This window comes from Plecotus auritus, assembly GCF_963455305.1.
Source record: "Plecotus auritus genome assembly, chromosome: 9".
NCBI classification, from domain to species: domain Eukaryota; kingdom Metazoa; phylum Chordata; class Mammalia; order Chiroptera; family Vespertilionidae; genus Plecotus; species Plecotus auritus.
This window is the reverse complement of record NC_137783.1, coordinates 4,941,388-5,012,429: the sequence shown is the minus strand read 5'-3', so window position 1 is coordinate 5,012,429 and position 71,042 is coordinate 4,941,388. Positions and strand designations below refer to the sequence as shown.

Below are 71,042 nucleotides of genomic sequence, written 5' to 3'. Positions count from 1 at the left end.
AGCTCAGGGGGCTGCTCCCCGCCCCTCCTCCCAGACACCAGGCCGCGCTCAGTCGGGACTTCAGGTAGGAAATCTCACTCCAGCCCAGCAGCTTGGCCGAGGCTGTGCCCATGTCCCCGGGCCCCAGCCTCCTGAGTCCTGTGGTGAGGACAGCGAGCGTCTCTCCTGGCCCCCAACTCCGCGCTGGGTCCTCACGTCCTCTTATGACACCTCCCTAGCGCCTCACTGCCGTGCACGCCCCCCGCCCCCCAGCCGCTAACTGTGATTACTGTGCCGTACCTGTGATGCCCCCTTATTGGAAAGTTCCAGCAAGTGACCTCAGGTCAGGCCAGGCTCCCTCCTACCACCCGTGGTGGGTCCTCGGCCACCTGGGGATAAGCAGATGGAGACCAGTGTCCAGGGGGTTTCTTAGGGGCGCTCTGAGGGGAGAGCCCCTGGGGCACAGCTGGGCTGCCACGGTCTCCGTGGGTCCCAGCCACCCACAGCAGCAGGGATGCTGGGAGCCCTTCAGAGGGTGGGTGGGGCTGACACTCCCAAAGGCACATGACCTCGGGTCGTGAGGACAACTGGCCGAGAGAGCCGCCTGGAGGGAGCCTGCAGCATCTGGGGACATAAACCTCCACCCGTGCAGAGCTGGGCACACGAGCCCCTTCCACGGAGGACAGTCTCCCACACAGGACACGCTTCGGGGGACGGCGGGGGTCCCGTGGATAACCGGGCAGGCGGGGACTGGGATGAGCCAGACCAGCTGGGACACACAGTCACCCTGGTTACGGTGACTTCGTCGCGGTCCTGGGGGCTTAGACTAGCAGCACCGTGGGGTGCCCTCCCTGCTCAGAGCCGTTCCCGTGACTGAGTCCACCCTCCAGCCTCTGAATCGGCAGGAGCTGACGGAGCCATCCTGTCCACAGGAGGAAAAGGGGCAAGGGCACGCCCAAGTCCACGTCCCCGCACGCACCGCGGCTTGACCCTAACATCCAATACCGAGCCAGCATCTTCCCTGGGGAGCACCCAAGTCGACCGGGGTCAAAGGTCAATGCCAACGTGAAGCAGACTAAGGCAGAGACATTTTAAAGGTATTATTTTTTTTTGCAATGGTGGTACAATACACAGAATATGCAGTAATGGACCGTTTTCTGTTTGGTTGGTTGGTTGTTTTTTTTATTGATTTCAGAGAGGAAGAGAGAGGGAGGTAGGGAGAGAGAGATAGAAACATCAGTGATGAGAGAGAATCATTGATTGGCTGACGCCTGCACGCCCCACATGGGGGATCCAGCCCATAACCCGGGCATGTGCCCTGACTAGAATCGAATCTTGAGCTCTTGGTTCATAGCTCAACGCTCAACAGAGCCACACTGAGCCACACCGGCCACACCGGCCACACTAAAATGTACCATTTTTAAGGACACCGTTTGGCATTCAGTGCCCTCCCTATGCATGGCGCCATCACTGTACACCTCCAAGCTTTTCATCTCGCAAACCTGAAACTCTGCTCCCACTACACTGACTCCCCACCCCCTCCCCAGTCCCTGGCGCCCACCTGCCCACCTGCTTTCTGTCTTGATGAACTTGATACTTTACATTCTTCCTATAAGTGGACTCGCATGAGTCTGGCTTATTTCACTCAGCATGTCCTCAAGGTTCGCCCACGTTGTAGCAGGTGTCAGAACATGAAGTAACATGAATCACATTCCATTGCACGTAGGCATATGGAGTTTCGGTAAAACAGAAAGCGGCCTCCAAGGTCGCCTCAAGGCCAGCAGCGTCCGATGGGGGAGGCTGGTCTGCGGGCCAGGACCAAGGTCGTGGTGGCTGTGACCCTGGGGGTGGGTTCTCTTCCTCCTGTCTGGCGAGCCCCCCTGTCCGCCAGCCCACTCTGCAGACGGCCCAGGAAGCAGCTTTTAAACTAATAGAAGTAAATGGAGTTTTGGATGGCTCCTAATGGAATTACGGGCGAATGATGTTCACCGGGAGAGGTTAATGCTGAAGGATGGTGCTGATCTCCAGTTATCATTTCAAGGGGAACGGTGTGGCTCTGGGGACCCCGGCTGGTGCTGCCCATGCGCCATGCTGACGGGTGGGGGCAAGGGACTGGCACTGGGCTCTCACCGGCTGGCGGGGCCTCCTGCCCATTGCCAGGGCCCAGGACCACCTGTGGGGATGAGCTGCCAGCTACAGAAGGCTACAGACACCGCTCGGGGATTCGCACCTGAGCCCCCACAGCAGACACGGAGGGCGATGAAGGGAGAGCCAGGAGGCAGCTTGGCGGGGGGGGGGGGGGGGATTCCTGGAGCTCCTCATGCTGAAAAGGCCCCTAAACCGTAACCCATGACCCCTCGCAGAACTGCGACTGTGAACCTGTCCATCCAAACCGATGTGCACCCTCCTTCCTGTGCGGAGCCGGCTCCAGGAGGACCGCAGGCTCCCAGACAGCGACACGCTGACGGCTCTCAGCACGGGCGGCCAGGGACGCAGTGTGCCCCTCTGAGGTGGGAGAGGGTCCCCCACCCTCCAGGCTGTAGGAGTCTTCGACGCCGGGGACACTCTGCTCTCTGCGGCCAAGCTTCCGACCTGTATGACACGTGTGCAGCCATCATACACGTTCTGCTTGTCCCCCTACCGCAGCCCCCCACCCCCGCCGCCCCGGCCTGGCTGCCAGGGCTGCACTGCAGAGACGCTGGGAGCCCGGCAGCCCCCGGGCCACCAGGGAGTATGGGGGCTCTGTCCTTGCCACACCCGCCCACACCTACTCCGCAGCCCGGGCTCCTGGCTCCCTGCACCACCCGGCCCACAGCTGTCTCCCTGGGACCCACCTTCCCAGCACCAGCCCGCTCCTCCCTCCTCACATCACCTGCACGCTGGCACCTGCTGGCCAATCCCTCCCCAGGCGGGGACCCTTCCAGGCTGCTCTCTCTCGGTGAATGGCAGCCCTTACCCCCCAACAAGACCCCTTGGCAGCTGCTCTCAGGGACCCAGGGTCTGCACCCCCACACCCTCAACCCCTCAGGGCACCTCTGCGGCCCGACTTACAGACAGGGCCTCCCTCTGCCCCTGAGGCCGGGTGCTCTGCGGCCAGAGGAAAGGACAGGGCACCAAGGCCACCCTGGGCTGCCCACCTCTGCTTGCTGCCTCCAACCCTGTGACCACAGGAAGGACAAGCCCCGGCTGGTGGGGGTCGGGGGTGAAGAGCCCCAGGGACGTGCCAGCCCAGCAGCCCCCGCCAGCCCACAGACTTCACACCTGCGAGGGCCCCACCCCCGCTGGCCGCAGATGCCAGGACCCAGGTAAAACTCGGGATCTGAGCAGGTGTCGGGGGCAGGGGCGGACTGGTGCTACTGTGACAACAGAGAGGTGGTACAGGGTGACCAAGGCACCTGTCTTGTTGGCATGAAAGCATAATTGGTCCCAAGCTTATCCAGAAAGAAGCCCGTCGTGAAATCACCAAGCTGCACGGGTGGCGCTGGCCCCGCCTCCCCGCTCTGGAAACCAGAATCCCGCTGTGGTGGGCGGGGCAGGGCCACCTGTCCAGGGGCAGCTATGAAACGCCAGGGCCAAGGAAGACGCCAGCGTGGCTGTGAGAAGGCCTGGCCCACACCAGGTGCTAGGGACCCTGCTCACGTCCTCTTCAAACAGCAGGGAGATGCTGAGGGGCCCTTGTCCTCTTCAAACAGCACGGAGATGCTGAGGGGCCCTCGGCCGGGGGCTCCCAGAGTGGCTGCCAACACTGGCCCCTGGGGTCCAACCTGTGACCTGGCTCCTACCTGAACATGGCCTTGGGCTCTTCCGTTGCCCCTGCTCATGCCCACATCCGAGGGGGGCGTGTACCAGGGCTGCAGCCCTCGGACCCTCCCTCCCCAGGCCAGAGGGCACACCTGTGCAGCTGCCTGCAGCTGGATTCCCGCCGCAGCCCCCCACACAGCTCTTCCAGCCTCTTCAGAGCAATCCTCTGTTACAACTGCACGTGAACCTACCATTAACTCAAGAAGTTCTGTCACCGGCGCCCTGGCCAGCGTGGAGAACAGACCCCACCAGGCAGAGCCATTCAAAGGGGGTCAGCGAGCACATCTGGACCTGCTGAAGGTGCTGGGGGTGACAGGAGGGGCGGCTGCAGAAGCAAGGACCCAAAGGCAGCTGGGCTTTCACGGGTGGGAGCAGAGCGGGATGGCCTCCCCACCTCCCCACCTCCCCGGGGTGACCAGCCTCGCCCCGGCTCCAGGCCGAAGCCCCAGATAGCAGAGGCTCACATGGAAATGAGCCAAACTGAGAACTTTTGACAGGCCATTTGAGTTTGGGAACAAGGCTCGTTTGCCAAAATGATTTTTCCCTCTTTAATTAAAATCCTTTATTAACTGCCAAGCTAATACCTTTCCCCAGATAATGAGCCCACATCTGCCAGCCCAGGTGGGTGGCCGTCCAAGCGGCGGGTGGACTCCGGAGAGGGACTCCCACAGACACCCCTTGCTCCAAACCCAGGACAGGAGTTCCATTGGGGCACAAATCCTGGATCCCTCTGAAGATCCCCATGGGAAACAGGGGTGGCCCTGCAGGTGCCCCCAGCTCAGTGCTTTGCAAAGCTGCGTTTCCTCCACAGCATTCTCACTGCAGCCACAGCGAGGTGGTGGGCATATGCCACGGGTCCAGCGGGTCCCAGTCACGCTCTCAGTCTGTCCCGGCTGGGCAAGGACACTGAATACAGGTTTCAGATGCCGGCAGGAGCCCTGGGCCACAGCCATTAGTACGGGCAGGGAGCTGGGGCCAGGAAAAGGGCAGACAGCCAGCACAGCAGCCCGTCCAGGCCCAGCCCACCCAGGTGGGGTCGGAAGGGGGGTACCATGGGGACAGTGACTGTCCCCAGCCCGGTCTAGGCCCTCGATGATGGCCATGACCACATTCTATTTTCCACTGAACCTGAAACATCCCAATCACAGACAAGAACAGGGACCCATATAACCAAGCCTGTATACAACACCAGCCTTCCCCAATCTTAAAGCCATACTCTCCCCTAACCTTTAAGGGTAACATACATGCCCCGGAGTCCACATTGAGGTAAATAAGTGATTGCACAAATAAGCAAGTGGAGAGAAGACACCAACCTCTCAAAACCTCCGCGTAGAAAAATTCCGAGTAGTTGATGAGATCCTCCCCTGAAAACGCCGGCCCCTGAGGTGTGGGCTGGGCAGCGACTTCCTCCCAGAGAGGACAGGGTGGACGGGGGGGGGAGCAGCAGCCCCTGCAGGGTGGAGACAACAGCCTCCGCCAGGTGGTCCCGGTCAGCCACGGCGTGATGTCATGTGCGCGGGATGGACCCTGGATATGACGCGATGAGCAGGTCACGCGACTCTGTGGCCTTCTTCCCAAAAATCCATTGTCCTGGTCTAATCATGTCAAAAAAAAAAACTAGGCAAATCCCAGCACAGAGACTTATAAAAAACACCTGAGCACAATCTCCAGACTGCCAAAGTTCATCAACAGCAGGGAACGTCCGAGAAACCCGGAGCAAGAGGCGCCTAAGGACACGTGACCGCTACATGTTATGTGGGGTCCTGGGACAGGTGAAGGAGATCACGTAAGAACGAAGATAGTCTGAAAAACTGAGGGCTTCCGCTAATAATAGCGTATCAGCACTGGTTCGGTAATTATACTAAATGAACCACACATGTGCCCATGGCAGAGCACACTGGGTATAGGAGGGATATGGAACCCGGCCCATTTTTCTGTAAATCTAAAACTAGTTTAAAGAATAAATATTGCCCTAACTGGTTTGGCTCAGTGGATAGAGCATCGGCCTGTGGACTGAAGAGTCCCAGGTTCGATTCCGGTCAAGGGCATGTACCTGGGTTGCGGGCACATCCCCAGTGGGGGGCGTGCAGGAGGCAGCTGATCGATGTCTCTCTCTCATCGATGTTTCTAACTTTCTATCCCTCTCTCTTCCTCTCTGTAAAAATCAATAAAATATATTTTAAAAAAAAAAAAAAAAAAAAAGAAGAAATATTAATTTTAAAAAACTAAACACCAATTGTCCCCACTGTCCCCCACAGTCCCTGGGCTCCCCTCGTTGAGGGGACACTGAAGGTTTACTGAGGCTAAATAACACAAATCTCACGGGGGGGGCAGATAACCCCAAAGAGGCCAGAGGCCCGTGTCTGCTGAGGCGCCCGGGGGCAGCCGTGACCTGCGTCCCGAGGGACCAGGCACTGTCCCCTCCGAGCACACCGCCTAAGCGCTAGAGATGCTGAGTGAGGGGTCAAGGCAAGAGGGAGGCAGGGGCTGTAACAGGCCGCTCAGAGGCCTGATGAGGGACCTGCCTGGTGCTGGCAGCGGACCGGGAAGGCTGGCAGGTGTCTCACCTGCAGAACCACAAACCCCAGGCAGACAGGACCCCTCAGAGGGCTGGTTCAGCACCACCACCTGGGCGGCTCCCAAGGATTAGGCAGGGCGGAGGGGTTGGGGCGCCCACCTTTGCGGGGTCTTTTGTCCCTCCGACACTGCTGCCTGGACCACAGTGGCCCCCAAGGGCCCAGGCATGAGGCCAGGATCCTGGGGACCCATTCTTCCCATAGGCGCAGCGCAGGTGGCAGCCCCTGACCAGAGCCCTGGGTCCTGGGCTGGGAAGTGAGGCCAGTGGGCCGGCGGAGGACAGAACCTTAATAGAAGTAACATGGCCGATAACATCAGCACTGGCCCCTGACCACGTCTCCCCAGCACACGCACAACGCACGCAGGCGCTCACTCGACTCAGCGCTCCAACCCAGGCCCCAGTTCTCCATCCCGGGGCCCGGACCGCCATCCCGTGATCAGACCTCAATTCAGGGACCAGACCTTCATGGCAGGACCCATATTTCTATGGCGGGACTCTAAACTCTATCCGGGGCCTTGACCTCCATCCAAGGCCCTGACCTCAATCAATCCTGGGGCCCAGTCCTCTATCCCGGGGCCCAGACTTCCATCCTGGAATCCAGACCCCCATCCCGGGGCCCAGACCTCCATCCCAGGATCAAACCTTAATTCGGGGCCAACACCTTAAAGGCAGGACCCCTATTCCTATGGCGGTACCAGGACCTCCATCTGGGGCCTTCACCTACATCCGGGCACCTGACGTCACTCTTGGTGCAGGGACCACTACCACTGGGCCCAGACCTCAATCCTGGGAACAAGAACCCCATCCTGAGGCTCATACCCCCATCCTAAGGCCCAGACCTTCATCCCAGGATCAGACCTCGATCCGGGGCCCAGACCTCCATGGTGATTTCCAGACTCCCATCCGGTTCCCAGACCCCCATCCTAGGACCCAGATCAGCATCCCAGGATTAGACATTAAATTGAGGCCCAGACCCTCATGGCAGGCCCCCTATTTCCATGGGGGGAATGGGAACTCCCTCCTTGGCCCTGACCTGCCTTTTTGGGCGCTGACTTCAATCCTGGGGTCAGGAACTCTATCCGTGGCCAAGACCTCCATGCCGATTCCCAGCCCCACATTCCGGTTCCCAGACCCCCATCCTGGGACACAGACTGGCATCCCAGGTTTAGACCTTAATTTGGGGCCCAGACCCTCATGGCAGGACCCCTATTCCTATGGCGGTACCAGGACCTTCATCTGGGGCCTTCACCTACATCCGGGTGCCTGACGTCACTCCTGGGGTCGGACCACTACCACGGGGCCCAGACCTCGATCCTGGGAACCAGAACCCCATCCTGAGGCTCAGACCCCCATCCCGGGGCCCAGACCTTCATCCCAGGATCAGACTTTAATTCGGGGCCCAGAGCCTCATGGCAGGACCCCTATTTCCATGGAAGGACTGGGACCTCCCTCCTGGGCCCTGACCTCCCTCAGGGGCACTGACTTCAATCCCGGGGCCAGGATATCTATCCAGGGCCCAGACCTCCATGCGGATTCCCAGACCCCAATTCCAGTTCCCAGACATCCATCCTAAGACCCAGACCGGCATCCCAGGATTAGACGTTAATTTGGGGCCCAGACCCTCATGGCAGGACCCCTATTCCTAACGGGGTAACAGGACTTCCTTCTTGGGCCTTCCCTACATCCGGGTGCAGAAGTCATTCATGGCCTGGTACCACTACCACCAGGCCCAGACCTTCACCTCAGGATCAGGCCTTAATTCGGGGCCCAGACCTCATGGCAGGACCCCTATGTCCATGGTGGGACTGGGACCTCCCTCCTGGGCCCTGAACTCCCTCAGGGGCACTGACTTCAATCCCCGGGCCAGTACCTCTACCTGGGGCCCAGACCTCCATGCCGATTTCCAGACCCCCATCCCGGTTCCCAGACCCCCATCCTGGGACCCAGACCGGCATCCCAGGATTAGACCTTAATTTGGGGCTCAGACCCTCATGGCAGGACCCCTATTCCTATGGCAGTACCAGGACCTCCATCTTGGGCCTTCACCTACATCCGGGTACCTGACGTCATTCCTGGGGCTGGGACCACTACCACGGGGCCCAGACCTCCATCCTGACACAGATCCCCATCGTGAGGCTCAGACTCCCATCCTGGGGCCCAGACCTCCATCCCAGGATGAGACCTTAATTCAGGGCCAACACCTTAAAGGCAGAACCCCTATTTCCATGACGGCAGGGACCTCCCTCCTAGGTCCTAACCTCCCTCAGGGGCGCTGACTTAAATCCTGGGGCTAAGACCTCTACCTGGGGCCCAGACCACCATGCCGATTTCCAGACCCCCATCCCGGTTCCAAGACCCCCATCCTGGGACCCAGACCGGCATCCCAGGATTAGACCTTAATTTGGGGCCCAGACCCTCATGGCAGGACCCCTACTCCTATGGCAGTACCAGGACCTCCATCTGGGGGCTTCACCTACATCCAGGTACCTGACGTCATTTCTGGGGCCTGAACCACTACCACGGGACCCAGATCTCGATCCTGGGACCCAGAACCCCATCCTGAGGCTCAGACCACCATTCTGGGGCCCAGACCTTCATTTCAGAGTCAGACCTAATTAATTCGGGGCCCAGACCCTCATGGCAGGACCCTATTTCCATTAAAGGACTGTGACCTCCCTCCTTGGCCCTGACCTGTCTTTTTGGGCACTGACTTCAATCCTGGAGCTAGGACCTCTGTCCGGGGCCCAGACCACCATGCCGATTCCCAGCCCCCGTCCCGGTTCCAAGAACCCCATCCTGGGACCCAGTCCGGCATCCCAGGATTTACCTTAATATGGCGACCAGACCCTCATGGCAGGACCCCTATTTCTATCGCAGCACTCGGACCTCCATCTTGGGCCTTCCCCTACATCTGGGTACCTGACATCAATCCTGGGGCCTGGACCTCTATCACAGGGCCCAGACCCCCATCCTGGGGCCCAGACCTTCATCCCAGGATCAGACCTTAATTTGAGGCCCAAACCTTCATGGCAGGACCCCTATTCCTATTGGGGCATTCAGACCTCCGTCTGGGGCCTTGACCTCCATCTGGGGCCTTGACACATCCTGGGCCCTGAACTCAATCCTGGGTCCCCGACCTCTATCCCAACACCCAGACCTCTTACTGGGGACCAGAATCCAATGCAGGGCCCCAGACCCCCACCACAGTCCCAGACCTCCATCCCAGGATCAGACCTTAATTGGGGGCACAGACCTTTATGGAAGAACCCCCACTTCCATGGCGGGACTCGGACCTCCCTCTGGGGTGCTGATTTCAATCCTGGGACCGGGACCTCTATTCTGGGATCCAGACCTCCATGCTGGGGCCCAGACCCCCATCCCAGAACCCAGACCTCCATCCCAGGATCAGATCTTAATTCAGGGCCCAGACCTTCATGGCAGCACCCCTATTTCCAATGCGGGACTAGGACCTTCCTCCGGGGCCTGACCTCTGTGGCAGGACCCAAAAAGCCATGGCAGGATCCACACCTACATCCGGGGTGCAGACACCATTCTGAACCCAGACCTACATCTGGGACCCAGACACCCATCCGGGGCCCTGATGTCAGTCCTGGGGCAAGCGGCTGGCTCCTGGGTGGTCCCTGGTCTTCGCTCGCCCCCTGGTGTCTGGAGCCCGCCACTACAGGCGGCGCGGGCTGGGCCTGAGTGCTGTGTGCAGAGCTCTCAGGTGGACACGCGCTCCTGGCACTCACCTGCGCGGACCTCGAGGTCCATCGGTGGCCTGACAGCCAGATCCAGGGCCTGGGCCTTTGGCACTCGAGGCCGCGAGGCTTGAGGGACTCTGGGTGGCTTTTTCCGTACATGCCAGGCCGTTCGCACCCCGCCCATCCTGGCAGGTGAGGAGCCCACAGGCCCAGGGCAGAAGCGCCCCAGCCAACCCCTCCAGAAGTGGGGGCGCCCAGGCAGACCCCTCTGGCAGGGGGGTGCTCTAGGACTTACCTCTCCAGAAGAGGCATACCCCGAGGCGGACCCCTCCAAAAGGTGGGCGCGCTGGTACCGACCTCCCCAGAGAGGCGACCCTGCAGAAAGAGGGCGCAGCGGGCCCCAGAGCGCCAGGGGGGCGCCCGGAGCCTGAGCAGATCCCCTCCGCGCTCTCACCCCAGTGCGCATGCCCGGCTGGGCCGCGTGCACGGGGCGCTCTGCCAAGGTGGCCAGCACAGCACCCGGTGGACCGATCGCTCTACATTCAGATGCGGTCTGCAGTCATCAGCAGGTGTATTTGTCAAGTATTTGTCAAGTAAGGGGACAGCGCACGTGCTAACGTTTGCTCTCGTGATTTAGAGCTTCAGTGTTTGCACTCAGCACAAGAGGCTCGCTCCCCGCCACCCGCTGCCCAGGAGGGGCAGGGATCCAGCCTCACCCACTCAGGCGAGGGACTCGGGAACATTTCTGAACCCCTTTCCCGGAGGACAAAAATAGCACCCATGGCACCCACTGTTGGTCCTTCGTGTTTCTAAGGGACATGCGCGTGCTTGCAGCAGCACCTGGCTTCACCAGGGGCCTCTCCTGTGCCCGCCTGCGCAGCCCTGCCCCAGCGGGACCAGCTGGGCCCGTCTCTGCGCCCCGTGCCCTCTGGCTTCCCTCCCCACGCCAAGCAGAAAGAGCAGAGTCTGACTCCACATCCAGGGCCAGGCGACCTGACCCAGGACCGGATCCCTGCTCCACCTGGAACTCCGACCTGGAGCCGTCTGCTACCCTATTCCCCCATCTGGACAAGGGGGCTGACGCAGCCTCACGGGGGTGCAGTGAGAATTAAGTGACTCACTGTGTCACATACTATACTCAGGGCAGCTCCTGACGGTAATAAGCACCAGTGTTGGCTGTTGCTACTCTGCATCGACACAGGAAGGCAGCGCGCAGACCCGGGACGTGCTGTTCCTCGTGAGCAGTTTGCTGGGGGTGGGAGAGGATTCGTTAGCAGGCCCACGGCTCCCTGAGTGCTTCTTCCACAGAATCTCCAGGAAAGAACACATGTCCCCGCTTGACATCCCAGCCCCATCCCTCCTCAGTCCGCACCCTCCGAAGCCACGGTTCCTGGGTGTGTGGCCCCCGGGCCCTGCCCGTCGTGTGAGCTGTTCTTCAGCTGAGTTTCGTAGCCATGTTGTCTCTGGACCTGTGTTTGTGAGTGAAATCTGACAACAGAGGGTGTGTGTGAACAGAGACACATGCATTCCGCCTGTCCACCTGGGCTCCAGGCCCCCCTCCCTTCTCAGTGCTGGGGCTGCCCCGGGAGCACAGGGGCCCAGGGCCTCATGTGGGGGAGCTCAGTGAGACTCAAAGCAAGTGCAGGCTTTCTTGACCTGGGAACCCCGGTGCTGGACTCAAGGGCCACCTCCCCAAACACGGCTCTCCTGCTCAGCCGTCCCCTCTGCGAAGCCCCCCAGCCAGGAGGGGCGGTGCACAGTGGCTGGTAATTCTGGGGTGGGACCCTCAGGACTCAGGAAGGACGAGGGCCCTGCATTGCTCCAGCCCCGTGAGGTGAGTCTCCACTGCTGGCCCAGAAACAGCTTGGGCGCCCTCCCGGCCTGCACTCACCACAGCCAAGGCGCTGCCCTCCCATGGACCAGAAGAGGAAGTGCGGGGGGGGGGAGGAAGGGGGAAGGGGCTCTCTGAGGACACCCACCTCCTCCTAACTTTTCATTATAGCATGCATGGTCCTTTATTAAAACACAGGGCGAGAGCATAATACACTATTTTAACTCCTATAATGTGGGGAAGCACGGGACTAGGTTGGAAGGTCTGTTAAGAAGGAATCTCTGAAAGGTTGGGGGCCTCCAGGGGGACCTTGCCGAAGGCGGCAGCCCCTGCCTTGACTTGTCCAAACAAGTCTGAGCCCCCGGGTGTTTTACTGGAATCTCTACGTTTAAACTTCAAACATAAAGAGTGCGATTCTTCAGGAGCAAACAGCCCTGTTCACCTGCCTCCTTAGGCTTTTACTGAACAACAACTTGAACTCAGATTCACTTTCAGGTCTGCCGGTCAGCCCCGCACTATGGAATACCAAGTTCCCTCTTCCTGGTTAGACGTCCAAGTCCAGATCCCAGGCCTGAGTTCCGAGGCTGTACCTGAGCAGACAGAAGCCTTTACCCCACCCCATGGCAGGCACCCCCAGGCCACCCGAGAAGGCAACGCGCTCTCCCTCCCCGGGTCCCGATGGGAAACGTGTCGCTCCCTCCAATAAAACTTTGTTTTAAGCAAAGGTTAAATGAACTACCTACAAACGATAACCATTTAGGTGAAGGGGGCACGGCAGAGGCCTCTTGCGGGCACACCTTGCTGAGTCTGGGCGCTTCATTTTGAATTCGGTGTAAAACGGCTGTTATTTCAGAAGTGAGGGGCCTGCAAGGGGATGGCTGGCCCCGTGTGGGGAGGCTCAGAGCACTGAACCCGCTGGGGCTCCCAGCCAGGCACCTGGAGGGTGACTTCAGTGCCGAGTCCTGCCGCTGAGGACGCGACCCAAGGAGAGCGGGATGGCGCCAGGGCGCACAGCAGCACACACAGGCGACCCCCCCACACACGCACCCTCTTCACTGGGTCCAGACTCCCCGAATCTGAACGTCCGCAGATATCAGACGCAGCTGGACGAAAAAGCCCCCGACTGTGACCCAGAGTGCGACACTAACCTCACAGACTTCTCTTTGAAGCTCCCCATTCCAGGGTCATGGGGTGCTAGACTTTTCGGGGTGATCACTTCCTAAACTATATAAATGTCCAATCACTATGCTGAACACTTGAAATGAATATAATACTGTATGTCAACTGTAATTGAAAAAAATTAAAAGTTTTTTAAAGATAAAAAAAGAAATTCACCATTTCGGTGAATGAGGCATCAGCAAGTTAAGGTATATCCATCCCTAGAACTCAACATCTGGAATATGTATAAATGAGTGAATTTATGTGCAAAGTACCCAATTCCTTTTATCTAGGAAACAAGTTTTCAATTTTAATAACAATTATCAAGTTTAAGGAAACTGGTTTTAGTTAAAGATTAAGTCAGAAACTGAAACTGGCCACTCAGTGGGCCCAGGCTGCCTGTCCCTGCTTGAGCCAGTTCAGCAGAGACAGGGCTGAATCATATGTGAGTGTTTATTCCAATCCTGCCAGCAGCGTGGGAGAGCAGGTCATGCACAAAATCAGCTCTGCCCTCCACCATAGCCCTTCAGCTGCTTATATTGGGTAGAAGGACAAAGACAACGGGATAAGAATGGGTATGCAAAATGGGCAGTTTACAGGCAAGGCTGGCTGAGGGTCTGCAACAGGGCCCTCTTGTGGGCATTCTGAGAAGAGCACCCTAGCAATGAATTCTGCCCCTCTGAATGGAAAACTGATAGACCTAGAGCAGTGGTCGGCAAACTGCGGCTCTTTAGCCCCTTGAGTGTGGCTCTTCCACAAAATACCACGTGTGGGAACGCACGTACAGTGCGACTGAAACTTTGTGGCCCATGCGCAGGTCAGTTTTTGGTTTTTGTTTTTTTGTTTTATTTTTAATATATTTTATTGATTTTTTAACAGAGAGGAAGGGAAAGGGATAGAGAGTTAGAAACATCGATGATAGAGAAACATCGATCAGCTGCCTCCTGCTCAACCCCACTGGGGTTGTGCCTGCAACCGAGGTACATGCTCTTGACCAGAATCGAACCTGGGACCCTTCAGTCCGCAGGCTGATTCTATCCACTGAGCCAAACTGGTTAGGCCAGAAGTCAGTTTTTGGCTCTCAAAAGAAATTTCAATCGTACTGTTGATATTTGGCTCTGTTGACTAATGAGTTTGCAGACCACTGACCTAGAGGGCTCTGGCCCGGCGGGGAGGTGTGGCAATTGTGCCCTCTTGTGGACATTCTGAGAAGAGCACCCTACTAATGAAATCTAGGAGTCTGAAAAGGAAGTCCCACTGACAGTCCTAGAGTGCTCTCGCCTTTGCAGGGAGTCGTGCAGTATTTCCCTCTTGCGGGTATTCTGAGACCGGAACTGTAGTCATGAATTTCGAAAGTCTGAAAAAAAAACCCTATTGAGACCTAGAGGGCTCTCATCCTGCAAGTGTTGCAATAGGGCCCTCTTGTGGACATTCTGAGAACAGCACCGTAGTAAGGAAGGTGTTGCAATACTGCCCTCTTGTGGAGAAGGGGCGAGCCTGGGTTTTGGGGACAGAAATCCCCACTCCAATGCCCTTGAATGAATTCTTATGTCCCCAAGTTCTTCACCTGCACAATTCCTAACTCCTTTCATTGTATTTTTCTTTCCATTTTGGTTACCAAGCAGAGTTTAAAAGGAAAAGGCCATCTCTGCAGGCTATTTCCCGAGTGAACACCAATCCCCTAAGAACCCTCCCCTGGCAAGGTCACCTTTAGGCTCCACATGAGAAGGCACCCCCCTCGCTGAGGTGTTTCCACTGAAAAGTCACGTGCTGGGAGAGCGATCCACAGCCGTCAGCCATGAGCTCCATCACGAGGACACACAAGCACAGGGAGGCTGCGAGGCGAGTGGCTAGGCGTGCGAGGCCCTACCCCCCAAGAGCATGCCGGTGCTTCTCAAACCCGCAGTGCAGATCGGCCTTTCCACACGGGAACCCCCACCCCCACAACACCCACACTCACTAGGGCCCTCCCGACAGAGCTCAGACCTGGGGTGACAGTCAAATGATGTCACCTCTCCTTGCTCACCGCCTTTCAAGTGCTGGTAACAACTCTCTAGGATTCGTACATCGGAGAGGAGGTCGGTTCTGACCAAACGTTACCGCCAGGGTGAGCTCGATGCTGTTAGAAAACCTACTGGGGACGGCCAGTGGAACGTGGGGTTCAGTTGGGCCGAAGAATCGCCTCGATCCTAAAATATTGGGTTAGGAATGGCCTTCCGTCAGTGCGTGAGGGTCCCCTGACCTTCCTGGTCCAGCTGCAGACACCTCACTGCAGTGCACCTGAGTCCAGCAGCCCCAACAGAATGGAGAGAAAAGCGGACGAACATGTGCTGGACAGGGATGACGCCCTGAACACTCTATCCACTCTCACCCCTACTCAAACCTGGGTGCTCAGCCAAGGGTGACGTCGCTGAGGGTGCTCATCATGCAAGTCGCCCTAAGGAAGGGAAGCCTGTTCTAAAGTCCACGGTGCAGCGGACATCAGAGCAACCGCCCTTGGCGGAACAGCGGTTCCTAAGCTACAGGCGGGTGATTGTGTGAAGTCAGGCATTTTCTTTGAGATGCAATAGGGAGAAAACAGCTTATCAACCTGTGACAGCAAAGACATGCTGGTCTGGCTCAGTGGATAGAGATTTGTCCTGGGGACTGAGCAGGGCTGGGTTTGATTCTGCTCAAGGGCATATGCCTGGGTTGTGGGCCCAATCCCCAGCTGAGGCAGCCAATCAATGATCCTCATCACTGATGTTTCTCTCTCTCTCCCCCTCCCTCTCCCTTCCTCTCTGAAATCAATTTAAAAAATGTATTTTAAAGAAGATATTCTTGCTTAGGATAAGGCCGTGGTCGGCAAACTGCAGCTCGCGAGCCACATGCGGCTCTTGGGCCCCTTGAGTGTGGCTCTTCCACAAAATACCACGGCCTGGGCGAGTCTATTTTGAAGAAGTGGCGTTAGAAATTTCAATCGTTGTACCGTTGCTATTTGGCTCTGTTGACTAATGAGTTTGCCGACCACTGGGATAAGGTGAAGTTAAAAGGTAATTTAGCAGAAAGTATCATAGGACAAGGCGGACAGGGCAGAATTCATGAAAGCAAACGATTTAAGTTTAAATGTATGGACTCCTCCCCCGTGAGTCACTCAATGACTTAATGAACTGCATTCCCACCTGCATTTAAAGGTTCTGCTTCATGGACAATGCAGGAGCCCCATCTGGTTACACACAGGGGCAAGAAAACCCACGAGATGGTGTCCGTCTCTGAGCAGGAGGCAAGGCCATGTACCCCGCTGCGACCTGTGCAAACGCCCTTGGTCACGCGCGCCCGTGTGGCCGCTGCCTTGTTGACAGGCCAACAGCAGGGAGGCAGCCCCTCGCGCAGGGCGAGCCCCCCCCCGAGCCGAGGGTTTCCCGTCTCTTAGCTGAATGGCGGACTGTACCCTTTCCTTACTACCACCAGGCACTGTGTGGGCCCTAACCACCAGGCCAGTAGGCTGGGGAAAGTCAGTGACCATAACAGGGCCATAGGGACCCCCAAAACCTAAGCAGCATGGAGGGGAACTCGGCCATCCTGTGAAGGGCATGCGTGACACAGGCCTTATTTCTTAAGTAACGTAGACTCAGGATCAGAAATGCTGCCAACGTGTTCATGGGCCTCGGGATGTTGTCAACCTGTTTAAGGCTACATCAGCGCTGTCCACAGAGGGCTTACAACACACTGTGATAGATAACGAAGCCACCGACACCCTCGGCCGTGCCCCGCCGTGTCCCGGCCGCCCACTGCCCAGTGCCGCGGAGAGTGCCCGCTGTGCCAACTCCTTCAGGCCGCTGCCTCTGCAGTGCTTCTTCCTGGGAGCACGCGCCGCGCTCACTGGATCCGAGCGCCCTGTCACCTCCGCGACCCACCACTAGGTGCGTTCCCGCGCTGCAGGGGCCTCTGGCCAGGGAGGGGAGCCACTGGCCTGGTCTGAGCTGCTGTGATGGCGCTGTGGATTCGCTCCACCACAGGTCTCCCTTTCCTGACGCCTGCCGATCCTGACCAGCTACAGGAGCCCACATTATGAAAGAGACGGAGTGAGTTAATTGCGGTCACTAGGTTTACCTTCCCTGTAAAGACACACCCTTTTTCGCAGCGCCGTTAACTGCATTGGTTTATTGCGTTCTATTTTTTGGGGGAAATGGTAACACGTCTTTAGCACAGCTTTGTGGGACACGGCGACAGGAGGGGGCCTTTCCCCCCGCGTCCGCGGGGAGGCCGGGCCGCGAGCCGCTCGGCTGTAACGAAGTATTTCCTGCACTAGTTGGGCACCACGCTGAGCTGTTACTAATTTCCTCCTTTCAGTGTAGGCAGCAATTCACCATTTTCTTTCAGTTCCTAGAAATAAAAAAGAAAACAGTCACATGTACGGGTACCTGTGAAAAACCATGAGGTGAGAGACGCATCTGTATCAGAGAACCACACGGAACGCCAGCCTGCCAACCTCCAGCTAAGCATGGAGCCACACAGCGTTCAGAGGACACTGTCAGGTTGCGAAATTCAGGTGAGAAAGGCTTCCGCAGCCGGCAGAGGGTTCAGCCTTAGCGAATCCAGCGACTGGAGCAAACAGCGAGGCCTCCTGCTTAAACAACACAACAGAGGGAGGCGGGCACCGTGAGGGACCGAAGGAAAAGCTCTGCGACGTGAGCGTCCGCTCAAACCTGCACACGGCACCTGCCGCCCCGCCACGCTCCCCACCGGCAGAGCCACAGCACTGCTGCGTGAATGCAGCGAGGCCAGAGACAGCACGTGCTGCAGAACCTCCCAGAAAAGCTGGAACACTGCCATCAGGTTTAGAGGGTGACCAAGGGACCAAGTTTTCTAGTTTAAATGAACATTTAATTTGATGTAACGTGTCAGGTTCTTATGAAGCAGCCTGACCACCCATCAATAAGCCGTGGGAGCGCCACTCTGGGTTAGACCTGGGAGGGGAGATCCTGTCACACGCTCTCGGCCAGCCCACAGGGATGTCTTGGGATCCACCACCCACAAAACAGCAGCCGTCCGCTGCACCAAGGACCCGCAGGGCTGTCCGAGCACACGCCCAGGAGGCCGGCGGCCCTCGGGTAGATCCGGATGGAGGACGTCCTGGCTGGGACATGGCAGACAGCTCGCCTACTTCTCCATGGCTGTGAGCCCTCCTCTGACGGGGACGAGGCCTCTCTCAGGCTGCGCCAATGGAGCAGTGCGCTGGCCCAGCGGGCAGTTTAAAGGGCAACCAGGTCTAACTGCTCGGACTCCAAACTCTCTCCAGAGTGGGCTCTTCAGAGCTGAGACTCACTCATGCGTCCACACTGCTCAGCAGCTAAGATTCTCGGGACGTGAGACTGACGGGGTCACTGACTCACTGGTTCATCAGGTCCATCACCCATTCACCAGAGAAGCGCTCTGCTCCTAAAGAGGCCAGAAGAGAACCCCGGAACGTAACCCCGGTTTTAACTGAACTACAGATGAAGAACCCCGCTCTGCAAGAAACACACCAAAATGCCCACCCAGGAGCTGCTCCCAGTAACCTTCCCAAAGAACCAACCTCCACACTCCTGCTCCCAGCAGGGGAGCATCAGGTCGCATGGCAAACACCCTGTTCTACACCTAGAAGCAGCTGCGTGCCGCTCAGCTGCAGAATTCAATGAGATTTATTGATTGCATCTTCCCAAGAGTTACCAATGGCTAAGGTACCGGCTATAAAACATTCAGACAAGAACAGGCTCTGGAGAATCTGGGGTCTGAAGACTCTCTGTGTTTTACAAAAATAAAATAGCTGTATAAAATAACAGATGCAGATCTATTTCTGTTGCTTCAGGGCTATTCAAAAGCCTCTAAGTGAGAACTTCCTTTCCACCAGGAGTAGACGGTTTACCGGAACAATGCCTCCCTGGCTGGCTTGAAGTGTGACGTCAAATCTGGAAGCCTGCGCAGAGCACAGCCTCTGCACTCCAAGGCCATGCTTATAGACCTCCGGCCACAGCGCCGACGTCACGCAGGTCCTGCTCGGGTTCCTTCACGTTACCAAGGGCGACTTTCCAGCTTTCATCCTCCCACGTGACCAGAACCACTTACTACCTGCCGTCCACTTCGGCCAGAGATGTGACCTCGGAGGAGTCCAGGCAGAGGACGAAGGCCTGGGTGGAGGAGCAGCTCGCTGCCTGGCCACGCCCTGCCCAGGCCCTGCCGTACCCACCACGGCCCCCACTACAGCACCTCCACCCCAGGGGCCAGGGTCCCTCAGCAGTGTCTGCAGCACACAGGTGCCATAGCACCTCTAGACTTTAAATTCTAGAAGAAAAGTCATGGCCAATGAAAATTCAACCGGGGTTTAAGGCCAACAAAGAAGGAAACGAATCCCTGAAGACGTGTGAGAAGTGGTGTCCCCTTGACATGCGCTCACAGTCTGAGAAGGAATCGACTTTGTAGCATCTGAGACCCAGGGGGTCTGGAATGGCCTAACGCAATCCTGCATTTCCCTTCAGGAACTAGGCAGTGACCACAGGCGGGCTGGCACTGCGACTCAGGCTCCCGCCCACGACCTGGTGTCACCCAAGAGCATGTGAGTGAGGCAGAACAGAGGAACACGAGAAAATCTACCTATAATAATAAAGGCGTAATATGCTAATTAGACTGGACATCCTTCCAGATGTCCTTCCAGGACGAGGCCGGGGCTGCAGCCGCGGGACCGAGGCAGCCGCTGCAGCTGCGAGGGAGGGATCTGGAGTCCGAGCGCCTACTCTTCCACAAACTTCGTGCATCGGGCCTCTAGTAGTAGAATAATTACAACAACGTGAGTCTAAGGCACAGGAGGACTTCAGGAGCAGAAGCAAACATTTCTGGCTGCAACACTCTAGGTCAGTGGTCGGCAAACTGCGGCTCGCGAGCCACATGCAGCTCGCGAGCTGCGGTTTGCCGCTCTGTTGACTAATAAGTTTGCCGACCACTGACCTAGACTCTCGATTCCAATAATTACAGGCTGTTGTTGTTCCCGGTGATTAAGCCCCTATCCCAGTGGTCGGCAAACTCATTAGTCAACAGAGCCGCAGTTTGCCGACCACTGCTCTAGGTGATGCCCAGACAAGTGCGACCCTGATGGACACAAAGAACAGACTGAACTATAGAACGAACGTGCAGGCCACCCAAAGCAGAGGCGGCGGCGAAGACGAGCTGAAAACATGCAGAAGTTCCACCGGACTGAGCGCCGTGGGAGAAAACTGAATCGGGAGCATGGCGGCAGGGTAAGCTCCTCTGAGCACCACGTTCCGGAGACTGGGCTTGGGCGGCATCGCTCAGGGGCTGGAGGGGCTCCCGGAGCAGCAGCCAGTGTCGGGTCAGGCCCCACCGTGAGGCAGAGCCGGGGGCTCAGGTGAGCGGTGGGGACGGTCTGACATGGCAGTGACGGGGAGATGACAAGCTATGACCGCCCAGACAGGGTAACATGGTGTAGAAGTGCCTGGACGTGAGGCCAGAAGAGAAAGGCGGCCAGGACAGCCCGAGTTCCTGTTCGAAACGGGACTCTCGTTTCCCAGCTCTTCGGGGCGCCCGGGGGCACGGAACTCACCTTAACGATGTCCAGCCCTCCGACGAGCTCCCCCTTCACATACAGCTGCGGGTACGTGGGCCAGTTGGAGAAGCTTTTCAATCCCTGCCGCACCTGCGGAAACCACAGGAACCCTGACAGCTGCCCCTCAGGCGCAAGGGCCGGAGAGACCAAGGACATGAAAGACAGAACTTACTTCCTCATCCTCCAGTATGTCAAATGTCTCATACTCCACACTGCAAAAGGAGAGAACATTTTAACAGACAAGTCAGTTCTAAACAGAAACTGTAAACCTACTTCGGGCTTTTAAAACAGTCAAGAACATAAACCATTTTGGTGCCAACGAAATTTACTGTAGAAAAACGGAAATGATTTTACTTCTTAATCCGTCTGGTACTATTCAGAATACGTCATGCCAAGACACAAATGTGTCTGAATTTTTCTCTAGGCAATATTAGGTTGCACAGGGGCCAGCAGACTTTTTCTTAAAGGGCAAGAGAAACATTTAGATGCCGCAGGCCATGGCCGGAGGCTGCTGGACTCACCGGCCAGGACACCCTCACTGCCAGAGACGCCTTGTGACCTGGGGATGGACTTACGCCAGGACGGGGCTGTGCTTTAACTGCGTGATGGTCAGGGAATCAGTCGGCGTGGGACCAGGCGTGAGGATCTTATGTGCAGGTCCAAAAATTGGCCAAGAAAACGCCACATACAAAACCTGAGGCCACCCTCAAGGGAAACTTTGGTTACTTCGTAAACAAGTTCCCAAGAAATCTATCCATGGCGCAGAAATACTCAAAAAAAGACGACAGGATTAGCCAGCAGCAAGTACCAGCAAAGAAATGTTTGAAAGAGCACAAGGAAATTAAAAAGGAATTAAAAAGGACCTTCAGGGTGAACTAAGGGAGGCAGATCTTCAGCTAAACAGTCTGATAAAAAGGGCAAATGACAGGCCACCTGCCAGTGACCTAGCGAGTCCGGGGCCCAGGGCATGGGTCAGAGTCCCAGCAGTTCTTTGTAAGGGACCATTCACACCTCAACACGCACCTGGGACTCCGCCCTTGTGGCGAGTTAATCTGGACTAGCAATATCCAGGAGAAAGGACAAGGAGCCGGGCCTTCTTTCTCCACACCACGACCCCCCAAGTTCACGGTGTTCCCGCTACAGAGCCGCAGAGGCTCCACGGGCACCCACCACAGCACCATCCTGTTTACCAGGTTCGGGCCGTGGGACACTGTCTCCCACGGAAGCCCAGCCCCCCAGGAACTGCCCTCCCATCCCATCTGGACTGACAGATACAGGACAGAAAGCAGACAGGGAGACCTTCCCAAATCTGCAAGCTGTCACGTCCTGGCTCATGAACCAGCAGAGGGTGCCCCAGGGACAGGCTGGGGCCAGGAAGGAATGGACTGAGTGTGCGTCTCCGTGGAGCTGTGGCCGAGGGAAGACAGAGGAAGGGCCGTAAAAATAAGGACCAAAACCAAGCCAGCTGTCCTCCATCCTCAGGCAGAGTGAACCAGAGGGCTCAACACACAGGACATAGGCTGACCAGACTCTGCACTGTGAAATGCCACCATCATTTTTTAAAATCTATCATTTTTCTCTTTATGTCCCTAAAATTGTATGTAAACCTGTACTATTCGACTATTTCAGCTCTCCCCAAGAATTTCTAAATATTTCGAAGATTACTTTCCCTATAATTTCATAGGGCTGCCTAATTAACTTAAAGCTATGATTAGAAAACTTATATTAAAAAGCAATTGTGAAATAAAATAAGCAAAAACACATGACAAACTCTACAAAACATGAGTAAATATCCCCGAGTGGTTTTGTTCTAATTTTTTAAATTGAGGTGTAATTGACATATAAAAGTGGTTGTTTTTAACCATAAAAATCAATCACAATTTTCTCACCTGACAGCTTATCACTGAGCAGATCAAAAGCAAGGACCTTGCATGTAATTTACCCTCCTCCTCAGATCCATATAATCGACCTTAATACTTACCCCATCTGCTTTATGGACTATTTAGACACTACAATGTTTTTAAAGAAAATTAAAACACCTATAATTCACTTTCTCCAAAATATCTTTACACCTGGTAAGAACTCAGTTATTAACTTTCCTCTGGGAGAGTAGACCAATAGTTATTTCATTGTTGCCTGAGAAACTCCTTAATGTTACCAGGAGTTTGGCCAGAACATTCTATTGTAATCTAACTTAAAGCATTTACAAAACAGTATAACAAAAATACATAGATAAAAATGCATGGATTTAGACAGAACTGAGAAGTTAGAACTTCTTAAATAGACCATTTAAAAATAAGACTGACTTACCCAGTACTATTTAGTATTTCCAGAATCTGTTTGCTGAATCCACACTTAGCTTCCTAAATGCAAAGAGAAAGAGTGAAGATGCACGGCATTTCCCCACGGCCCACGGCATGGCCCACGGCATGGCTGTCCCTCGCTCTGTCCTGGGACAGCTGGTGGGCGAGTATGAGCCTCAGGGCCCTTCACATCACAGGGCAGTCAGGGGTGAGGGCTCAGGGGGCACCTCCAGTACTGACCCTGAGACATCGGCTCAGACGCACCCCCCTTTCCCCCCCAGATTCACTTCGGTCTGTAACCACGGGGAGGGCGTGTGTCTAGTAGCTTCTAATCTTTGTGGTCAGAAGTCCCTCGAGTAAACCCCCATGCTCTCCGGAGATGTCACTCATGCAGACCATCTCGATAACTCGACCTTTCACCATCATCATCCCTTTCCTGTTCCATCATTTTCCTGTCCCAAACTTCTTCAAGGTTATGGAAATGTTACACTTTTTTCATGCACAGAATCTCAAATCCCCTCAATCCTGAGGGAAGACTTAGGGCCACACAAACACCTTAATGGTGCTAATAATTATGTTCCCAAATGCACGAATACTGTCTGGGCTTCCAGAAAGAAAAAAAAAAAGTGTTTGAGAATAAAAATAATCACCAAAAAGAAAAGATGGCTTTCCCGCTACTGGGAATGACTAGCTTGCTCTGTTTGTTTTAGTAAGTACAGTGGAGCAGTCAAAGAATCTAGGTCCTCATCCAGGGATCACATGTTGAAATGTATCTGACCATTTCCTAGTTGTCCTGCTTTCATTATAAGAGTTATGTTAACTGATTCCTATGTAAACTAACTGGTGTCACTGTGTTAGTTCTATTAACTCCCACAGTGATGGCGACCTCGGTCTCGCAGCCGCTGTGCGGGCGGCACCAGGCTCTCCGTGCACCAAGGGAAAGCGAGGATCTGTGAAGTGACGGCAAAGCAGCCCCAAGAAGCATCCGCCACAAGTGACAATCGCGCTGACACCAGAGCGCAATGGAATTTGGAGGGAAGTCGGGAAGTCGGATGTGTCAGCGGCTCTTAGCCAGTGAGGGGCAGACCCTTTGAGGATTGATGAACACTTAAGAACTCTCTTTTTAGAAAAACAGGAATATGCAGTTACAGAAAAGGAAAAAAATTGCCGAAACGATTTCATTCATCACACAAGCACGGGGCACACAGGCGGCAGCAGGGGTCACACTTCAAGGACGATCTAAAGCCGCAAGCCCGAGACCCACGAGGTTCCCGGACCCAGGAAGCAGGAACCAGACTGCACTCTGTGGGCTCAGTCATGGTCCCGACAGCAACTCACAGACCAGGAAGTGAGAACAGCGCTGACCAGGGAGCCGACAGCCTGGCAGCAGAAAGAAACGCACCCACTGCGTGCGATGCTAGGACAGAATCAGAAAACGCAGATGGCTTGGTCTGATGTCCGTAAGCACCAATGAAGGCCCAGAGAACTTCCTGGCGCCTCCGCGGCTCCATTAGCTAAAGCGGGAAAAGATGGAAAATGTCCCCCTGCTGCACGTTAGCACCGAAAGAAATTACAAGTAAAACCATTCGGAGTTCTTTACCTGTTTGTTTCCCTTCATAAAGAGCATCACGGAAGCTTTATTTGTCAGTACTTTGAGCCTAAGGAGAGAAAATTGATATGAAACGGCTCAGCTCAATTATTAAGCCCCACTTTCGCTGCGCTTCAGGAGCAGCGTGCAAGCCGAGGGATAGCGGGAGGATGGTTCACAGCTCTGAATGGCATTAAACAAGCAAATGCATTGACATTTCCTTTATTTCCCTCTCTCCCTAAGCCACTGTAAAACACAATGTGGCTTTTTAAGGCAAAGAATGTTCCTTCAAGTTGCAATTTAAGCCCATCAACTCACAGTTCTAAAAAAACAGTAATACCCAATTCAATAAGGAATTGTTTGATGAGGGGCCCATCCGGAACCTCCAGCACTCCATCCTGCATGCTTCTCTCATCCTGACGCTGCGCATGGCTCCACAGGCTCAGTGCCCACAAGGACACCACTAACACCAGCTGCTACTTCACTTCAGGCTGAATATGTCGCACAATCTTTCAACATCAGGAGCGAACTTGCTGTCAGAATGTGCACCATCTGCATATTAGCCTAGAGCAGGCGCCCTCAAACTACGGCCCGCGGGCCACAGGCGGCCCGCCGAGGACATTTATCCGGCCCGCCGGGTGCCGCTGCCTGTCCTGCTTAGCAGCCGACTCGTCCCGGGCCCGCAGTGCGCATAGGAATTTGTTCATAGTTTTTTTTTTTAAACTATAGTCCGGCCCTCCAACGGTCTGAGGGACAGTGAACTGGCCCCCTGTTTAAAAAGTTTGAGGACCCCTGGCCTAGAGCCTAGAAACAGGCCTCAGGAACAGTCAGTGTGGGGACAGCGGCTGCTGAAGACCCTCTTAGCCCTGTGGTGGCCCCTCACCATTTTCTCCTCCTGCCCCTGGTTCTCTGGATCCTTCGTGGTGGCTCCAAATCTCCGCACAGTATAAAGTTGTCACAAATGGAACCACAAATCACGCACAAAGCTGTCATGTACACTTTCAGCAGAGTGCGATTAGCTAATTCTCAAAGCAAACAAAACACAGTGAGAAACCACATGACGCTGATCCCAATCTCTCGCCTAGTAACCGTCACCTGCATCCAGGGAAGCAAAGCAGGTGCCTCCGTCCCACCCACAGATGTCACCAAGCCCAGGAACTCTGGCTCCTGCACTTTTCCTCCCAGGAGCCCTTTAAATTGTTACTCAAAATACACTGAACTTACTTCCTACATAATTCCAGCCAGCCATCCTTGGTGTCCGACCACAGAGATTCGGGTGCATTCAGCAGAGAGCAAGTGAAGAGCAAACCCAAGCAGAGAGGTGCACAGCAGTCTCCTGAGGCCACACAGCCTCCGGGGCTGCCCGGGCTCTCAGTAGAGGACCCCAGAGTAACAAAGGCACGAGGAGCACCACTTTCTTACCAAAAAGGCAAGAAAGGCTGTTTGAGAAAATGAGCCACCTGAAGGCCGGCTTGACACAGATGGAATACTGTTTATAAGGATTACTTCATTATTCAAGGGTAGGTAAATCAGGTGTTTATTTTTAAGCACTTAAAATTCCTCGCCTTAGCCAGTGTGGCTCAGTGGACAGAGCATCAGCCTGCGGACTGAAGGGTCCCCGGTACAATTCTGGTCAAGGGCACAGGCCCAGGTTTCAGGCTCGACCCCCAGTAAGGGGCGTGCAGGAGGCAGCCAATCAATGGTTCTCTCTCGTCACTGATGTTTCTCTCTCTCTCTCCATCTGCCTTCCTCTCTGAAATCAATAAAATATATTTCTTAAATTTCTCAAAATGTGAAATGGCAACACAATGACACGGAGAAGTTGCACCGTCCAAACTGAAGCCCAGCCATTCCCCAACCACGAATGGCTGATAGGCCGCTACACTTCAAACGAAACTCCTTTTTAAACCTCTACGTTAACTCATATTTATTACAATAAAAATTCCTGTAAGTCTCCCTACAGGCCAAAGTCCAAAATTTCTGTAAGATAAAATGTCTAACAGCTGACTGAGAGGCTTCATGAAAGGAGTCGGACAGGTTTCACAGCTCCGGAAGCTCCCGGATGCTGAGTCCTCAGGGTTTGGAGGCAGGGGAATCCGCGTGGCCCGCGCGCTGCAAGCGCAGCACTGGCTCCGACTCCCACGCCGGTGCTCCGATGGGACAGTGACAGCAGCAGCACCAGGGGACCGTGTAGGAAAACACAAGGACCAGCTTAGCGATGAGCAGGACCGTGACTAAAACCTGCGCATCAGGACAGCTGGATCCTGGCTCAGAAATGCAGAGACAATTAAATGGGGTCGCCCCATTGTAGCAGTAACATTTCTATACAACAAAGAATACCCTCCACTTAGACGTCAAACTGACACCCAGCACTCCCCAGTCCAAATCACACCTTCCTGCGTGAGGATGACCTGTCTGACTGCAAACAGCAAAATGATGAACTTGGCACTTGAGACCAATCTCTGATTTCTGTACAGAAAGGCAATGCAAGGCTGAGAATTTTAAAAATATTTTTTAAAATAACGACAGACTATTTGAAACTCTTAAAACACTTACCTTTCCTCTAATTTGGGGGCTTTGGGGCAAATTGTATCTAGTTCTTCAGATGCTTCCAGCTCCTGAAATAAACACAGGTTAAGCTGAAGGAAGCATTTACAGGTACATCCTGGCCACACCCTAACACAGAATGCCAGTCCCAATCATCTCCTCAGAAATGCCCCCACATGTTCCAGACTCAGCCTGCTAACTGGAGAAGTTCTTAAGAAATTGACTCTGTGGACCTAGTACAGCACTCAGGAAACTACGCTCTAAATGAAAACTCTGTACCGACACAACTTCCCAATTCTCACCTTCACGATGTCGAGTCCTCCTATGAGTTCGCCAGACACATAGAGCTGGGGGTAGGTGGGCCAATTGGAATAGGTTTTGAGGCCCTGACGAACTTCTTCATCTGAGAAGATATCAAAACTGCTAAACTGGATATTGTGTTTGTTGAGAATTTCCACCATCTGCTTGCTGAAACCTGCATACAGAAAAAGAAAATAAAAAACGTAGTTTCTCTCTCTCTCTCTCTCTCTCTCGCATATACATACACACAACTCTGAATTCAGAGTACATATATCTACTAACCATTGATGTCTGCCTCTGTTTTACCAGTGATTTCATAACCATGGCTGAATAGTGTGCAGAGAAAACAAATTCCAAGAACCCCTTATCTCATGCTGAACCACATACCACATGTTCACATGATTTAACTTTTTTAATACACTTGTGAATTTTTCTTTAATGTGTGTGTGTGTTTATGAAAGTTCCTCTTCGATATCAGGCACATTTTTTTTTTGTTGTAAAGAAACAGTACAAGCCAAAAAGCGAGCCTCAAGCCCTGCCCATCAATCAGGGGACTGACCTGGACCCCAGGACTCACCCTGCCAGCTCTGCTGTCCTGTGCATCTGTGAGAATCAGCACTGGCGGAGGACAGAGCTCTACAACAGTCATTTTTTTTCTTTAATATATTTTATTGATTTTTTACAGAGAGGAAGGGAGAGGGAGAGAGCGTTAGAAACATCGATGAGAGAGAAACATCGATCAGCTGCCTCCTGCACACCCCCTTACTGGGGATGTACCCGCAACCAAGGTACATGCCCTTGACCGGAATCGAACCTGGGACTCTTGAGTCTGCAGGCTGACGCTCTATCCACTGAGCCAAACCAGTCAGGGCTACAACAGTCATTTTTAACGACTACTTGACCATCGTGGAGACCCAGTTCAGTTTGTCCGTTACTACTTCCCATGTAACCACTTCAGCAGTTCTCAATCTTTGCCACCTCTAAATAGAAGAAATTAAAAAGCAAGTGAGCCCTAACTGGTTTGGCTCAGTGGAAAGAGCGCCAGCCTGCAGACTGAAAGGTCCCAGGTTCGATTCCAGTCAAGGGCATGTACCTTGGTTGCAGGCACATCCCCAATAGGAGTTGTACAGGAGGCAGCTGATCGATGTTTCTCTTTCATTGATGTTTCTAACTCTCTATCCCTCTCCCTTCCTCTCTGTAAAAAATCAGTAAAACATAAATATATATATATATATATATATATATATATATATATAGCAAGTGAATGTGTTCTGTGTAGTCTAAAAGGGATACTTCCCACACTGGGTTTCAAAGCTATCCCCTCTGTTGTTATATATAAACTGTCAAACTGAGGGAGCTCTTTCTCATCTGGTGTCATAACTTGACAGTTTCTTTTTTTAAACTATTTACATTCCCCCAAGTATGTTATGTGATTTTTTTCCCTACACTGTAGTGACAATCTTATGCTCCATAATTTTATTACATTTTAGTGACACATTTTTGTTCCATACTTTTTTGACATCATCTTCTCAGGATTACATTAGTACTGAAGAATAAGAGTGTGAATATCAGTCTTTTATAAACCTATTGGTCTTGTCTGAAAAGAGGATATTTTTCTTCCTGCAAGCTAATTCTTCCCAAGTGTTTTCAATACTTGCAATTATCTTACCTAATAGACAAATATGTAAATTGACCATACCTCCACTACGCCCACAGCCAATCAGAGTGAGTATGCAAATTAGAAGGCCAAAGATGGTGGCCGCCCAGCTGCTGCAGGCGCGGAGTGGCCAGGCGGGGCAGGACGCCTGCTATGAGAGGGAGGGCAGGGGGCGAATGGATCTACAGGCGCGGAGTGCCGCAGCGAAGACAAGACTGCAGACTCCGGAGTCTGCAGCAAAGACGAAAATGGCAGACTTCGGCCGGAGTCTGCAGCAAAGACGAAGATGGCAGACTCCAGCTGGAGTCTGCAGCTAAGACGAAGATGGCAGACTCCGGCCTGAGTCTGCAGCAAAGACGAAGAAGGCAGACTCTGGCCGGAGTGAAGGCCTGGGTCCCCGGTGCCGGAGGAAAACCGGTGCTGGAAGCCAAGGGAAGGAAGGCCTATTGCACGAATCTCTTCATGCAACAGGCCTCTAGTTTGTAAATAAAACTGAATCATAAAATTCAGTATAAGATTATTTCCACCCCTGACCAGTGGCTCAATGGTTAGAGCATCAGCCTGAGCACTGAGGGGTTTCGAGTTCTATTCCCCATCAAGAGCACATACCTGGTTTACAGGTTCGATCCCGGCCCAGGTCAGGGTGCATGCAGGTGGCAACCAATCAATGTGTCTCTCTCACATTGATGCTTCTCTCTTCTCTCCCTCCTCCCTCCCTTCCACTCTCTAAAAAAAAAGGCAATAAGAAAAATATCCTCTGGTGAGGATTCAGAAAAAAAGAAAACAAAGCAAGCAAGCAAACAAAGAGCAGATTATTTCAAGATCAGGCTCTATCCGATGCCATGCAAAAGCACCTTCACTACTAAGATGTGGATCTATTAGTGAGCACCAAACATCTCCCAGCCCGCAGCCTACTGACAGCACGCACCAGTACAGGGTGGACAAAAGGGGGTTTACAGCTGTACGGGAAACACAGTTTATGCTTGCATTATTATTTATTAATCATTGTATTATTTTCCATATGAGCAACTGTAAACCTACTTTTGCCCCCCTATATTTATTTGTGTAGCATAGAAGTTGCTTTTCCTACAACTGAAGTGTTAAGTTCATGTACAGCCTGAAGTAAAACACTGACTCTGAAATTTTTTCATTCATCTGGGAGTTCATTAGTAAACAGCTAACGGCTGATTGCTCATGGTTATTCTGTTGCCAATATATTTACTCATTTCTACTGTAACTGGCTGAGAAAAAGCTTTATTTTAGCTTCAGGCAATTACATGCAGACCAGAAAGATTGATTGGTAGTGCTTCATTTTTAAGGGTTAAAGTAGCAGACTGGAAATGTTATGCTTAAGGATAAAATAGTAAGAAGGCTTTATTCTAATAACAAAATATTTACACACATTTTTAAAAGAAAAATGCAATGCATGAATGCATGTGTGCATGCAATAAAGATATTTAAAAGTAGAAACCCCATGTTTAACTGCCACAGAATCACTCCTCTACCTGCAGTCATTTCTACCACAACAGAAGCCGTGACTAACAAGCCGAACTGCCACATTTCACCACTAACAACAATGAAACCCTACAGAACACTCCTGAACGTCCCAGGTTTTTGTGTCTCATTTAAAAAGTAAAACCCAATTAGATGGCTCTCACTGCAGGAGAAATTTCTGTACTGTGGTTCAAACACCTCTCCTTCTGCTAAAAGCTTTGTTCGCTGAAATAGATAAAAGAATTCCCAACTAACTTATCAACCTGCATGTTGGAGGATTTTACATTCTGCTTAAGATGTACAGCGCGGCGCCTCGTAAACATCTCCCCTACACACGAGGGCCCTCTGTCCTGTCTTCCTAGGATCGCAGATGAGGACATCTAATCCTGTCGACTGAGACCCACCGAGACGCCAGGGCAGACCCGGAAATAGCTTTCAAGGGTTCCTTGATACAAAATTTGTGTTACTCACGCACGTTTTTCCTGATGAACTAAGAGTGAGGTGGGGGGGAGCCAGCTAATCAGAAAGGAAAGGCATCCAAGGGAGCCTGGTTTTACTGATGGGAGTGCTTTCCAAGTGAACTCAGTGCAACACACAGAAGCCCAGCCGCCCGAGTCCACAGAGCCAACAGCCATGACAAAGGAGGCTCTGCCCACGCTTCACCTCTCACAGGCCGAGAGAAGAGCAAAACCACTTCCCACGACACAGGCTCCGGAAGGAAGAGGTGAAATGGCACCCAGTCCTCGCAGAAACAGGTGGAAGATGAAGAGCTTGTGTCGCAGCGCGCACAGGAAAGGGCAAACAGCGGGAGCAGAGCGGATGAAGGAAGTAACGGGCAGCCACCGAAGACAGCTCCCAACTCATCCTCAGGCAGGTGTTTATGAGAGCGCACGGCACTGCACAGCCATCTATTTCCAAGCGGGACAGAAAGACCGGGAGCAAAACCAAACTATCCGGAAACAGAAGAGCCTTTTAACATGTAGTTACAGGTACTTGAAATATCAGGGGGGACACTCTGGGAAGTATATGAATGTCTAACCACCACGCTGAAACTAATACAAAACAATATTGAGTGTCAAGTGTCATTAAAAAGTACATTTTTTTAAAATGTAGTTATAAAAGTTATAAAGAATAAAATTTGTTAAATCCTTGGTATCTAAAAATCTTTGTTTCCTAATTCGATCTTGAATATCTGTCTATATCGTGTTTTTCAGATTGCTCTGAAATGCTTTAAAGCTTTTTTTTATTCTAGCTTGTTATTTGTACAGTCTTCTAAACGCCACTCAGACAGTTAATATAAAAATAGCCATAAATACATCATGAAGTCAGTCTAATGAAGTGAACGGTAAGCAGGAAAGGATTATTTCTAAGTGAACTGAAAAGGATCTCCGAGACTGGCTCCCACTCCCACCTCCACCGAGGAAGAAGGGAAGGCACAGGAGGGTGACTGACTGGCACCTCCAGTTATCAAGGCAGGTGGCAAGGGGCAGAGTCAGGACCACAGCCCAGCTGTCGTGACATCTAGTTGGCCTTCCCCTCCGGTGCCTCAAGCTTCAGTCAGCCCACCTGCCAGTTTCCTTAGGGCAGTGGTCGGCAAACCGCGGCTCGCGAGCCACATGCGGCTCTTGGGTCCCTTGAGTATGACTCTTCCACAAAATACCACGGCCCGAACCAGTATATTTTGAAGAAGTGGCGTTAGAAGAAGTTTAAAAAATTTGGCTCTCAAAAGAAATTTGAATCGTTGTACTGCTGATATTTGGCTCTGTTGACTAATGAGTTTGCCGACCACTGCCTTAGGTCATCATCCAGCACAGATGAAGAGAATGCTACTGTTCGATCCCAGAGAAGAGAACATTCTATTGGTTTTCTGTAGGTTCACCAAGTCTAACCAGTCACACAGGTTCACCCACATTTTGCAGCCGGTCTGCAGCACTCCAGACTTAGAGTGACTGGGCTGGCGTTCTAAGTCCTGTTATTGTCACCACATCAAGTGCCAGAAATGATTTCCGTGCCTGATGGCAGACAGGAAACCAGTGCGCCCTCCACTGAAAACAAAGACCTCCCAGAGACTGCCCGAGGCCGCTGCAGCTGGCTCTGGGGCAGACCACGTCAGCTTCAGTACGGAAGCAGCAGGCCACCTGATAGGTGGATGTTGGCAAGGGAATTGTTCAAGTAGAACTGAGAGATAAAGAAATGATTTTCTTGTATCTTCTTAGGATAGAATTCATCATGAAACTTTATTTTTAAACCAGACGTTTTCATAATTTGATATGTAATTTGCTAACCACATGGGGAAGAATTTACGATTGAATTTATTTGGAAGCTTGGCTATTTTCATGGTCACCCTAGACAGCCAGTAATCCCACCAACAGCACCCACCTCACGAAGTCCCTCCTATGCAGTTAAAACAAATACTCAGAGTCTCAGCGGCGCATCAAAAGGCATTAAATGCTCAATTATGCAGCATCGCACTGTATGCGAGGCATAGAACAAAGAAAACAACGTAAGCCCCATACCAGAGGCGTCAAATAACTGTAAAACTTACGTAAGGACAAAACCACAAGCAGCTATGAGGTTCAGAAAAGAAGAGTGACTATAAGACACGATTAGGAATCTTTAAATTAGCAGACGCTAAAAACTGGACAGCAATGGGTGAGTAACAGTCATTAGATGCTGCGAGACAAGGCAGGCAGCAGTACCCAGGGCAGACACAGGGACACTAGCAAAACTCAGTGAGCTGGTGAACTGCTACAGCTGGAGGAGGTGGGTAGAAGGGGGGTGCCAGGACGGAGAGGCGGCTGTTAACAGCAAAGGTAACAGACAGCAGGAAGCCCATTCAGGGGGCCGGCAATATGCAGTTGGAAGGTGATCCCAGCTGCGCAACCAGGAGACAGACCATGGGCAAGCTGCCCTCACACCTTTGGGTACTCACGCAAGCAACAACGATCTTGAATTAGATGACTTCTAAGACGCCTTTTGGTTCCAATATTCGGAGTCTCTAGTGCAAACTAATTCCTATCACCCAAGTAACTACCTAACCTTTAGAACCTTCCTGGCTTTCTGGAGGTATCTGAACCCAAGCATAGGAGGACGGCCAGCTTGAAACCAGCGCGGGCTCCTAGCTGACCGACCCATCCTGGTGAAGGCCCCTTTGTTACAGGATCTTAACAGCAGCTTCTTACCACAGCGCGGCTCCTGCGGAGTCCCTTTCATAAACAGCATGCAGGGGGCAGCATGAATTAATTTCTTCAGGCGAAGGTTGAGGTCTTCTTTGGGGTGCTCACTACCACTGGGTGGGAAGGCGCCCACAGATGCATGTCGCTGAACTTTTTTGGTCAACTCTGGGGCATGTGCACCATCTAATTGGTCAATTTTCTGAGAATTCTAAAGTTAAAAAACTCATTTAGTATGTGAGGCATTCCTCCATCACCTCTATATTTTAGGCTCCAAAATTATAACAATTACAAATCCATAGTTCTAGCCAATTTTTAAAGGGGTCAACACTATTACCGGAGAACTTTTTAGAAATCTGACTACCAATTGCCTGCAATGCATCTCAATGTTAGAAATAACTAATTGTTCTTGTTTTCTTTTTTCCCTTTTTGGGAACATACTAGGAAAACATCTTTTAATTTCCAAATATCAAATCCCTTCAAGTAGTCCATGTTTTTCAAGAGTAAAGTTTCTGACACAATTACGAGACTCATTGGGCCGACTGTAAACTCAAACTCAAACCAGACCAGTCTCACCTAAAACGGAAAGATTTCCCCACCCTGGCTGGGATGCGTCCTTTATTAAGTATAAAGGAGGCATCCGGGGACTGTGGTAACACCCAGCGGGGCCCTAAGGACAGATCTGCATGGCTTCATAAAGGAATCATTACTCAAACCAGGGCCAGCCCACTGTTTCATTCCATCCACACCGCCCTAGCAACCAACTTCTGACCCAGCGCCAAAAACACTGCGGGTCCACAGCATGTATCTGAATTGTTCTCCAGGAGCTCCAGTTCTGGTTGCTGAACCTCCAATCCATGTCACTTTTCCAGGACCCCCAGGACAAGCAAACACTGAGACTACAGAAGGGACAAAGCCAGAACAACCCAATGGGAATGTTCAGGGGTCAGGGGAGAGGGTAAAGAAACCAAAACCGAACCCACGGCCCAGGCAGACGGAGACTCTGTGCCAGCTTTAGCCTTACCTTGAAAAACAGAAACGTGGGAACAGAGCTAATTTCATATTTTTCAGATACTTCAGGAACAGCTTCAGCTTCCAACTTGAAAATAAGAGAATTTGAGCTTGATTATAAAAAGGTCCTTTTTGACAACTTCAATATGTAAATCAGTTTCACATGCATTATTCCTTCTAGTGGTTGACATTCTTTAAAGAGTGTTGTACAAAAGTTTATGACACATTTACATTTAAATGAGACTCACTGGGCTGGCATATCATCCACTGAGTCTGCGGTGTCAAAACAGGTTCAGAGGTTTTTATTTTGTTGCACATTTCAAAAGATGCCTGGAGGCTGTGAATAAAATTTTTGGTGCACTAGTGACCTAGTAAATTTTCAATCATATGCAGCTACTACTATATTGAAATCCATAAATCACTGACCCCAGTTATGTCATGATTACAGTGCTTATTTTCTGCCCACAGCAATTCTTGCTGTTTGCTCTATTGACTAATTTCAAGAGGCAGTACATCATGACTGACAGTTGCAGCCTTCTGCAAATTATGAAGCAAAAAGGAGTATTTCTTCAATAAACTATTGATGTCTGATAAATTTTACTTTTAACTCCTGCAAGGCTGCTGGGCATGAAGCAGATACCTTGCAGGTTCCTGGCTGCTGGTATCTGCGCCCACGTGAATGCCTGTGACATGAGGTGAGTGCACGCTCTGTGATAATTCCCCTAACAAGACACCGTGTGATAGCTGATGTGCGAATCTGAAACACGTTCAGTAACACCATCTCCCAATAATTAAACACTATTACTATAAGCTATTACGTAAGACTTTAAAAACAGTGCACTTTGAGAAAAACCGATATCTATTGCATCTTTCCCTCACAGGACTGTCAATGTAATATAAACTTTTTAAAACCAATAAAAACCTGTATTTACATTATACCTGTAGGAAATAAAATTTATTGATAAATTACATTGTTAAAAGTTTTTAAAATATTACTGCATTTTTCCAAGAGTGAAAGATTTCCACTGGGCTTGGAACACTATTTTCAGCCCGAGCTGTAACCAATCCAGCATATCTACGCAAATGAACCTTGACATAGTGGAGGCACAGCCATTTGTCTTTGGTTTGATTCTCCCACCTCATATGCTCTTGGGTGCTCTTTTACTACCTTAATTCTGTTTTTCTCTAGAACACCCCTTTGAAACAATATTTTTAATTATTTTCATTTTTAAATGTGTTTATGAGAAAAACTATATACACTTCAAATCAACATCAGCTGTCCAATAAAAGTGAAAAAAGAACAAAGAGAAGACTAAGCAATGGGAGACAACTCTTTAGAACAGACTCTAAAATTGTAGACACATCTGTGTTTTTCACACAATTCCACAGTCAGACCAAAAAGGAGCAGAAAAGGTGACCACAAAGGCAATTCATTATCTTTTGTCTTTTTTTTTAAATATATTTTATTGATTTTTTACAGAGGTAGAGAGAGTTAGAAACATCGATGAGAGAGAAACATCGATCAGCTGCCTCCTGCACACCTCCTACTGGGGATGTGCCCACAACCAAGGTACATGCCCTTGACCGGAATCGAACCCGGGACCTTTCAGTCCGCAGGCCGACGCTCTATCCACTGAGCCAAACCGGTTAGGCTCTTTTGTCTTTTGACTGAGATCTGTGGCATGCCCACCGCACACTGGGCACTGGGCATTGAGCTAGGCTCACTCGATTCCCATCTTTGGTACGACTGGATTCTAACAAAAAAGTAAAATCCATAAAAGGGCTACACTAAGTAGAAACAAGATAACGTGGTCTTAACCCAGAACATGCATAAAACAGAAGTCCTGTATGCTTTTAAAAGTGGTCTCTTCTCACAGTCCTGGTTCCCAGTAGGGTCCCTTACTGACCACTCTTCTTCTGGGAAGCAAATAAGCCTCTTGACATTCCCGCTGAAGCCGGAAGGATCACTACGCGTGCCTCCCACCCCTCACTACGTGAGCTCCAGAGACCAATCTTACAAAGACAAAGGCAATGGTGACAGGCAGATCCTGCTGAGCATGGGCCAGGAGTACCAATGAAGGACAACCACTCTCCAGGACGTCAAGGGCATCTGAAGTTCAAAAACCTTTGCAGCACCCAAATTCTTTGGAAATATTTTTGTTGAATGTAAAACATGAGTTATAATAATGAAAATGGAAACTAAGTATATAAATATTTAATAATGATCTACATTCAGAAGAGACCAAAGATATCTTTGATGGATAATAGATATCTTTCATGGAAGACCTACTCTGTGTCACAAGTCATGACAGGCCCTCTACAGAAGCGTGCGCAGTCTACTTACACCCTGGACAGGTATGCAGCATGGCATCTCAACTTGACAGGTGGCTGGGCACAGGGTAACTTGTCCAAAGACACACAGTTAATAAGCAGCTGAGCTCAGAAAGGAAATAAAAATTGCCATGCGTGGCAATGAGGCTCCAAGGTTGAGGAGGGAACGTTTAAACCTACACTCAGGGACATTTCGTTAAACCTCAGAGGTTTCTTTCTACTCATGGCACGTTGACAGGACAGGAAAATTTTTCAAAATCGAATTCTTTGTCAGTCAAATATAAATTTCAAAATAGATATTTAAATTAACATTTTTGATAACTTTTTAAAATTTTTTGCCAAACTTAGTGCAGTAACAGCTAATAAACTATGTTCATTGGGTTTCTTTTATTACCACAACAGCATAGATAAAAACTAGGATATTTTTAAGATTTAACAATTCCACTAGAATTATCTGAGAGGCATTTTTAGAGTTCCTAAAAAATAAATTCTACTATGATAAGATGCCAAATAAACTGGCGAATATCCTCTGACAGAGAGAAACAGGAAGTCAGCTGGTCAGTTGGTACCTAGTTGCACAGCTAGTTGGTGCCCTGGAGACTGCCCTGTGTTGTCTGCTCACACACACCAACTGCACAGACACTGAGAATTAAACAGTGCAGGCTCCAGAGATGATCTATACTGACTGTCAAGAGCTTCCAAAATTAAACAGCGTGAGCTGTATCTTTAAGATGGCTGCACATTTAAGAATAAATCAAACTATAAATATTCCTATTTTTTTAAATCAGAAAATACAAACGTAAGTATATTAACTCCTTCTGTACCCTCGATCTTACAATATGAAGTTACAATGAACATAAAATGCAAGTACAGCAGCTACTATACAAACAAGATTAATGCTAAATGAAATGTAACAGTAGACAATCTCACTAATCAGGTGGCTGATGAGTCTGCCTTGGAGAATTTTTGTACCCAAGTGCATTGCATAGTAACCACAGCCCAGCACCATCAGTGTACTAAACTGGGGTGGGGGGAGGGGCTGGCATGGGAGGTGGGAGCCACCTGAACAGAGGAAAGCAATTAAGAAATGGCAGGGTACAGGCTCCCACCTCAAGCACCCACCATCTAGTCCAGCAACCAATCAAAACAAGAGCTAAAGATGTTCCCTGACTAATAGTCCAACCAAGTTCAGAGACCACACCCCCCCCCTGCAAAAGGCCACAGGGGTACATGGGAACGACTCCATATAAAATGGTTTGATATAAGTCATTGTTAGCCACCTTAAATATAGACCATTTTTATTTTTAAAAATAAAATCAAATATAAAATTTCAAAATTGCCACTCGTATAAAAAACATGGATTTGATTTGGACTTTGGGTATGACTAGGGAACCCAACTTATTCTTCACCCAGAAAACCTTCTATAATTCTTCTTCTTTCCATCTTCTCTACTGGCACTTTATCTTCAAAGATTTTATCTACCAAACAAGTGATAAATGATAAATATGTATTCCCATTTTTGTTAGTGATAGCAAACCAACTTTACATAATTCGAAAAGCAAAGACATCTGACATTTTAATTAACGTTTTAAGTTTATTCTGCATAAAAATAGGTTTCTATGAGGCTTAGCAATAGAACTCATGTATCACCTCAAAGCCCTTGTAGACATGAGAACCTCAGGATCTGACCAAACCTGGTGGCCGATCCAGGCACGTGGGCCACCATGGGCATCAACGTGGCACCAAGGGGAACCTGTGTGGCCTTCATCACCACCCCAGCAGTCCAGGAATGAGGGCACTCGGACTCAATGATGGGAAAGCCTCTTCCAGTGAGCACAAACTTGGACCACAAAAGCATGCTAACTTTTCTCAGGTATATGTTACCATTATCTATAAAATAAGAAATTACTGATGGTCACAAAACTTTACATCAAACTATTAAAAATATCAAGTTTAAGATAACCTGCATAATGATTCTGTAAATCCAAGTCACAGAATGGACCAATCTCCATATTTCACATGTCAAAAATGCCAAACTACTGCAGTCATTAAAAAAACAACTAAGAAATCAAATGAAGAAACACAGAAGTAACAGAACATCAGTTCCATAGCCCAGAAGTTTCAAAAAGCTCTCAATAAGCCAGCCGTTTTAAAATGAACCACGTGCCTCTCTTACTAGGAAATGCCAATAGATCTCGCCCATATCTCCTTTCTCATTCGCTCACTATGGTTCAGCAATCGCAGCCTTTTGAACAATCCACCTCACAAGCTCCATGCAAACTGCCTCTGCCCTCCTTGATGTCCAGGGAAAGAAAGCCTGTGCTAGAGAGTGAGCGACCCACCCACACTGTCACCCTCCCTGTGAACGGCAGATGCAGTCGGGCTCAGGTATCTCCGACAGATAAGGGCTTCCGACCTTGGCTTGCTGAGACACTTAAGCACTTGAACAACTTAAGGTCTCACTGCCAAGTCTGGTACCAATGTGAGAAGTAACTGTAGAGTCACTTTAAATAAATCATTCAGATGGCAGCCAGGAACAATGTGCTACCTAAACCAGTAACATTATACATATAAAAGCAGACTTACAACAATTACCATCATCTTGATTAATCTTATGATTGAAATGTTTAATCATTCATTTCACTTGTAATCGTTATCTTTTATCACTGACCAAACATGCAGTTTTAATGTTCCCTTCCATTATTTATATTGGACATTTTAGGGTTACATTCTAAGGTTACATTACACATTTCATTGGAATTTTAAATAAGTCCTTAAATTTTAAAAAGCTAGCCATTATATTCACACTTGCTTTATCTGCATAAAGAAGGATTCATACAAAATTAATGCAAGCAGTTACTTATGGGGGGACAACAGGACTGATGGGAAGGCGTGTGATGAGCCTGCTCAACACAGCTTTTCAGTTTTGATTTTTGAGCCATCTAACTGCAATACCTATTCAGAGCACACTTAGCTATAGAGAAACTGTCTGATAAATTATACACCTGCTGTACAAATGAATTAGCCTGTCCAAATTCTGTTTTCAGTTTATATATCAAGTGGCATACAAACCCAGCTGATGTCATTTTTAATTCTATGTACAGGTATACTTGTCAACATGTCTTATGAACTAATAAATTCTGGTTTTAAGAAATAAGGCTTTGGTTTTTTTAGTTTGTTTTAAATCCTAAAGATCCAGGCTTTTGAATACAGGGTGTGCCTTCCTTCCCAATAATTCATTTCTAAGACTCTCAACTCATATGCTAACCTTCTGTCTAAACCAGTAGTAAGTCTTGAATAATATTATGTGTGCTAAACCACGTGAGGCACAATTATTACTTTCCTAGTACTTACCCATCCAAGCGATACTGCTAATATACAGCATGTAAAACTCAGTACACACACGGGAAGCAAGAGAGAGATGGCTTCCTTTGTCCTCTGCTTCCTGACAAGTCAGAAAAACCTTCAGTGTCTCCTGCAGGTCTGCCCAGTCCCAGAGAGCAACTCTTCCCAACCCCCCGGTTCCCAGCACCCGGGACCCCCTTTCTTCAATCACTTTCCACACCACACCTACCTGTTCCATGAAATGTATCTGCTAATATTTTTCCTTTATTAAAATCACAGTTGTCCAGTAATGATCTAGTCTGCTTTTGCTCATCCCCCGTGGCCCATCCTGCTCTGTATTGGTCCTGTCCGCCCCACACACGTAGGGAAAGTGTGGTGAGTTTTACACTCCCGATACCAGAGAAATGCAAAACTATTTTAAGATTTTTAAGAATAGTCTACTACAAAAATAACAGATTCCAACCTCAATTAGAAGCATGTGGAATTCCTTTCACGTTAGTTCATATAAACTCCTAAAAGACATGACACGGAGCATGAAATACCTTCACAAATGAAACCTGGGGGTGCTCTTTGGCTAACTCTGCCATCACGTCGTTCATCTGGGCACACTGCGGAGCCCATGGTGCCCAAAAGTGGACCACAACGAGGGACCTGTAAGTAAGTAAAAGGCAGTTTTAAAAAAATACGGTATCTTTAGAAATAAGCAAATTCTGACAGACTCAAGTCTCCCCCACAGTTACAAGAACTGCCTGAATCTTTTCGTTCTGTTAGAATTTCATTGTATTAAACACAGACTAAGATAGATGGACTTGCAAGGTCTCTGGAATCTTCTAGATGAATTTTCAAGTTAATGATATTTCTTGAGTCAATACTTAGCTCATACGAAGTGGTTCTGAATATTCATCCACCTTAACTAAGAGTCATGGAAGTCAACTACGTTTTCTGACGCTTAGGAGAGGTGGAGACCAGATTTCTGTAGCTGAGGTGCCATGTTCGTAAAAAAACGGCTGCAGAAGCATGACTGCTGTTAATGACAGTATTCACCTGTTTAAACACAGAACTGTGACGAAGGGGCCTGACGTACCATCGGAAAAGGAATAAAATACTGAAAATGAAGGCACGCAAGCAGCAAACGTGGAAAAACTGAACTGCTTTTTAGAAAGACATACTCTTTATATTATGCTACAAAGATTTCCTAAAAATGGATAGTATGAACAAACAGAATAGTAGATTAATAAACTGTTGATGAAATTCTTAGGAATCTATACATATCTATCAACTACTCTCATATAAAATTATCTTGCCAAAGATATCTCTAAGTCTATCTTCATATCCAACTGAAAAACCCTAGTTTTATAGAATTCTAAGCTCAAATATAATCCCCCAACAAAAAACCCACTAAGAAACAAACAAAAAAAAGATCTGAAAACTCAGGAAGAAAACACGTTTGAAGTATGTTACATGGAGAGAGGAACCAAGGGTAACTAACCTGTGGGCGAGGAAAATAACACAGTGAAGTGAATCGGGTGAGAAGGAGCCCACCACCCAGCAAAGGGAGGCACTGGGGTTCGAGGCGGGAGGGGCAGGATGGGTGGCGTTGGAGGCACAGTCTGGAGCTGACTTTGGGTTTCTGGCCGAGTGGCAGGTCCCAGCACAGAAGCTGCCAACCCGAGAGGAAAGGGAGTCTAATGGCTGTTTGTGATGTGATGGCCTGGGGCTCAGGAGAGAAGTCTGTACTTGATCTGCAGAGTCGGGAAGAGACAGTCCGTGCTGGCACCCCGCGCCCCCATGCAGAGGGACAGAGGCCAGGTCAGTCTCTGGGCTCCTCAACACTAAGCTGCAGGACAGGTGGCGGAAAAGGCCCAGGTAGTGGCCCAGAGGTCAGGACGGTTAGAGGGCCTCCCAGAGCCAAGAAGGAAGAGGTGACGACCATCCAGCTCAGCAGGAAGGACAGCTAGCAATGGGGGGGTGGGGGGGGATTCCAGTGGGAGCAGGGCAGGTCCCACGGCAGCGTGGGGGGGACTGAAGATGAGGAAGTGCAGACTGCTAGAACTCCGCTCTTATGAGATCTGGCTGTAAGCAGAATGAGGCAGGGGCAAAGACAGGATCAAGGAATGGGTTGTTGTTTTTTAAATATATTTTTATTGATTTCAGGGAGGAAGGGAGAGGGAGAGAGAGAAACATCAATGATGAGAGAGAATCACCTATCGGCTGCCTCCTGCATGCCGCACACTGGGACCAAGTCCACAACCCAGGCATGTGCCCTGACTGAGAATCAAACCGTGACCTCCTGGTTCACAGGTCGACGTTCAACCACTGAGCCACACCGCCCAGGCAGGAATGGGTTTTATTAATACAAGAAAGCCTGGACAGATAATTTTGTGAGGGGACACGGGGAGAAGCTGAAGAAGACAGCGGGGTTGAGTGTGCGAGGCCTCAGGCGGCAGGGGAGGGGAAATCTAGAGGAATCCACCTTGAGAAGGGGGACTGGACTGTCTCCTCTGGGTCAGCAGCAGAGGCATCAATAAACGTGTAAGTGTTGGGGGAGGGACAAGTAGAAGGAGAGCTTGGGAGATGCTCTGGAAGTCCTGTTTTCCCAGGTAAGAAGCAAGGTCATTGCTGAAACAAGGAAAACGGCGGGCAGGGGGCAGAGATAGGACTGCTGCTGAAGGGAGAGCTACACCAAGGAGAGCAGGAGGCTCTAAAGGAAGACCCACCTCAGGTGGAAAGGACACACTGAGTGAGGGGCCCCCAATCAGTGCGTTACCATTTGTATCAGCAGAGTGGGAAGCAGCAGAGTGCCAGTAGAGGCCGCAGGGTCTAGGCCAGAGACGCTGTGTGTCCTCCAGCACTGCTTCCTCTTCCTCTGGGACAGACAGCTAGGCTGCGGTTCCATCTTCCTTACAGCTCTTCGGGACCCTTACAGCTGTTGGGGTCTGTGTTCTGGCTGCTGGGATGCAGGCCAGAAGTGATCTACGTGGCCCCTCAAAACCCTCCCACATGAGCCTCTGCCTGCTCCAGCCACATCTCACAGAGCCTCTGCAGAGGATAAGGGGGCCCCAAGACCTAAGGCATAGTGAGATGAGAAGCGAGCCCCCCCAAAAACCCATGCAAGAATGTTCACAGTAGCCTTGGACATGAAGGCCAAATCCTGGAAATAACTCAAAGTGCACAAGTTGGAGAACTTGTAAAATTCATACAATGGAATACGACTCAGCAACGAAAAAGAACCAGCTATAGAGACACTCAACAACATGGAATTATCTCAAAAACATACTGAGCAGAACAAGACACAAGACGGGGAGTTGTGTGACTCCACTCACAGCAGAGTCCACTTTCCGGGGCTCTCTGTCCTTGTTTTAAATGAGGGTTACTTGTGTGTATCCATCTAATTACCAAGTTCACTGCACCTAACAAGATCTGGGCATTTCATTATAGTAAGTTAATACCTCAACTTTTTACCAAGTTGAAAAAAGATTTTTAAGATCATAATATCTATAATAATAAAAGTGTAATATGCTAATTAGAGCGGACGACCTTCCAGACAAAGCCAGGGCTGCGAGGGAAGCCCGTGCCGGCAGCCAGGGAAGGAAGGCCTACTCTTACACGAATTTCGTGCATCGGGCCTCTAGTTCAATGATAAAAAGGATAAAGTGAAATATCCTGCTGGTTAAAATTAGACTGGAACCTTTCAGAAATTTCTTACACTTTCAAGTCTCTATCCTAAGAACACAATTAAAGAGACAAAGGTCTATGTATACAAATACTTGCCTATTATTTTACATAGCAAGTAACTGTAAACACAGATTGCCCAGCCCTGGCTGGTGTTACAAAGTAGTTTTAGAGCGTCGGTCCTTGTCTCGTGTTCAATTCCTGGTCAAGGGCATGGACCTGGGTTGCCAGTTCACTCTCAGCCCATGGTCGAGGAGGGTTTGGTTGACAGCCAATCAATGTGTCTCCCTCACATCAATGTTCCCCTCTCTCCCTCCCTTCCTCTCTCTCTCTCTCTGAAAAGCAATAGAAAAAATATCCTCGGATAAGGATTAACGAACAAATAAACATATATATGTATATATGCACATATATGGTCCAACAATATAGTTTTTAATAGTCATATAGCAAAGTAAAGCCATTAAGATTATATGTTAAATATGTCAAAGAATTTTTAAGGACATGGATATGATTATATTTTTTTTAATTAAAATAGGTTACTAACCTTTTTAAAAAATATATTTTTATTGGTTTTTAGAGAGAGAGAGAGAGAAAAAGGGAGGGAGAAAGAGACATCCATGTAAGAGCAGAACATGGACGGATACGTCGGCTGCCTCCTGCACAACCTTACCTACCAGGGATCAAACCTGGCTCAGCGTGTGCCCTGACCGTGAACCAAACCAGCAACCTTTTGGTGCACCGGCTGATGCCCAACTGAGCCACACGGGCCAAGTTCAAAATTCCGCTGCCCTTGGGCCAGTCAATAGCATTTCTTGCCCGTGAGCTGCACGCAGGCAGTGAAGCGTGCTGGGCAATGTGTGTGTCACCTCATCTGCGTCACCGCATTTAACCCCCAACCCTGAGCTGAGCACGGTCCCAATCCGTCTCGCGGTGAGGAAACTGAGGCCCGGGTATGGAACTTGCCCAGGGATTAGCTGGCTGAGATGGGGACTGCACCCAGGCCACCTACGCTGAAGCTCGCTCCCCTGCCACCCACCAGTCTCCCCGCCCAGAACCTCCCAGGCCTGGGCCACGGGACCCTGCAACCCTACCAGGCCAGGGGCAGTATCACCAGGGAGCCCGCGAGCGCACCCGCAAGCCCTGACTTGTGAGCACTCGGACAGTCCGGGTCCCTATTTGTCCCCAACGTGGCCTCGGGGCAGCCCCGTGAGTGTCCTTCCCAAGGGCGGCAGGCGCGCGCCCCCGCAGCACGGACCCCAGCAGGCCTTCCTTCACCGCGGGCGGCGACGAAACAGAAGGGGTCTCCGCGCCCCTCCCGATCCCGGCTCGGTCACCGCTTCGCCGCGTCCGGGGTCTGGGGCCGGGCGGGAAGGTGGGGACCCGGGCCTGCGAGCGCCCGGCGGACCGGGGTCTGGCCCGGGATCTGGGGTCGGGCCCCGCTCCTCCGCCGGCGGCGGGAGCCATGGCCCGGGGGCCGCGCCCGCCACTCCGCCCAGGCCGGGCCGACCCGTTCCGCACGCCGCTGCCGCGACCCTCACCCCTGCCGCCCGTCGCCCCGCTCACTTGGCTTTGAGGCGCAGCAGCTCCTCAAACTGCTGGGGTGAGCCGACCTCCACTACCGCCGCCGCCGCCGCCGCCGCCCCAACCGCCCCCGCCGCCATGCTGCCGCCACCAGACAGGAGCAATCGAGCGCGGGCGGGCGGCGGGGGCGTGGCCTACGGCGGCTCGCGCGGAGGCTCCGCCCAGGCCCCGCCCTGTCCCAGTTCTGCGCAGGCGCTATCCCGGACGGGCCACCGGGGGCGGGGCTTACGGCCACCCTTTGCTCCAGAGCCGAGGGCAGCTGCGGGGGTCGCTCTGGGCTGGGAAAGGGTGTGCGCGCGCTGTGAGTGTAAGTGCAGTCGCTTGTACTTACTGCACGTCATACGCCGAAATCTTAATCTAAATCTTAACCTAAAACTACACCAAGGCAGGGTTGGAGTGAAAGGTCAGGAAAAGGGAGGGTGCTCGTCTCGGAACCTCAGCACTGACCATGGACTGCGAACCAGGGCCTGGGGGACCCCAACCTGCGCCACCGCGTGTCCGGCCACCTGCGCCCAAGGGTGCAGTGACCGAAAGTGGCCTTTGGGAGCTGTTCTAGGTGTGCCTCACTCTGAGAAATAGGTGTTACTGAAAACGGTAAATTACAGTATTTATAATGCAGCAGGAGAGCGATGCGGAGCTGTTTTGTATTCTGAAGGTAGATACACAAACCTAAACACGTGATAAGATGTTTAAACATGGAACAAAGTGCACACACATGTACGGGGAAAACAGGGGAGGTCTGGACAAGATGGGCGGACAGTACGAGCGTCAGCATCCTGGTTGTGCAACTGCACCACAGTTGGCAAGATGTCCTTGGAGAAGGCGTACCTAGGATCTCTCTGTGTCACTTCTTACACCTGCATGTGACTACAATTACTTTAAAATAAAAAGGTTAATTTTTTAATTGATTTGAGAGAGAAAAAAACATCGATTTGTTGTTCTACTTACTTATGCATTCATTGGTTGATCCTTGTATGTGCCCGGACCAGCTATCAACCCCAAACCTTGGTTTATCAGGACAACACTCAAAGCAACTGAGCTACCCAGACAGGGCCAAAAGGTTAGTTTAAAAAAATCTAGAGATAACCATGGAAAAAATGCAACCCCGGCATGTTGCAAAATGGGATTATATGCCAATAACCATTTTGCAGCAGAACTACATGTAAATAAAATACATAAGTATATGTAACTGAATATAGCATTTAAAAAGGTCTTCAGCCTGGCTCAGTGATTAGAGCATCTGTCTGCACACTGAAGGGTCTTGGGTTCGATTCCTGGTCAAGGGCACATACCTGGGTTGTGGATTCACTCCCTGCCCGGGTCAGGTGCATGTGGAAGGTGTCTCACACTCATATTTCTCCCCCCCCCTCACCCCACTCCCCGCTTCCACTCTCTCAGAAGTTCAAAAACACAGCAAAGCAAGATACTGGGGTTGATTTTGGCCTTGTCTCCAACGTGAGTTCATCACTGGCATTCTGCTGACTCCATGTCAGCATCCTTGGGCCACATCCTATTCCCTCTTTGGGGTTAGGCAACTGAGTGACACTTCATCTTCAGTGCCCTGGGCTCCCAGGGCCCTCTTGGTCAGGAACCAGGAACAGCTTTCCCCAGACAGCAGCACAGCCCTGGGAAGGATGGGACAGTTCGTTCTCTGGGTGCTGTGTGCCACTCAAGGGCCGGGAGCACGAGGACCAGGAAGCTGGGGCTCTGGGTCATCAGGACTGAAGTCCCGGGCTGGGCGAGCGAAGCTCCAGACAGGACTGCCAGGGCTGTGGATTAACCTCATTTAAGGAGGGGTGTGTGTGATTGATTAGTCTTCCTGGTAATGACAGCTAATACTGCTCCTACGCGGGCAAGGAAGTGCTGTAGCCATGCCCTTCTGATGAAGAACCATTCATTCCCGTAGCCAACCGAGTGTCACCCTGCACTCTGTGGCAGGGCACAGTGCTGAGTTCTAGGGGGGGCATATAGAACCCAGAGTAGAGAGGAACAGCGGTCAGCGGAGATGAGGACTTGGCATTGAATTCGCGGCTGGTGGGAGCTTTGTAAACCCCACCCAGAGGGGCTGAGAGGGCGGTACAGGAGGGAAGAATTCAGAGGACACTTTTAAAAATATATGTATTTTTATTGATTTCAGAGAGGAAGGGAGAGAGAGATAGGAACATCAATGATGAGAGAGAATAACGGATCAGCTGCCTCCTGCACACCCCCTACTGGAGATGGAGTCAGTAACCTGAGCGTGAATCCAACCTGGTTCAACCACTGAGCCACACTGGCCCGGACAGAGAGCACTTGTAATGGGCAAAGCATGGCCCTGCAAAGTGTTGTTATTCAGGTAAAGTGGCTAATGTTTCCTTTCTTTTAAGAGAGACTCTTAAATTCCAATTACTCTGCCCCAGAAGACCAGTTGAAAATAACCCCAACTGGAGGGAATTAATTTCCGTAGGAATTTCACTGCTGGAAGATGAATGGAGGCCCCCTGCAGAGAACCAGTAAAGCTGTAAGTACAGTAGATTTGCACCTGAAGAATACATATTTTAAATTTCTGTTCTCAAGCTGCGATAACATCTCTGGAGCTACTATAAAAAGCCCAAATGAGCACCACGAGGCTGCTGGGGACCTGCTAACAGAGCTCCCCAGGAGGAGCCCGCCCCCTGGCTGGGGACACCAGGAGGGCCCCTTACCCGCAGTCTATCCACCAAGGTGGCTGGGCGCCCAGGGTGACGGCCAGGGCCACAGTGACCAGTGCTGGGTGCCTGGCTGGGAAGGGTCCAAATAAAGTTGCCTCCCCATGAGCCCCAACAGGTTGACCAAATCCCAGAGCATCATCCCTGGACTCGACTCTCCGAGCCCATCCCCACGCCCAGCCCTGCCACTGACCCTGGCACCTCCTTCCCTGGGGGACCGCCTACCTGGGACGCAGAATGGGGAACCAAGAGGTAGACAGTCTGTGTCCTGCCCTCATGCACCCTCCACACCTATCCATCAGCTTGGGTGGCTCCAAGATTGGGCCTTGGCTCACAAAATATGATGAGATCCCAGCCGGGCGTGGCTCAGTGGTTGAACATCAACCTATGAACCAGGATGTCACAGTTCGATTCCCAGTCAGAGTACATTCCCAGGTTGTGGGCTCCATCCCCATTGGGGGGTGTGCAGGAGGTAGCCAATCAATGATTCTCTCTCATCACTGATGTTTCTCTCTCTCTCTCTCTCTCTCTCTCTCTCTCTTCCCCCTCCCCTCGCCCTTCCTCTCTGATATCAATAAACACATAATTAAAAAAAAAAAAGGATGGTGAGATACACTGGACATGGGTCCAACCGCACAGCCAGCTCTTCTTCTCCTTAGCCCACGGGCCGGCCTGGCAACCAGGATGCTGCAACTGTCACCCTAAGAGCCAGGAACTTGATCTTGACACAAGTCAGCCAATTTCCTGTGTTGTCTTTCTTACCTGGAACTGCTTTTATTGGAAGGACTCTATGTATATGCTGGCTATAAAGGTGGTTTATGCTGTCATAGCTAGATTTTTATTGGTTGTATTTTTGCTGTACTTGCTTGAAAAAAAATTATTATTTTCAAAGAAAAGAAGAATTACATATCCGGTAAACTAAATAAGGCTCATGTTTATCAGGGACCTCTGACAGCTCCTCAAACGTGACAAAAGATCCTGAAGCAGGAATGGACAATTTATGTGGCAGGCTATTTGTAAAACAGATTTCAAGACATACTTCACCTTGGCTCCGCCAATAAAAAGACATTTCATTTCTTCTCGGAGGTGTGCTATCGGATGGTTTCACCATAATCCGGTTTCCTCTGAGAAGATAAAACAACCTGGACAAGGAGGTACCCACTGACCTGTCGTGTTGGCTTGGATGTTTGGGGGTTGTATAGATGGGGAGGGGCGGGGGAGACGGGGCCCATTGGTCAGGTGCTCTCTAGAAGAAATCAACTTCTAAGAAATGTGGTTCATGGACCTTAATCTAATGGCTGCAAGCTCCAAAAACTCTTTGGCCAAAATAAATTTGAAACATGTTTTCAAACTGTTTACAATTCATCAGGAAAGAATGCATCCAGAGAGCCGACTGCCCTTTTTCCACCCCTGACATACATCCTAACCGCCTCTCTCCCACAGCCAGCAGCCGGGTGCAGAGCCATCTCCAGGCTGCAGGTGGCATCCGCGCCCTCCAGGCTGCAGGAGCCTTCTTTGTTGAGTGCTCTCCATTCAGCCTGGAGAGGTTCAGAGTCTACACAGCCTGGTGCTGCATCTACAGACACTGCTCACCCACCAAGAGCACGTGCCTTCTCCCGGCCTCTCATTCCCATGCGTGGGTATTCGAGATCCTGCCTGTAGTTTCCCAAGCCTGTGCTGTGAACACGCTGGCACTGGAGGGGTGCTGGGGCGCGGGCAGAGCATGTTGTCACCTGCACACTCACTCGCCTCCACGTGCATCCTTGTTTACCGCAAGGGCCAGTTCCCCATGTGGTCACCCCAGATGCAGAGTCGGGGACACGCTGGGACCAGGAGTGTCCGGGATAACTGTGTGTGTTTGTGTGCAGCTACAAGGCGTCCCATCAAATGTTTTCCCTGAAAATGCGCTGGTGTGTGCGCCCACGTATATTTATTCTTCAAGTCCACCGGGAGTTCATTTTCTGCTCTTCCTTGTAACTGTTTCAAGTTTGACAAATGAAATGAAGGGCCTAGGTGAGCTTGCCTTGGTGCCACAAACAAGAATGCTTGTAAAGTCAGAAGTAATTCTCTTTTTTTAATTAAAAAAAACATTTTTTATTGATTTAGAGAGGAAGGGAGAGGGAGAGATAGAAACATCCATGATGAGAGAATCATTGATCGGCTGCCTCCTGCAGGCCCCACATTGGGGATCAAGCCCGCAACCCGGACCTGCGCCCTGACCGGGAATTGAACTGTGACCTCCTGGTTCATAGTCGGTGCTCAACCACTGAGCCACACTGACTGGGCCAGAGGTAATTCTTAAGAGGGCTAAGAGGTTGTAACCAGGTGGGCTCTGGGAGGTTCTGTGGCTCCAAGAGCTCACACCTCAACCAGGAACCTTCCAGACACCGGGTCCCCACGGACGCTGCCTCTGTCCTGCTGACCTGGGCGCTGTGGCACAGGCTGCTGTGGCACAGAGACGTCACCTCACGGAGTGGACATCCGTAGTATTCAGTGGGCACCAGAAGCAGAGCTGGCCCTCCCCGCCTGTAGAAGGAATTCAGGGTGCAGAGGGCCGGGACGCGGAGAACACGCGTGTGTGCCCCTGAAAGACACAGCTCAGCGACATGCCAAGGACAGTCACTGGTCCTCTGTCACATGGCAGACATCACCCCAACCTGGGAAGTGAATCGGCTTCACCAGGTAAAGAATTGGCCACAATGTCTCCTGCCTGACACAGAGCCTCAACAGGCCACACCTCCGAGGGCTCCCTCCCTTCCCCTCCGTCCTCTAGCGGCGAGCATGACATTTCCCCCCAGTGCAGGGCAAAGGAACACCACGTGTGCTTTTAAAAGATTTTTTATTGACTTGTTAGAGAGAGAGGGAGAGAGAAACATGGAACCGTCAACGGGCTGCCTCATGCACGCCCCCTACTGGGGACGGAGCCCGCAACCTGGGCATGTGCCCTGATTGGGAATTGAACTGGCAACCTTTTGGTGTAGGGCAGTGGTCTGCAAACCGCGGCTCGCGAGCCACATGTGGCTCTTTGGCCCCCTGAGTGTGGCTCTTCCACAAAATACCGATTGAAACTTTGTGGCCCATGCGCAGAAGTCGGTTTTCGGCTCTCCAAAGAAATTTCCATCGTTGTACTGTTGATGTTTGGCTCTGTTGACTCATGAGTTTGCCAACCACTGATGTAGGGGATGGATGACGCCCAACCAGCTGAGCCACAATGGCCAGGGCCAAGTATTTTATCTTCTGAAACCGTATTTTTTTAAAAAATATATTTTGTTGATTTTTTACAGAGAGGAAGGGAGAGGGATAGAGAGTTAGAAACATCGATCAGCTGCCTCCTGCACACTCCCCACTGGGGATGTGCCCGCAAACAAGGTACATGCCCTTGACCGGAATTGAACCTGGGACCCTTGAGTCCGCAGGCTGACGCTCTATCCACTGAGCCAAACCGGTTAGGGCTGAAACTGTACTCTCGAGCCTCTTCCACCTCCTGTGCCCCGGGGTCAGCAGCTGCTCCCAGCCCGGCTCAGGGGCCCGCAGGAAGGCGGTGACAGTCAGGCCACCTTGAAGGCGGTGCGGGGTCCAGAATGGCCTCCAGTCCTGGAAGGATTCCCAGGTCAGAGAGCCTCCCATCGGGGCCCCTTCGGGCTGGGATGGCTGGAATAAGTGTTCTGTAGAGTGATTGCTGACCTCAAATGCCTTCCTGCAGAACCAAACAGAAAAGAAAGGAAAAACGCAAACCAGAGATTTTCAAATGGTGCGGAGGCCTGCTGGCCGGCGGTAAGATGTAAAAAATAAAGGGGCTTTCGTTCACGTTCTCATGAGCAAGTCGCTGAAGTTTACACCTCGGTGGCTGTGTCCTTGCACCAGATGAAGCAAACACTTGTGGTGGCTCCATGATCAGCCTGAGCTTAAGTTAATATCTGCTGTTCACTCATTCCTGTGAAATACGCGCTTTCCTTTAATCAGAAGAAAGCCCTCCTTTAGAAATTTCAATGCCAACATTACTTTTAGGCTTTCCCACGTGACATCCATGCCTTTTTCAGTTCCTATATGGACTAAGAAACTAGTAACAGGAGATGGGGAAAGTCTCCTTCCTATGACAGAGGACAGATGTGTGAGACCCTAAAATGGGTGGCCCCCGTGCCGCGGATCGGAGGGACAGAGGGGTGCTAAGCCACACCTGGCCCATCTGCAGGCAGGACAGGAAGGCTGTGCCAGGCCCCAGGCCCTCGAGCAGTGAGGCGCAGCTGCCCGGAGGGGGAGGAGGACCAGGCAAAGAGATGTGGGTGCCTGGGGGTCCTCAGCCGAGGCCTGCTACCCGCCCATCCTCAGCCCCACCCCATGGGCTCCCCATGGTCCCATAGTCTGAACTGCTGGGCTTTATTCCAGTTGTCCCAAACCCAGCCTTCTTCCCAGACTGGGGAGGACCAGGAGGGATGCTCTGATCCGCCTGGAAGAATTGTTTATTTTCTCGTTCCCACACTTTCGCCATCACTGTGTCGCCACTGGAAGTGGCTTCAGGCGGCACTTGTCAAGGGATTGCAGGCCACCCGGCTTCCTCCCTCCTTGAAGCAGGTTATTGTATCTTTCCCTACCCAGAGCCGAGTTAATAGCCATAAATGGATTTACCTACAGAGCTATGTCCTTTTATGATGGGGCATGAATAGTGAAGAGCGCTATTCTGGAATACCTGGCCACTAACACGGCTGGATGAAGCCGGCTCCCGACGTCCCAAGGTCCACTTCTGGCCTTAAAGGAAACACCCTCTCTTCAGGAACCGCCACCAAAATCTTTAAGCCTATTTAGCAGTCTCGTCAGAAGGAGTTTGTCTCTCATTTACCAGGAGATGAGATACATGAGTTTGCAGTCTTTGCTTCTGTTTTATAATTTCAAAGAGTCAGAAAATACTGCATCCACTGGCCATCAATTTATCTCGATTGATAAAAAGGGGTTAACAAAACCCCCTTAGAAATACAAACCAGGTGGAAGTGATATATCTTTCTGGTGCCTTCTTCGGGCTGCCCATAAAGAGAGCTCACTGTTTCTTCCTTCCCAGAAAGTCTCCCCCGGTTTTCTATACCTAGTGAGTCATTTATAATCATTATTGCCAAGCCACACGCTAATGCGACATCCGTCATATTTCCACGTGCTGGGGGTTGCTCCGTACGGTGGTGTGAGCGCTGAGAGGCACAACACCCTCTAATTTATAGGGAAATCCATGCAAAAGTGGGTTATCAAACATAACCAATGTGACTCCATACACTTGAAAATAAAAAAAAAATTTAGGATGAAATATAAAACATGCTAAAATTTAATCTCTTGTTGAAGCATAGCATAGCACAGAGAGCACACTGTGTGTGACACAGGGAATGTCACCAACAGATCAGAAGCAGGGATGAGTTCAAATGAGGCACCATTAATACTTTCCAGTCAAACCTAAAGCTGTAGAGTTGAGGAAACACATTTGTGGTTTATTGATATTTTTATTCACCCGCAGCACCTGTGAGGAAAATGCCAAGGGACAGATTAAAAATCCCCCCTACGTACCCAGCAAGTGTTTACATGATGGGATGGAGCGGGGCCCGTCCACCGCCCCGGTTTTATGTAAATCTCTCTTGCGCACCAGTCAGTCTTTCAATAGTAAATAATTCTCTATTTTTGGTCATTCCTGAAGAGCGCACATGACGTCAGGAAATAATTTAGGGCACTGGCTCAGATCACAAAGGCCTCCGCATAGAGGTATTATTCAGGAAGTTGGAAAGCAGTGGGTTACTGTTTTTTGCCTTCAGGAAGTATGTCTAGATTATAAGGATTGCATCTATGAAAATCTTGTCATACATTAAAAACAAACAAACAAAAAAACAACAAGAAACCTGAGCTAAGATGACACTGGAACAAAACCATGACCCTCAGCAAACAGATGTGTGCTGACCTCACAGAGACACGTTTCCTGCAGATCCAGTCCTCCGGGATAGACGCCTGTCCACTGACAGTGGACTGTCCGCCGAGAGTGGACTGGACAGGTTAGCTGTACGCTACAGAGCTGATCACTGAGGCAGAAGATGAGGGCCAATATGGGCCCAAGACAACCCTGATCAGCCACGCTGCAGTGACATTGTGATTTGAATAAAGACAAGAGGTGGACAAGTGCCATATTAGACGTCTTTAGGGGACAGCAGCTGGAGGGCGGGGCCTTCCTAGGCCCTGGCTGGAGCAGACGCCACACAGCTAAATGCTGAACTCATCACTGACCGGCCTTGCCCTGAGTACCACCTCTTTTACATCCCAAACAAGGTAAGAGGACAGTAATTTTTGAAAGAGGTCCTTAAAGATTGAAAGGGGGAAGGTTATGTCAGTGGAAGAATAAAATGGCTTTGCAACATTGAATGAAAACTGTTACTCACTTGCCCAGCCAGTATGGCTTGGTGGTTGAGCGTCAACCTATGAGCCAGGAGCTCATGGTTCGATTCCCGCTCAGGGCACATGCCCGGGTTGTGGGCTCGATCCCTAATGGGGGGTGTGCAGGAGGCAGCCAATCAATTATTCTCTCTCATCATTGATGTTTCTCTCTCTCTCTCTCCCTTCCTCTTTGAAATCAATAAATATATATATATATTTAAGAATTTTTTTTTAAAAATGTATTTTATTGATTTTTTACAGAGAGGAAAGGAGAGGGATAGAGAGTTAGAAATATCGATGAGAGAGAAACATCGATCAGCTGCCTCCTGCATACCTCCTACTGGAGATGTGCCCGCAACCAAGGTACATGCCCTTGACTGGAATCGAACCCGGGACCCTTGAGTCCGCAGGCTGACGCTCTATCCACTGAGCCAAACCGGTTTTGGCTAAAAATATATTTTAAAAAAAACTTTTAAAAAACTTCAGTCCCATCCCCAGCATACACACACACACACACACACACACACACACACACACACACACGCTCCCTTGGCCAGGAGCTGAGCCACTTATTAAAGGTAATCAATCCGGAGAAACCAAGATGGCGGCATAGGTAAACACCTAAACTGCTGCCTCGCACAACAATTTCAAAACTACAACTAAAAGACAGAACGGACACCATCCAGAACCACAGGAAAGCTGGCTGAGTGAAAATTCTACAACTAGAAGGAAAGAGGAAAGCTCACAGAGAATTGGAGGTACGGCAAAGGGGCTTTGTGCGCGCAGAGAGGAAGGGCGGCTGAGAGCCTGGCTGACTTTCTCTGGCGGAAGGGGGAAGGAAGCTTCCGACCGCACTGAACCCCAGTTCTGACAGCACTGAACCCCAGTTCCGGGCGAACCCCTGGGGACCCACGCTTTTACGGGGGGAGTCTAGACTCTCGGGCGGAGACTCGGGAGCTGGGGAAGGCGGAGGACTGAAAGCGCACATGCGCGCAAGGGCAAGGCTGACAGGAAGCCAAGACTGAGACTCCACCCCATCCAAGCTGAGCACAGAGGCTATTGCAATTCGGCAAGTCTAATCCTATAAGGCTGTCTCCAGCACCGAACTTCTCCCAGCATAGACACAGCTGATCCTTACAGCCAACTGGCCTGGAGGTCAATTCTTCCCAGTGATACCAACAACAATAAAGATTTAATTACAACAAGGCTGTACACACAGTCCACAAAGGGGTGCACCAAGAGTGTCCACCTCAGGTTAACTGGGGAAGCAGACCCACTGGGCCATATTGGAAACCTAGCACAAATATCTACCTTACCAACTCAGGGAATCAGTGAAAATGCGGGGTCAAAGAATCAGATCACAAACGAAAGAAATGGAGGAAAACAAACGACTGGATATAGAATTCAAAACCACGGTTATAAGACTTTTTAAGAATATCCTAGAAAAGGCCGATAAATATAACGAGACCCTCGAAGATATGAAAAAGGACCAACTAGAAATTAAACATACACTGACTGAAATAAAAAATATTATACAGAGACCCAGAAACAGAATAGAGGAACACAAGAATCAAGTCAAAGAATTGAAATACAAAGAAGCAAAAAACACTCAACCGAAAAAGCAAAAAGCAAAAAAAAAAATCCAAAAAGTTGAAGATAATGTAAGAAGACTCTGGGACAACTTCAAGCGTACCAACATCAGAATTATGGGGGTGCCAGAAGAAGAGAGAGAGCAAGATACTGAAAACCTATTTGAAGAAATAATGACCGAAAACTTCCCCCACCTGGTGAAAGAAATAGACTTACAAGTCCAGGAAGCTCACAGAACCCCAAACAAAAGGAATCCAAAGAGGACCACACCAAGACACATCATAATTAAAATGCCAAGAGCAAAAGACAAAGAGAGAATATTAAAAGCAGCAAGAGAAAAACAGTTAATTACCTACAAGGGAGCGCCCATACGACTGTCAGCTGACTTCTCAACAGAAACTATGCAGGCCAGACGGGAGTGGCAAGAAATTTTCAATGTGATGAATAGCAAGAACCTACAACCAAGATTACTCTACCCAGCAAAGCTATCATTCAGAATTGAAGGGCAGATAAAGAGCTTCACAGATAAGAAAAAGCTGAAGGAGTTCATCACCACCAAACCAGTATTATATGAAATGCTGAAAGGTATTCTTAAAGAAGAGGAAGAAGAAAAAAGTAAAGAGAAAAATTATGAACAACAAATACATATCTATCAACAAGCGAACCTAAAAATCAAGTGAATTAAAAACCTGAGGAACAGAATAATCTGGTGAATATAATAGAATCAGAGGCATAAAAAGGGAGTGGACTGATAATTCTCAGGGGGAAAGCGGTATGGGGGGTTCATGAAGAGAATGGACAAAAATCATACACCTATGGATGAGGACAGTGGGGGGGAGGTAAGGGCAGAAGGTGGGGTGGGAAATGGGTGGAGGGGAGCTATGGGGGGAAAAAGGAGAAATAATTGTAATAATCTGAATAAAGATTTATTAAAAAAAATAAAAATAAAAAAAAAATAAAAAAAAAAATAAAAAAAAAATAAAGGTAATCAATCCAAAAAACATTATAAACTGATGAACAAAAAGATAGATATAGAGGCAGTAAAGCATCAAACAGACTGTCAAATTACAGTGGGAAGGTTAGGGAGAGGTGGGGAAAATAAGAGATCAACCGAAGGACTTATATGCATGCATATAAGAATAACCAACGGATGCAAAACATTGGGGGGTGAGGGCATGTATGGGAGTGGGGTGGGGGGGGCAATGGTAAGATATGTACACATATAATACCTTAATAAAAAATAAATAAAAATAAAAAAATAACAAAATAAAGGTAATCCACAGCTACTCCTTGAGGTTTTGTCTTCCCTGGAAGGCAGGCGACAGGAGCGGGCTGTTGTATTCCTATTTACAGAGGAGGGAACTGAGACTCAGAGGTCAACACTCACCCAGCACACAGCCTTGGTTAAGTGCCAGTGAAACCCCTCCTGACCCTTTCTGAACTCCAGCTGGTCCTGGGCTCAGCTGGGAGAGACTGGAGATGGTCCCAGGAGGGACAATGAGTGGGAGCTGTGTTCTGGATGGCAGGCTCATCACTGCCCAGATGGCTCACTGAGAACCCAGAGCACCTCCTTGAGGTAGACCCCTTATCAGCACCCCAATTTGTCACCCAGGGGTGGGGCTGCCAGGTGAGAGCACTTGGCTCTGGAGCTGGAAGTCCCCAAGGGGAAACTGGAACTCAGGTCACCTTCCTCCTGAGCCACTTCCCCTGAAGGTGGTGTGCAAGGCGGTTTCGGGAGGTGGTGCGCAGATAAGCAACTTGTAACAGGAATGTCTTTACTGTCGTAAAGCATACATAACATAGCGTGGGCCATTTTAACCGTTCTTCGATGTACAGCTCAGTAGCATTAAGCACATTCACCTTTTTGTCAACCATCATCCCCCCCATGTCCACAACCCTTTTCATTTTCTAAACTGAGACTCTGCCCCCTCCCTTCAGCCCTCTGAAAATGCTATTCCCGGAGAGAGCCCATTCTATAGTCTGTCTATTCCAGAACTTCAAATAGTGGCCTTACATTGCACTTGTCTTTTGTGGCCAGCGCATTTCATTTAGCATAATGCAGCTGCTTTCGGAATTTCCTTCCTTTGCAGGCCGAGTAATATTCCACGGTAGGTATTATCCATTTACCCATTTATGGACACACAGGCCACTTCTACCTTTTGGCTATCATGAATGGTACTGTTTTGAACATGGGTACTCCAATCACTGCTTTCAATGATACTCAAAAGTGGAATTGTGGAATCATATAACTTGATTTTTAACTTTTTGAGGTACTGTCATACAATGCACCAGGAGTCCAATTTCTTCCCATCCTAGCCAACAATGATTGGCTTTTTTATTACAACCCTCCTAAAGGGTATGAAGTGGTATCTTAATGTGGTTTTGATTTGCATTTCCCTAATGATTAGTGATGTTGAGCATATTCTCATGTGTTTATTAGCCATTTTTGTATTATCACCTTTGATGCATAAAAGTTTCAAACTTTTCAATAGTCCAATTTAGGTATTTTCTCTTTCGTTGACTGTGATTTTTTTAAAAAAATTTATCTTTATTGTTGAAAGTATTACCTTTGTCCCCTTTTTTGTTGACTGTGTTTTATGCAAGACTCCATTGTCATGAAAGTCTCCCTTTTTCTTTAAATATATTTTATTGATATTTTACAGAGAGGAAGGGAGAGGGATAGAGAGCTAGAAACATCGATGAGAGAGAAACATCGATCAGCTGCCTCCTGCACACCTCCCACTGGGGATGTGCCCGCAACCAAGGTACATGCCCTTGACCAGAATCGAACCCGGGACCCTTCAGTCCGCAGACCAACGCTCTATCCACTGAGCCAAACCGGTTTCGGCATAGTCTCCCTTTTTCTTCCACTGGTTAATGTATTTAACGTTTAAATAATGAGCACTTTATCTATCATTTTATTATTTTTAAAGTTTATAAAACTTTAAGATATTAAGAATTCAATAAACATACTAGGTAAATAGGGTATAAATTCCCACTTGTCTTTGAAGTCAGAGTTGAGCCCACCCTCTCTCCCTACTGAACCCCAATACCTGTCATGATGGATCCCCGGGGAAAGTCTGCCTTACCATTTTTAACAAGTGTCACGAATATCCTTCCTCTAACACGACATACAGTAGGTGTATTTAGAAGGATGAGGTGTAGCTCAGCACTGTTTCCCAACATCAGTCACCTGGGTACCCCCTGCTCACCATGCACACAGCCGGAACCCCACTCCCGAGGGTCGGGCGGAGAGGCCACGGTTTCCCCTTGTATATAATCCAAGGGCCCCGCAGAGCTGCCCTCAGCCAGCAGGGAAGTATTGCCCCTAGGGCCTCTGGACCGGAAGCCATCGTGCACCTGGCCAAACGCGGCTGGAGACCGTGGAGTCGCCACACAACCGTCCTTGCCAGCTCCGGACAGGAAGTGAGGCCGCCTTACTGGGACTACAATTCCCAGAGACCCCGCGGTCTCTCCCATGCTGATTGGCTCACTGCGCCTTCTATCAGCCAACTAGCTAGGAAGATGGCCAATTACGAGGACGAGAGGGCGGGCGCTCCTCCCTCCGATCCAAGGTGTGCAGTCGAAGCGTGGTGGGTCCCTTAAAAAGTTAAGTTCTTCCGAGCTTCACGACTAATTCAGTGATTGTCGAAGCGATAGGCCGACCCTCGTTGCAAAATAATGACCTGGGACAGGCGTCGCTTAAGTCCAGAAGACTCTGGTCTCCGCTACTCCTGCCTGAAGCGATCGCCCGGCAGGACTCAAATGGTCCGGCGGAACCCCGCCCCCATTTCTCATTGGCTCCCTCGGGACACGTGGAGGTAGGGGGCGCGGACGCGGCGGCGTGGGCGGGGCGCCCGGTCTCTGGTGGAGATGATCGATAGTTCCGCGGACTTGGGCCTGTGGGTCGCATGGACACCCTGGCGCTGGGCCGGTGGCGTCGGCGGAGGCCGGAGGAGTTGCAGGTTCCGGGGGACGCGGTGAGCCCCCAGGGGCCTGGGCGTTAGGAACGGGAAGGCGGTGTCCTCGGGCTGACCCACAGTGGGCTTCCTGTCTCCTGGCGGCCTCTTCTGTGAGGAGGCCTGGCTGGCAGCGGCCCGCTCGCACCTGTTGGGGCGGGGCCAAAGGTGGGCGGGGCTATGAGTGGGCGGGGCCCGGGGCGGGCGGGGCCCTCCCTCCTGCCGCGCCTGCGCAGAAATCGGGACTCGTTTGCCGCCAGATTCGCATGATGTCGGGGACTGCGAGACCAGTGTCCCTCTAGGTGCGCGGGCCTCCCTGCAAGGCTTGAGGACTCGGTGTCTGAGCGAGGGAGTGGCGTTCCTGCGTCCCGCCTCCGTGTGCAGGCGCTGGGCTGGTGTGGTAGGAGTGCTGGTTGGGCAGACTGGTCAGTCCCGCCTGGGTTGAGCGCTCTGACCGGAGAGAACCGGGTGGGAGGCGATGGCGTGGGTGCGTGGTCGGGTCGGTGCGAGACTGGGAGGGAAACCCGTGTAGGACGTGGGAAGGCACCTCCCCTTTCCAGGGACGGAAAGAAGTCCGTGGGGTTGAAGCGGGCAGCACTGTCATCTTCCGCCTCTGTCTGCGGATTGCGGGCTCCTCTCCACATCGGTGAGACTGCGGTTCTGCCCCAGGGCATGGGCCAGCTGCCTGCACACCCCGCTTTGGACTTTTTTTCTGTGCTTCTCCTGGACCTACAGGCTCCGAGAGACAGGATCTCGCCCGAGTTAATGCACGCAACGCGTTTTCAAATGTTTCGCACAGTAGGATTAGTGGCTTAACTTTCCACCCTGCAGCATCTCTTTGTTTCCTCGCCACCCACTCACTCACTGCCTGATCACTAGGCCAGCATCACTTACGTCCCAGCCACACTCCACTTCCAGGGACCATGCGACTAGGGCAAAGGTGTAGCTTCTGTAACAGGGCGACTTCATACCACGTTGGCTCAGACGAGTTGGATTCTCTCACTTAACAGTACAGAGGTGAGCAGTCCAGGACTGTGGAACATAGGTACCCTACTTACAGGTATGAGACCGCTGCTGCCCAGATCAAAGACATCCAGGGAGCCCAGGTCCTTCTGTCTCAGCTCTGCCCCCCCTGAGTGCTGTCCCCTTCTGAGGTCAGCGCCGGCTCATCACTACAGTCCTCACGTTCCAGACTGGGGAGTAGATAGTCAAGTGACGTGATCGTACTGACATTTTGAGAGCTTACTCTGGCAGCTGTGTGGGAAATGAAAGGGGTGGTGGTCAGAACGAAGGTATGGGTTGAGTCCATAGATCAGGGAGGCGACAGAGGCTTGGCTGGAGGACAGTGAGGTGGTGAGAGTAGGCAGCAGTATATTGTGGAGGGTGCTCTTGTTAGTGTTCGAGGAAGTCGGTGTCTCTCTTCTTTATTCTCCCCGTTCTTCTCTAGCGTAGAGTGGAAACATGGGTTTACGGCTGCTTATGGAGTGGATTATTGTGAGGATCAAATGAGATAACAAATTAGGGAAACACCCTAAACCTTAGTTTTTTATGATGGGAAGGGATGCTTCTTAGGTTCTACCTGTTGTAAGTAAATTTGTATACTCGCTTTCCTTAGGATTCTTAATTTTAACCAGGAATCTACACTAATAAAAGGGTAATATGCTAATTAGACCGGGAGACCTTCCAGGAGGCCTTCAGGACGTCCTTCCAGACAAAGCCATGGTGGTGGGCCGAGGCAGAGGCGGTTAGAGGCTATCAGGGATGATCAGGCCAGCAGGGGGCAGTTGGGGGCGAGCAAGCCAGCAGTGGGAGCAGTGGGGGGCAGTTAGGGGTGATCAGGCCAGCAGGGGGTGCAGTTGGGAGTGATCAGGCTGGTGGGGGGGCAGTTGGGGGCAATCAGGCCAGTGCGGGGGGGCAGTTGGGGGCAAGCAGGCCAGCAGAGGGGGGCAGTTGGGGGCAATCAAGCTGGCAGGCGGAGTGGTTAGGGGCAATCAGGCAGGCAGGCAGGTGAGCGGTTATGAGCCAACGGTCCCGGATTGCGAGAGGGATGTCCGACTGCTGGTTTAGGCCCAATGCTTGTGGGATCGGGCCTAAACCGGCAGTCGGACATCCCCTGAGGGTCCCAGATTGGAGAGGGTGCAGGCCGGGCCGAGGGACACTTCCCCCTCCCCCCGTGCATGAATTTTGTGCACCAGGCCACTAGTATAACAGATTTATATTGTACTTGATAAATATTGCAAGCCTAAGATTACTCCCCAATAAGTATAGTTTGTGCATTTATGTCTTTTTACTTTAATTTGAAATAAAAGTGATTTTTCTTTGCTCTTCTTTGCTTGTCTTCTAGATAACTTGCTCTCATAGAATGAAGTTGGCATTCTTACTTCTGATCACTGGCTTTCCTTGTCTCCTCATAAGTTTCCTTCTCTTTGCCAGGCTAGATTGGTCAAGAGTGTGGACATGCACAGGAAGTTGAGTGTGAATGTGTACAGAAAGTTGAGGAGTCTTAAGACATGGTCAGAGCTGGATAAAGCACAGCATCAAGATATTCAGATTTGGTTGACGTCCTCTATGCCCTGATAACATGGGAGTTGATGGCGGGACTCCTAATTTCTGATCTTCTCTGTAGTTGACATTGTGCCAGATTTCACTGCGTTGTAGAGCAAACCTCCCAAGTGCAAGGTCATTTTCCAAATGAAAGTGTCATCGAGGAGGAATCTTTGCTTGATGGAAACCATGCTCTCTTTCTAAATGGCGGTCTGTAGGGCCTTATTAATCTTTCTCATTTGCATTAACGGTTCTGTACTCAGGGCTGATGGACGTCCGTATCAGCTACTCCATATCAGCAAAAGTAAACTTTCCTTACTGTGGTAGAATTAAAACCAAACTCAACTAAAATCCTCACTCAGCAAACTGTTTCTAGTAACTAGGACTCAATTAGCCAGCATTACACATTTATAATACAAATGAATAAAGGCCATTAGTCAGTAAAAACCCTCAAATACCTTCAATCTGAAAGTTAGATGTGTGTGTGTGTGTGTGTGTGTGTGTGTGTGTGTGTGTGGAGACTTACCATTAATTACATTGCTGAGTTCTAATGATTTACCTTGGTATTCTAATTCATGGTATATATGCTTAGCTCATACATTAGCATATATATTATGTACATTTAGTTCAAGGTGTTTAATTTTTAAGAGCGTGGCATTTTCTCGCTGTGCTGATGGAAGAACACAGGGTGCTCTTGTTAGTGTTCGAGGAAGTTGGTGTCTCTCTCCTTTATTCTCCCCGTTCTTCTCTAGCGTAGAGTGGAAACATGGGTTTCTGGCTGGCACCGGCCTGTGCCCCGCGTGCTCTGTTCCTGGTACTGTTCATTGGCTCCCAAGGACGTGGGGAAAGCACCTCCAGTCTGATTGCTACGCGGGCTCACTCACAGCAGCACGGAAGCCGCGGCTTTGAATTTCATTTCTGCCCAGTTGTGAACCCTTTAACCCCTCTCTCCCCTCCTCCACGTCCACTCACCCAGCTCACTGGCCCCCACCACTTCCAGTAAAGAAACAAGTCCTCGGCAACCCAGGCGCGGTCGCACCTCCTCGGCGAGGGCAGCTTGTCTTTCCCAGACCCGTCCACTTTGTTCCATCATTGAGGCAACAAGATACATATCTTATATTTTAATGTATGCGTCGTATCAAGTGTCTTCTCTTAATCACATTCCTGCTTCAGTTGTTCTCTGGCGAGGTTGCTGTTCGATTGATCTCCTTCAATTATTGTTAAGTAATGGGGTCTTTGTGCAGACGCGGGGTTTTAATTTTGTTTATACAGTGCGAGTGTCTTTATAGTCGGGCAGTAAATCTCCATCTATCTGCCTTATGAAGGCTGACAGAGCCTCGCTAGAAGGGAGGGGGGAGAGAGCCGTGTCACGCAGGCATCCAGCGTGCGATGCCTCTGCAGCCTTCCTTTTCCTTTGGTCCAGGCCAATCCGCGATGAACCGACTATTTGCCGAGTACGTGTACAGGTCAATCTCATGTAGTCAGCTCTCAGTAATCCACAGTAAATAGCAGAAAACATGAATAATTTAATCCACTCAGCTGACTGAGGGCCATCAAGCCGGTGATCCCCACATTCCCTGGGGAGCCCACCCTTAACCCAGCACCTTGGCATCAGCGCGGGTCCCTCCTTTCACCTGCCACAGAGGTGGGGAGCTGGCCTCCTCGGCCACCTGAGCCCCGCCAAGAACCTCGGCTCGTCACCATGGATACTCCCAAGTCTGCTGACCTTCACGTGCCAGTTGTTCTGTGACCCCACCCAGAAATACTTCCAGATGTCACCCTGGAGTGCGGGGTATGTCATAGAGGCAGTGGCTTCTGCCTCCCATCCCCCACCCAGCCCTGTGCTTTCCTTCTCAGCGAGTCTGATGTCACTCAGAAGGCAGGGAAATAGTAGGAGTGCTCGCTGCTGAGTGATGTTGCTGATGGAGAGCCCACGCCCATGGATAAAATGGCAGGGGCCACGTGGTATTTCCACTGTTTCCCTTTAACACAGATTAGTTTTAGGTAAATATTTTTTGTTGAAAGTATTACATCTGTCCCTCTTTTTCCCCCATTGATCCCTTCCAGCCCACCCCCACCCCCCACCCCAGGCCTTCACCACCCTATTGTCTGTGTCCATGGGTTGTGGACGTTATTGAAAGCTGACAATAAACCAGTTGTAACATGCCACGCCTCTTTTTTAAATTAAATTTATTGGGATAACAGTGGCTAATTACATTATATAAATGTCAGGTGTCCAACCTTATCATGCAGCATCTGTTCTGTGCTCACCACCCAAAGTCTGGGTCTCTTCCTCACCAGGTGTCTGACCTCCTTTGCCCTTTTTTATGTCATTTTCATTCTCTTGGTTGTGTTCCTTCTTTCCCCAAGGCCCCTTACTAGTTTTTGTTTGGATTCTCCTTGGGTACGTCACAATTTATTCTCCATTTCTGACATAATTTGGATTTCCCCTTCCATTACCTTTCCTGGGTTCATTCACTCTTTCCTTCTTCCTCCCTGTTTTTGTCCCTTTCTGTTTTTAATTGACATCTCTCATTCAAGGTGATTTTGGTCTCCTCCAGTGCGTAGTTTGAATACGTTTAGTTTTTTTTTGTGTTTTTTTTTAAAGGAACCCAGGTGGGGTCCTTTTTTTTTTTTTAATATATTTTATTGATATTTTACAGAGAGGAAGGGAGAGGGATAGAGAGCTAGAAACATCGATGAGAGAGAAACATCGATCAGCTGCCTCCTGCACACCCCCTACTGGGAATGTGCCCGCAACCAAGGTACATGCCCTTGACCGGAATCGAACCCGGGACCCCTCAGTCCTCAGGCCGACGCTCTATCCACTGAGCCAAACCGGTTTCGGCTGAATACGTTTAGTTTTGTTGGCAGAGTATTGAACTAAAGTTTTCTTTGGTTCATGGTGGTTTTTCAGGAGGGAATTTCTATGGCGTTGGTCTTTCTACAAGACCCTGGTCTGATGGCACCTGGTCCAGTCAGTGCAGCCACTGTGCGTGTGCGTGTGCGTGTGTGTGTGTGTGTGTATGTGTGTGTGTGTGTGTGTGGCGGGAGGGCGGGAGCCTCCTGATACTATGGTCCTCTTTACTTGTAGGGCCCGAAATTTTCCCTGTTTTTCTTCTTTTTATCTTCACCACCAGTGGCCAAAGGGCACTTCACCCTCCTCTTTCCCTTGTTTGCTCCCGGAAGCTATGCGTGTTGAAGAAGGCCTCTTTCCATGGGGTCTGTTCCTTAGAATAGTGTGGACTCTGAAATCCCTCCCTGTGTCCATGTTCTGGGCCACACAGGTACTGTCATAGCTCTTCCATGTTTGTAGCAGTCTCTCCCCGGGCCACGGAGATGGCGCTCACCCCTATGTTAGTGGCTCATCACAGCGCCCGCATCAGTGGGTGTGGGCTGGGAGCCCGGGGACCCACACTGAGATGTGGTGGTGTTTCTCTCTTCACTAGCCTTATTTTCAGATTTTGGCATCCTCTGTCTCTAAGTTTTGCTCAGGGTGTGGTTTGGTGTAGAATTTTGAGAGCTTCTCAGACTCTAGTTTCCTATCATTTGGGAAGAGCTGTGGGAGGAGGTAACTGTATACCTGCCCTTGTCTTCTGCCACCTAGAGGTCAAGCGCTTACCCCGAGCAATTACTACCAAGTGGCTTAAGGGTCTCATAGTTCAACATTTTTCATTTTAATCTCTGCGTATCTGTTTTAAGGCATGTTAGAGAATAGCCGAACCAGCAGCCTAAACCTCTGAGATAAAGCTTCTATGTTGAATCAATCCATTGAATAAAAAGGTGTCAGTTTAGAAAATATTAAATAAATAACAGTACAGATAATAAATAATTTGGCACAAATCATGATGAGGGTTTGCAAGTGACTGAAGAAGTTGTAGCCACGGGTGCCACGGGCAGGAGCTGTCTGGCAGCCGGGCCTGCAGGCTGCCCAGGGATCCAGAGACACCACCGGGGCCGGGCAAGGCAATGGCATTAGCTCTGTGTCAGTGCACGTGGTGCCCTCGCAGTACACAGCCTTGGCACTTGGAGAGTAATTTTTCCTTTAGCTCTAGGGCAGCCTTGGGCAAACTACGGCCCGCGGGCCGGATCCGGCTGTTCTATCCGGTTCTCTTGCTCTCCCCTCCGCTCCTTTACTTTGAATTTATATTAGTTCACACAAACACTCCATCCATGCTTTTGTTCCGGCCCTCCGGTCCAGTTTAAGAACCCATGGTGGCCCTCGAGTCAAAAAGTTTGCCCACCCCTGGGCTAGGGGATTGCTTTTGTAGTTTACCTTTAGCTCAAGTGGAAGCAGAAACCAAATGCTCACTTTCCCAAAGGTTATCAGTTAAGACTGGGTGTGCAACTTTTGAAATACAATGAACTTGGTCTTCGGTGTCCGTAGGAGAACGCATTATTCATGTGTGGGTTATTCCTGTTGGGTTGAGAAAGCGTGTCACTTACTACGAGCAGAATGTGTTGCAGCATAAAACTAGTTTCTTGAACACAATGTATGGGTTTTGTACATTTTCAATATCAATAAACCCGTCACAATAGTTTATGACAAGATTTTCTGCTCAAATTGTTAAAATGACTGTTTTAAATCTGTAAAGCTAAGTAAATATCAGACAATTTAGGAAATAATGAGGTTACATGTAATTGATGGTGGTTATTCCTGAAGATAAAGTTTAAAGTCATCTCCTCAAATGTCCTATAAACTTTCCAGCTCCACAGGGTCTGTATTTGCAGCTGGAGTTTTCAGAAAGAAAGCAAATTTAATGAGCGCCGTGCGCTTTACGAGGCCATCTCAAGTGAAATTTTGTTCGTTTCAGAAGCGGGCGTGCTGGAGCTTCGAAGCAGCTGCGCAGGAGTGGGGCTGTCCCCAGGTGAAGGCCAGCGCCCTGGTGTCCTGGGGCCGCCGGGAGCTGGAGGCGCAGCCTGGAGGCCGCCCCCCTGCGCCAAGGCCAGCCAGCGGCCAGGCGCCACCCAGTGTGGGGGTAGGTCCCTGTTCCTGCCAAACCAGCTGGGAACCCATTTAAATATTCTAATAAAAAGCGTAAATGACCGGTGTTCTGATCCATCTGCGGCTGTGATTTGTCAACTAGGTGCCTCCGCCCGGCGGAAGGAGCCCCGCCCAGCCCTGCCTGAGATGTATCGCAGGAGAGTCTGTAAGTGCATTCACCTTCTTGTGTCACATAAAGGGTAGACTTGTTCTTAAATATTAGATCCATAAAACAAAGTTAATAAAAAAGGCGATTACGCTTCTAAGGAATGAGGGATGTAAATAAAAAGGTGCCGTTTGATTTAAGCTTTCTTAGCATTCTACTGGGGTGCAGACTAATTTGTCTCCAGCTTCAAGTTGGAAATGGAAATTGCAAATATGTTTAAAATTCTTTTTAAAAGCAGGGTTCAGGGAAGGGAACAGGCCACTGGATGGGATGAACACAGATCGTTTGAGGACATCTGGGAAGAAAGGCCTGCCCTCATTTAATTATCCAAATAAGAATCGGTGTTGTTTTTTCTCATCTCTGATAAGCTTTTCTTTCATGTGTCCATAAACTTCCCATAAACCAAAGATTTCAGGAGAAATGCGGTATTCACACCATTAATTCAAAGTCAAGGGCGGTCTAACACTGCCAGGGCCCGGTTCTCAGTCTCCTGTGTCAGGTGGAATATCATAAAGTATACATTAGCATAATCATGCCTTGGTTATTAATTTTGAGCTTATTCTAAGAACAAGTTAATATATCTTTGATAACCTCTGTAATTCTTGGGGGTTTTTCAATTTAAAAATTGGAATATTAATATTGTAATAAAATAGAATTATGTTTAATTTTACGTAGAAACCAGGAGTGTGTATAAGTGTGTGTGTGTGTGTGTGCATGTCTGTGTATTTCTGCTTTTGCTCCTTAAAGATTTTTACAGAAGCACATTGTTCTGATTTTGATAAGCAAAAGATTGAGTCAACAAATTAGATCTTCAATTGACACATTGCAAGTTATTACGTTTTACAGTGATGGGCAACGATTTTGTTTTATTCCAAGAACTGAAAGCGGGTTAGTTGTCACCTCTGTGCACCTCTGCTCCTGTGAAGTCATATAAAAACAAAGGCCCGTGTCAGACTCGCCCGCGAAGGCACGCTCTTCTTCCTCGGTGCTGTCTTTGGGAAGCTCTGCTCTCGCAGGTGGTGTGCTTCCGCACAGTGGGGAAGGCAAAGAGCCAGCACTTGAACTTACTCTGTTTAGGATGAGTCACGTGACTGCCACACGTACCTTGCAATGCAGAGAAGTAATATTTACCTTGAGAAATGTGACCCTTGCTGGGCCCATTGCTTATTGCTGCTGCCCTCCCTTCTCATCCCATTTCAGGGTCTTCCAAACCCCCACCCGTGGGGCACACACTGGGAATGCACCGTGGATCCTTGTGCTCTCAGAGCTGTGCGCTGGCGTGAGTGGCTTAAAGGAAAAAAATTTGGCTCAAGCAACTGATTGGATCATTTTGGCTAATATTCTGTTTAAACAACAGTACCTATTTGATTAGGGTTTTTCCTCCCTTTGTAATTCCCCAAGCTTGCCTCTGTTAGGTTTTATAGGAAATGAGTCTATGAGCAGAAAACCTATATTGATATGTAAATATATCAGTTTTTGGTTAATGCTTGATATTCTTTTTCATCTAAATTTCAGAAACCGACTTTAAAAAATCAGTTTCTCTCTATTTGTAGTTATTTTCAATAAAATTTCACCCAGCCTTGGGTGATTTAATATTTACACCCACTATTTCTAAAAGTCTTATGTAAATAAAGATTGAAATATGAATTCGAAAAGTCACACCTCTTGATATTTGAACAGGCTCCAGCTGTATATATCTTCTTTTTCTAATAATATGGCTACTTTCCCTCCTAAGCTTTTAAAATAATAAGACACTATTTTTGCATTTTAGAACATTGAAAGTCCAGTGTTAAATAAAGAGCAAATAGTATTTTTAGCGATGCAGGATCCCAGGGAGCAGTGCTTAACACAGATCACCAGTGGGCATAGCCCTGCATGTCAGACGGCTTCATTAAACATGCCATGCCACGCACCAGGCACACCATGCACCAGGCCACGCCATGCACCAGGCTGCGCCACGCACCAGGCCCGCCACGCACCAGGCCTCATCACACACCAGGCTGCGCCACGCACCAGGCCCGCCACGCAACAGGCCCACCACGCACCAGGCCCGCCACGCACCAGGCTGCGCCACGCACCAGGCCCGCCACGCACCAGGCTGCGCCACGCACCAGGCCACCTCAGGCACAAGTGCCTCCCGCCCGGGCCCCATCCGCACCACTGGCCCAGGGGTAGTTTGTGTGGGTTTCTTTCTTTTTTTTAAAAAATATATTTTATTGATTTTTTACAGAGAGGAAGGGAGAGGGATAGAGAGTTAGAAACATTGATGAGAGAGAAACATCGATCAGCCGCCTCCTGCACACCTCCTACTGGTGATGTGCCCACAACCAAGGTACATGCCCTTGACCGGAATCGAACCTGCGACCTTTCAGTCCGCAGGCCGACGCTCTATCCACTGAGCCACACCGGTCAGGGCTGTGTGGGTTTCTTAACGGGAATCTTGTGTGTGATTGTGAGCTTGTTTGGTGCTTTTCCCCAGGAGCCCTTCACACCCTCCTTCCCTGGTATATTTCTGATTCTAGTGGAGTATCAGCTGATCAGTTCTGCCCTGAATTCTCTCCACGTGGCTGTCTCAGCTCGGTGCCCGAGTTCCTGTTCTCCTCCTGTCCCTAAGCTTTTCCTTAGTTTTATCATGAGTCATTTCTCACAAATGCAAGGTCTTGACTGCTAACATCTGCCAGGATCTCGCCCTAGACCTTCTCACGCTAGGTCATAGTTACAATGACCACTATTTCAGTAGTCGCTGATGTTGTTCTTTATAGCAGTCACTGTTAAGGTTGAACTCATATATATTGTTATTTAGAAACATCTCTCCGCCCTGAGTTACTCTGCTCGTGTTACTGACAGTTGGAACAGAACCGTCCTCTTCTCACGGGGTAGGACATGGTATTATGTCACTCGGGGTCTCTCCCGACACCGGGCCAGGCTGCCCTTGCTCTGTGCACCATCCCGAGCTGCAAGTCTGGAAGCAGTGCCAGTGGTCGCTGTTATGGGCAGGCTTCCTTTCCTTCCTCAGAGGTCCCAACGCTGGACCGGGGCCTTGGAGCAGGCTTCCTTTCTCGGGCCAGCTCAGCCCAGAGGGTC

General features: G+C 50.3%; 2 protein-coding genes across 9 annotated transcripts in view; one reads left to right on the top strand and one right to left on the bottom strand.

Moving 5' to 3' along the window:
* Positions 1-17,175: 17,175 nt before the first annotated feature.
* GLRX3 (glutaredoxin 3) lies at positions 17,176-45,782 on the bottom strand. Of its 3 annotated transcripts, none has more exons than XM_080642073.1 (11): positions 45,615-45,782; positions 40,922-41,030; positions 34,717-34,791; positions 33,702-33,903; positions 27,371-27,543; positions 27,078-27,139; positions 24,534-24,591; positions 22,941-22,993; positions 20,803-20,842; positions 20,628-20,720; positions 17,176-17,416 (listed from the first exon to the last, which is right to left on the bottom strand). In XM_080642073.1, exons 1-11 carry the CDS (start codon positions 45,710-45,712, stop codon positions 17,366-17,368), a joined length of 1,014 nt encoding a protein of 337 aa, XP_080498199.1. In that variant the 5' UTR covers positions 45,713-45,782; the 3' UTR covers positions 17,176-17,365. The 3 variants fall into 3 exon arrangements, with proteins under 3 accessions (XP_080498199.1, XP_080498200.1, XP_080498198.1); XM_080642072.1 differs by lacking the exon at positions 17,176-17,416 and adding an exon at positions 17,435-17,657 and having other exon boundaries at positions 45,615-45,746; XM_080642074.1 differs by lacking the exons at positions 33,702-33,903; positions 34,717-34,791 and having other exon boundaries at positions 45,615-45,755.
* Positions 45,783-60,139: 14,357 nt separating this feature from the next.
* The window catches only part of LOC308234419 (uncharacterized protein C10orf143), a 43,336-nt gene continuing 32,433 nt past the window's right edge, over positions 60,140-71,042 (top strand). For 3 of the 6 annotated variants that reach the window (XR_013959055.1, XM_080642080.1, XM_080642079.1), the window contains exons 1-3: positions 60,156-60,285; positions 67,623-67,787; positions 67,896-67,958. Coding sequence is in view for 4 of the 6 variants with exons in the window: in XM_080642080.1 (XP_080498206.1) it covers positions 60,217-60,285; positions 67,623-67,787; positions 67,896-67,958 (297 nt within the window). In the remaining 2 variants the exon portion in view is untranslated. Of the gene's footprint in view, positions 60,286-67,622; positions 67,788-67,895; positions 67,959-69,158; positions 69,610-71,042 lie in introns of those variants that run through there. The other 3 variants (XR_013959054.1, XM_080642081.1, XM_080642078.1) reach the window with 2 other exon arrangements.

What these genes read in the sequence shown, in the direction of transcription:
- GLRX3 (XM_080642072.1), bottom strand. Translation starts at nt 45,712, where the DNA reads ATGGCGGCGGGGGCGGTTGGGGCGGCGGCGGCGGCGGCGGCGGTAGTG. An exon ending in CCACGTTTCTGTTTTTCAAG is followed by an intron (nt 33,904 to 34,716) that starts GTAAGGCTAAAG and finishes TTTTAACTTTAG; the next exon opens with AATTCTCAGAAAATTGACCA. An exon ending in TTATGAAGGGAAACAAACAG is followed by an intron (nt 22,994 to 24,533) that starts GTAAAGAACTCC and finishes CTTTGCATTTAG; the next exon opens with GAAGCTAAGTGTGGATTCAG.